This window comes from Dreissena polymorpha, chromosome 2 (assembly GCF_020536995.1).
Source record: "Dreissena polymorpha isolate Duluth1 chromosome 2, UMN_Dpol_1.0, whole genome shotgun sequence".
NCBI classification, from domain to species: domain Eukaryota; kingdom Metazoa; phylum Mollusca; class Bivalvia; order Myida; family Dreissenidae; genus Dreissena; species Dreissena polymorpha.
The window spans coordinates 124,316,359-124,377,306 of record NC_068356.1 but is presented as its reverse complement, the minus strand read 5'-3'; the positions used below and the strand labels follow the sequence as shown (position 1 = coordinate 124,377,306).

At 36.9% G+C, this 60,948-nt stretch overlaps 1 protein-coding gene across 2 annotated transcripts; it reads left to right on the top strand.

Annotated features, from left to right (window-relative positions):
- Positions 1 to 7,009: 7,009 nt before the first annotated feature.
- LOC127868857 (uncharacterized) lies at positions 7,010 to 47,223 on the top strand. 2 transcript variants are annotated; one of them, XM_052411007.1, is made up of 6 exons: positions 7,010 to 7,105; positions 24,648 to 24,829; positions 25,639 to 25,845; positions 28,556 to 28,737; positions 45,636 to 45,834; positions 46,828 to 47,223. In XM_052411007.1, exons 3-6 carry the CDS (start codon positions 25,839 to 25,841, stop codon positions 47,079 to 47,081), a joined length of 642 nt encoding a protein of 213 aa, XP_052266967.1. In that variant the 5' UTR covers positions 7,010 to 7,105; positions 24,648 to 24,829; positions 25,639 to 25,838; the 3' UTR covers positions 47,082 to 47,223. The 2 variants fall into 2 exon arrangements, with proteins under 2 accessions (XP_052266967.1, XP_052266968.1); XM_052411008.1 differs by lacking the exon at positions 7,010 to 7,105 and having other exon boundaries at positions 24,627 to 24,829; positions 28,637 to 28,737.
- The last annotated feature ends 13,725 nt before the right edge of the window (positions 47,224 to 60,948 follow it).

Below are 60,948 nucleotides of genomic sequence, written 5' to 3'. Positions count from 1 at the left end.
ATTTCACGTGCTCGCTTATGTATGGTTCGTATACTGAAACTCACAAGGTACATTTTATATTAAAAGACAGCGGGGCATGATCACTGAAATTCTTAAAATCTTTTACACTTAAGTTATCTACTTTATTAAAGGAATGTTCACTTAGAATAAAATAATCGATGACACTTGCACCATGAGTATTGAAACATGTGTATTTACCAATTTTATAATCCGAGCCCAATCTCCCGTTAGCGATTCTCAATGTCGTGGCCTTACAAAGGTCAAGTAAATATTTCCTTGAGTGTTACTTCCCTTATCCATCGAAAATCTTGGTAGCGTGTTATCAGCTAAATAGTATTCAGGGTCAATATCGTATACACATGAATCACAAAGAATGGCATCACATTTACACGCTGTCCTAGCGTTAAAATCCCCAGCTAACATTACTGTGCCCAACCCTTGAAACTCGTTAATATCGCTACCAAGACTTTCAAACAGGTCCGTATCTATCAAGTTGGCCATCGGCGATTCGCTTCCCCACATATATACTTCATTATTGTTAAAAAACGATTTATCTAGTTTAAGCCATATTATAGTGTCATGGGTATTTTTAACAACCGATATTCCACTGGTTATGCTATTGCGCGTATATATTGCTATACCGCATCTATTGCGCTTGGCTTGCCTGTGTCTATATTTCCTAAAAAAGTTATTACAATCGTACCCAGAAAGTTCTATTTTGCTTGATTTGCAAGTCCATGATTCTAACAAAATAATTAAATCATACTGTGATAAAAAAGAAACGAAATCCGGATCCTCCCGCTTGGCTGCACTCAAACCATTACAGTTCCAGACTACACACTTTAGTCCATCCGGCCCCTCCTATGCATCCTTTATTGGCCTGCCGTCGATGTATAGAGTGTCGTATGACTACCACGCCCGTTTTCCCGCCTGCTTTTCCTCTTTTGGCTCTTTTAAAGAGACGCCTCCTTTTTACTGCAACTTCCGGTGGGAACTGCTCTGTGACCTAGAACGGCTTTACCCTTAAATTTCGGCTGCTCCCGCGGACCTGCTCTCTGTCATTAAAGAACGAGAATTTGCACACGATGCTTCGGTGCCTCCCATCGCCGCCGTTTCCGGCAGGTCTATTTCCGTTTGTGTTTTTGTGGCCCATCCTGTGCACTCTCTCAAATTTCATGGCACACACCGCTTCCTTGGTCAATTTTAGCTTCTCCGACATGAATGTTCTCACTATTTCTTCGCATTTTGTCGGCGTTTCATTTTCTTCCTCTGGGATGTTACCGAATATTAAATTGTTTCTCATACTCTGTGATTGCACATAGTTCATGTCGTCTCTTAATCGGTTGTTGACCTGTTCCAGGTCCGATATCCTTCTCCTTGCCCCCTCTATGGCAATGCTCACGGAGTTTATTTTATTTTCCACCCTGTCGACTTTTCCCCTGGAAACCTAGTTTTTTTTAATTCCTTTTCAAAATTGTCCATTTTCCTCTCTAGCCCTTCGAGTACCTTGAATCGTGCGTCCATATCGTTAAGTTTAAGATCTATTTTGCCAAGCATGGCTATAATGTCCGCGTTTGTTGGCCCCATATTGTTTTGGCACGTATTGCTTTCCATAGTCATAGACCGCTTTGACCCGCCGATTTGGTTTGTATCACTCACTCTACTTATCTCGTCGAATGCGTAACTATTGCTCACGTTAATCCCTTCGTTTATCCCTTCATCAGTATCACTCACACTACTTTCATTATTTTGGTATTAAAATTATGATTTTCCTATTAAAATTGATAAAGTATATCCAAGTTTTAACAGAGCTCGAAAAAACACACGTCTGCTCGTCTCGGCTTACTATATATCGTATTGTAATATACCAGACGTGATATTTTAATCAATTTAAACTAATAATTGTGAACAAATACGGTATTTTAGAACTTTTCTTTTTTCGTCAATCGCGTTTGACGGTTTAAGAATGGTAGAATTTTGGAATGGTAAAATACGCCAATTTAAAATGTACAAGATACTAATAAATAATGATATTGTTCTTTTTGTTGATTTTACATTCTATAAATGTGTTGTTGCATATGTAAACACAGTGTATGCGCGCATACAAGTGTCGGGTTAAACACCGTATAAACTAGTGTATTTCCGTAACTGATCAAAAAGGGTGGTTATTGAAAAACGGTAGTGGGGAATTCTTGTATGTTATATCATATTCATGTCCATCAGTCACTGAGTATGATCAATGAAAGTGAAATTTAATATAAAAATGCTCTATAAACTTCAGACTCTAAATACAGATAAAAAGTCCCCAGAATGCAGGATTTTACGTTTCATTTTCAAAATTTTCTAGAGAAAAATTCGCACCCCCTTTTCAAAACCCTGCCTACGGGCCTGCATTTTATAGCTTCAATTTTGAGTCATATTCATAATAAAGCAAATGCAAGCTAAGTGCATAACAATTGATATGATTGTGAAAACAGGGATTAATGCATATACGTGAAGTATCGTTCTCCAGACCAGCGTGTGCGGACCGCACATGATTATCAGGCCTGACACATTCCGATAAATGGATTTTTTTTTGTTTAAATGGATTCTCTTTTAAACGAAAATCCAGTCGAGGCGGAAAGCGTCGTCTCTGTTTAGCCTGTGCGGACTGCACAGGTCAGTCAAAAACTGTACGAACATGCACTAAGCCTGGACTTTCAACACGCGTCTCATATTTAAAAAAATGAAAAAAAAATAATATCAGGAAAACATCAGCTAGTTTTGAGAATAATTTGATTGCTTGCCTCATAATGCAGCCGTGTCGTTCCCGGCTCAAAGTATGATGAAAAATATTAGTTGTGAAAATTAGTTCACAAAAGATAAACCAATTAACGAATGGTATTATGCAATTGCTAAAATCATTTCCTAAATCTGTGTACAAGTCTTTAAAAGATATATAATCATTGACTATTTTAAATTGCTTTTTGACATTTCGCAAATCTTCAAATACCTCATATATCATCTTATATATTTGAACAGATAAACCCTTTGTTGAACAGAACAACCCTTTGATGAACAGGTCAATCCTTTGTTGTATTAAAACAATGACTGTTGCACAACCATTTGATTTATTAAAACATTAGAGCCGTAGCGATGCGTGATTTAAGATGAACTGATAAAGGCACATAATAATGAAACGGATAAGTAATGTTTTATAATTATAATTCAATTTAGTTAAAAGATAGAACTTGGATAGCAGTCCTGTTATTTAAGTTAAAAAAAGCGACGTAGAAATAAGGGTGAAATGTGAATTAAAAGGAACTACGTGATTCGTAGGAAACATAAGGTTTTATGTGTTGAAGAGAGCATTTTAATTTAATTATTTGTGAGGTAATTGTATTATACAAGTGTTCTGCGAATCCGTTCTTTTCTAATGCTTTTGAACGAAAAAAAACACATTAATTATGTGATAGTTTATATTAAATCATAGCAATCCGAAATAACGTTTATTGGTCGTGACAGAAGAATAAGGTAACACGATAAATAACAGGAAATAAAACGGACGGGCCTTTTACATCGTGTTCTGTTGAAGAATAATCAGACTGAGGAGACAATAACGTTTGAAAACTCGTCGAACGTTACTAAAAATACAATTACTTATTAAAAACTCGAAAATGAATACCGCTTTGCTATGGTTGATGTCAGTAGTACCGGTAGTCCTGATGCAATCGAGTTCGACGACGTGGGATAAGATAAAAGCCGAGTACGTGTCTCTCTATGACGCCTACTCACACGCAAGTAGCCCGGATTCGAGCACCTACCATACGATAGTGCCGCGAAGCGACGCCACGGTGCCACTTCCGGTAAGTGTCAGGTTCGAGTTGTTCTCCATCGGCGGCTTCGATGCCGTGGACGGTGCCCTGAACCTGATCGGAAGTCTGAACATGTCCTGGAAGGACGAGACCGGTAATTTCCCAAACTCAAAAACACACGAGGTGGACACGGTGATAGTGGACTATTCAAGCGTCTGGACGCCAGTCATTGTGATGGTGAACTCGGCAGACTCGGTGAGTAGAGTTGGCGATTCCACCTACAAAGTCAGGTTTAATTTGCGGACGGCGGAGGTGAACTGGAAACCGCGAATGATCGCGAAGGTCGCGTGCGAGCCGGATATGACGTATTTCCCGTTCGACCAACAAAATTGCGAGTTATCATTCACGACCTGGTTTCAGAACCGTTCGATTCTCACCCTGACTTTGGGTAGTAGCGAGTGGAATTTGGACAATTATGACGTCAATGGTGTGTGGGAAATCGAAGAAACGACGGCAGAAATTTCAGAAGTCGGCGGTTACGATTACGCAATGTTTACGATCAAATTCAATCGAAATCTAATGTATTTCGTCATCAATCTCGTATTTCCGGTACTATTACTATCCCTTCTGAGCGGCTTCGTGTTTATTCTTCCGGCCGCTTCCGGTGAACGAGTCGGCTTTGGAATCACGTGCTTCCTATCGTTTATGGTTCTGCTGCAGACGATAATGATATACATGCCACAAACGTAATCGCCCATGTCCCTGTTCTGTTATTACGTCATCTTAATGTTGCTCTTTTCCGGTTTTCTGAGCATCGTTACTATCCTGCTTTTGAAGGTTAGCAACGATTCGGGCACCGATGTGCCGAAATGGCTGGTCCATTTTGTCGAGATCATCAAATGCATCAAGATCCGGAAGTTAATCCGGGCGCGCAAAAATAAGCGCGCAATAACGCCGGCCTTGGAAGAAATAGATTTGATGAGACCGGGAAATATTGCCGATTCTACGTTTCGGTCCAAGTTTCAAGCGGACAGGATAACGGATGAGCACCAACCGGCAGGTCCTGTTCAAAACGGTGCGTCGAAACCGGAAATCGCTAAGAATGACCACGCCGTAGCGACAAAATCGATACTTTTCGTTAAAGAATTTCAGCCGGACAACAACGGCGACGATGATGATTGCAAAGCAGATACCGACGAGAACGCTTCCGGAGTCACGTGGGAGTCCGTTGCCGGGATTCTCGACACATTCTTCTTCGTAGCGTTCCTCGGCGCCCAGGCCGCGCCTAGCGTGTTTTTCCTGGTGCCTATTGCGACGCGCGTATAGACCGGCGTGTTGGCTGTCGACAAAGCGACAGAATGCAGCACACCAGCTTAAAACGTGCATTCCAAATGTTGCAACGAATTTATATATTGGCATATATACCAATAACCAATCTGCAAAGAAAGTAATTTGGGATAATAACACTTTGACTCAGAATGTGATAAACAATAAGAACGTACACTTCTCTAGTTTTAATCCACAACTGCTGATTTTCTAATAAGCTAAAAACTGAAATTTACTTTGTATGTGCATATTTGTATGTCCGTTGACTGGTTTCGATCACACAAAAGACTCTTCTTATATTTGTTGAATTCGATATTGTAATGTTCCTATCGGTACTTGCTTTTTTATTATTTTTATCCTACAGCTAAATGATTTTATAGAACAAATACGACTCATAAAGAAAAGATAAGGTTTTCTCCACGGTTATTTTTAGATCAGGTTTCTTCCACACTTATTTTAAGAACATTACGTAGGGACTAGTTTATTTTGGCCTATCACCCCTGATTACGTCAGTTAGGTCATTGGGTACGCAGTCGTTTAACGAGTTTACGAGTGTATGTGTTTACGATGGATTATTATAATATTATGAATGTGAAAAACACAGTGTTTGGATATAAAACTGGAATGAAACTGGTGAGACTACATTTTCGATTTAGTTAAAATGTCGAATGTACTCGAATAACGCGATGTTTGTTGAACAATTGATGGATTAAATTTAAGAAAAGTGTCAGTGAATTGTTCTTTAACTTTTCGAAGGAAATCGATGTCGAATTAAAATGGTAATTTCTTTGATGGTTTAGTTGTTCCTTTGTCAGTCGATCAAAGAATGTCTATCCACAAAGAATTACCTGCTTACATCCAGTGCTTTAAAATGGAAAAGATGGATGGCGATGAAGTTAGAATTTTAACTCGTCATGGAAGCAAATTAAACATTACGAAAATAAACATGGACGTGGTTATTATACAACTTCGGTGAGTAGAACAATACTTTTATGTAAGTAAGAATAAAGTGTGTAAAAAGAAGAGTTGTTTAAAGACTAAAATTAACAATATCGGCGAGAATAAATGCTGAATCATGCTTCACGTAGCCACGGTATGTGTCTACACATTTTGTAAATTTCAAAATGGCGGGAGCCATGGTTGTTTTTTGGTTTTTTACAGTGGTGAAACAAGAATTGTAGTTTGAGCACAACCGTCTGTGTTCTACTTGAGTGTGTTACATTTGGAACGCTGATTAAATTTGAATCGAGGCGTATAGCGATATTTTGTCTCGTTACTTTTCTTTTGCGTAGAATTCTTAAGGACTATTTCGATTTCCGTAAACAGGAAAGATCACAATAAATATTACTACGCAATGTAAGATTCAGTTAATTTAATGTGTTTTTGCTTTTATTTTAGGAATAAATTAAATAAAACAATATTGTAGGATAAATAGAATAGAGTCTACTATGTTAGTGTGATTGTGTACTTAAATTTATCCCACTCGTGTCAGAAAGGCTTACAAGGCTCGGCAAGCCACGCCATGTAAACCTTTCTTCACTCGTGGGATAAATTTAAGTACACAATCACACTAACATAGTATTCTCTATGTATCCCATCATCAGACGTGCATTGTCGAAATAAACCGCTGTGGAATAAATTTTCCTCTGTTTCGGCAGTGCTGAAATATAGCTGTCACGCACGTCGGAGAATGGTCATATTACTCGGAATCAAATATAAAGTAATCATTTTTAGTAAAATCGAATCAGGTTCAACAAAACAAACAATTTGATACCAAGATGTAATATATTTTTAACACATAATGCAACTCAAAAAACAAAAAAGCATTATTTACAAATATTAAGTGCGCGTACTCGTGACGTCATTATTAACACGTCATTCGACACAATGCATGTTCTTTCATGCTAAAGCTGCAGTTGTTTGGTGTGTTTTTTCATTATTTCCTAAAAATTGGAGACGTAGAGGTATGATAAACAGAAAAACAGGTTAGTACCTTATCTTTTTGTAATGTATAAGGCTCGGCACGATTAAAATAATGAAACAATGTTTGCTTAAAATAACTTTGGGATTGTCCGTGTAGATTCTAATTCGATTTTATTATTCTATTTTTAAAGAAATAATTTACGACTTAGAAAATTGATGGGATAAATCGAATACTAGGTCGGTGCCGAATAAAGCAAAGTAAACTTTGCTTTAGTCGGCACCGACCTAGTATTCTCTATATATTTGACATACACCTTTAATATTTGACATGCAGATACCGATTTTGAATTTCGCTTGGAATGAATGATATATAACTTCGATAAGTGTGAAGTGTAATGATGCGCATTTATGTTGTAATTAATGAAAAATATCACAGAGTTCCAATAGCTAATAGTTTTGTTATGATGAAAAATCTAGGGATCAATATACATACCATTGAGCCGCGCAGGAAAACCAGACATAATGCATATGCGTAAAGTGTCGTTCCAGACTAGCCTGTTCAATCCGCACGGGTTTATTTAAGACAACAATAATTTCCACATAAACTAGACTTTAGTTAAGAAGATTTACGTGCATGCATAAAGCACGGTTTTCCCAGAGCGCGGCGCATCTTCGCTCTTTCGACTAACCGGTTCGCTTTTGATATAAAACCCCGTTTTGAATGCGTATTTATTCTAAGTTGTATGCCTCATGTTTTCTATGGGTGTATGTCTCTGACGACACAATACGCACATGCATTAAGCCCCGTTTTGAATGCGTAAATATTGTAAGTTGTTAGTCTCCAGTTTTCTATGGTTGGTATGTCTTGGACGACACAATACGCACATGCATTAAGCCCCGTTTTCCCAAAGAGGGGCTCATAGCGAGAATATTCGGTGAGTGTGGGATAAACATAGAGTGTATCATGCAATGCTTAGAAACAGAGGAGTACTTGGCTTGGCGAACATTATTAAATTCATCGTTAATCAATTGTCACCGTATAAACCCGCATATTTTCTATTATTTAATATTTGTTTTATGGTTTGATTGATGTTTATTTTTTTTAAATGTGTTTTTAGTGCATATGTCATCTTTTGGTTTGACGTCACCTCGGAATACAAATCGTTCTAAAAATGTTTTTACTATACTTTAGTATACGATCGATTTGGCTATGGTTATTGGATACAATTATGTAAACTTTCAGCTAATTATTAATCCAGGACAGAATGTGTAAATAAACTGATCTTTTTTGGGACTTGTAAGTCTGCGTATTCGTACAAGTAAACCGGTTTGGTCAGCTTAGCTTGTCTCGTGTTAGTTCTGTAGGTTACCTGGTCACGGTGATAGTAAACCGGTTTGGTCAGCTTAGATTGTCTCGTTTTAGTTCTGTAGGTTACCTGGTCACGGTGATAGTAAACCGGTTTGGTCAGCTAAGCTTGTCTCTTGTAAGTTTTGTAGGTTACCTGGTCACGGTGATAGGACTTATAACGATAAATAATGTAACACTCAAACTTCGGCAGACTAAAACAACGCCAATGAAGATTTTGTGGGATGCTGTACACATACGTGTTTGTGAAATATGTGCTTTGAAATATGACCAAACATTTTAGAGACATGTAGTTGGAAAAAAAAAATCTCTGTCATCGATTTATTTATAATTGAATATGTTCACCGTTCCACCCAACTGTAAAAAGGGGAATCATCCGTAACACTTAATCGTCTCGCAAGTCAATAAAGTACATTAGGGGAGATCATTGTTATGGATTTGCATACATAAATGCAAATTGGTCTCCCCTGCGTTGATAGTCGTAGAAAATTAAACAGTAACGAACATAGTTTTTCATGTAGTCTCTGAAAGACTTTAATGGGAATCATCACATAGTTAACTTAAAATTGGCTCTCGACATGACACGATTCGCGTTTTTCATTTTACACGTGTTATTAAAAATCATGAAATTTGAAAGACAAATGTAATGGATGCAGTTAAAGTTTAAGCAAGCGATCCCCGAATAGATATTTTTGGGCATTACAGACAGTGAGTAAAGTTATCGCAAATTTTGAAATGCAACACACTGCAAGGTTGCATTGTATTTGTTATTTCGTCATTAAAAGTATGTTATTGGGGGGGGGGGGGGGGGGGGCGGGGGAGGGGCGGGGGGGGGGGGGGTCAATGCAGTTTATGCATTCATTATCATGGATTACGTTCGATTCGAAGAATGCAACTTCTTATCCTATTTAAATTAGCGGAAGACATTTAATACAAATGCAAAGTAATTTGAAACTCCTAATGCAGCAGAAGCTTTCGGCACAAACATATTTGAATTTCGAAAATCTGACATTGAGATACGCAACAAATAAAACAAAAGCCACTAAAATCCAATCCATTTTTGAGTAGGCAGTCTAGAAATATATTATGAAAACGTTTTAAGAATATATCAAAACTGTACCTACTGGAGTGGTATGCGACTGTATAAGGTAACACAATATTGGTTCATTTTCTCCGAGGTAATTTCAGATGAATAAAACAAATACCGGTAATTCAAAGAATCGAACAATTCGATTGAAACCCCATATTCATAAGCAGAAAAAATCTGCGATTTCAAAATCTAGAAGGAGTCAAAAGCTAACGGAGACCTAGGAAACATAACTCCTACTCATACAAACCTTTCAATTTCTGTAAACAATTTGCAAATGTTAATAAGAAAATAACAAAAAGATATTAATTGAGTTGTGTTTTTTTTTTTATGCCGGTTTGACTTTTTGGAGATTTGACGTTCTTCCAATCACTGTGGTTCCCGATCTTATTGATGCGACTGGAGCCAACCAAATCAGACGATAATAATAATAATCAGCAAAAGACAAAGGCATGTCAATCGCAAAAAACGGTATCATTGTTTGCAGTTAAACATAATTGTTATTTCTTCGAAGAGTTGTAAAATATGCATAGATAAAATAAAAACTTCTCCTTCAAGTGGCAAAATGCAAATCTTAATCCATATACACCGTCGCACTTTAGTGTATTGTCAAATAAAATAACAACGAAATAAACGACAAATTTCCAAGACATCGCTGTTATATGTGAATTGCAGAACCAAAACAGAATTCTCGGCGAAATACATCATTTGTTACAAAAGACTTCCCCTCTGTAATCAAAACACATCAAAGCCCGCCATTAAGCTACACAGACGCACGTTGCACTTTCTTTACGACTTGCACGTCACCACAAACGCGTTGCACTCTCTGATCGTATAACACTTGAACGCGCAGTCCGTCTCGTGTATGACGTCAACGGTTGCTAGATGATGGCCACCGGAAGTGTCCATGTTGATTTTTTCGAGGATTGGCGGACGCAGACGCTCAAATATCGTCTGCTCAGGATTCTTGTTCAGGTACATGAATTCTGACGTCACATTCATACCGTCGGGTACGTACAGTTTTTGGACGGCTATCGTGAACAGAAAAATGCCACAACCATTTATTGTTGAACGATATTGAACTTTCTCAATTATTGCTATTTGATTAAGGAGATCAAGCCCAAAGTGCTTTTAGTTGAAATAGCTGCCATTATATTACAGTTTTGGTTAATAATAACTATCAACATCTTGTTCTATATCAGGAGACCATTATACTTAAGAGAGAAATCCACCACCAGTCACATTTAAAACGACAAAATATAAGAGATACATCTGTTTTTATTTTGGAATCGTTACGAGTTTCAAGTGAACATGTAGTTAACAGAAAATGCACGGCGTACCGTTATTAGAATGCATACTAGTAATTCTTGACATTAAAAATAACATGCTCCCCTCCAAAAAAAAGCGGAACTTTTCATTGTCCTTAATAAATAATCGGGGATTGTAAGAGTTCGAGGGACATTTATGACGTCGCTTACGTTTCTTGCAGATTAACGCATTGAGTGTGACGTCGCCATCCAGAAACAAAATCGTAGTGTCGTCCGCTAACGAGACGCAGAGCTCATCTGTAACTTCCGGTGACTGATAGTCGGTCACGTAACAGCAGAAAAACAACACAGTGACTCGTATGCGTTTAATCCAAAATCACGCGAAATAAATTACCAATCATAGCTTGCATATGTCATCACGGATATGTGCATCTTAGTGTAAATATTTCATAAAAGCGTACAATTTGAAAACAAAAACACCGCTAAAACGATATATATGTGATTTGTTTTATTCGCAATAATAATCTAATAAGTAACAAATGTGCAGGAGTAAAGTTCTACTAGTATTATTTTCATCACCTATTTACAATCATACATGCATTTCATGTGCAGCCCAAAAGGCATATCAGCCTTAGTATGTTGATAATATAATGGTGCATTTAAACCGGTGATAATCGCTGGACATAACTCGCGATTTTAGCAATCGCAATAACGAAGTATTTTTCACGAACATAAGTCACGCTCTGTTAAACGGTGTTTAATGCATTTGCGTAACGTGTCGTCAGAGATTAGCCTGTGCAGTCCGCATACGCTTATCAAGGACGATACTTTTTGCTTTAATGGATGTGTTCGTTTAGAAAAGCCGGTTTAGTTGGAAAGTGTCTTCCCTGATTAGCCTTTGCAAACTACACAGGCTAATCTGGGATGACATTTTCGCGCATACATTAAGCCTGTTTTCACAGAGCAAGGCTTAAATAAAACCGCCCCAAGATGCATGTCCAACATTACGCTACTATACCCTTGAGAAGCTCCACTGAACCGGAACCGTCAAGCCACACCCATTTTTTGTTGGCCACGCCCCATGTTGGAACTGCACCAATCCACGCCATGCGCTCTTTGACATCCAACTAAAAACACAGAAAGTATAATCATTCTAAAAAATGAGCCATGTTTTGGTAAAACTAGGCTTAATGCATGTGTAACTGTGTCGTCTCAGATTACCCTGTGAAGTCAGTACAGGCAAATCAGGGATGACATTTTACGCTTTTATGAAATTTGTCTTGTAAATGAAGTCTTTTCTAAACGAAAATTGTGTAAAGGCTGAAACTGTCGTAACTGATAAGCCTATGTGGACTTCAAATGCTAATCTGTGACGACACTTTACGAACATACATCCAGTCCAGTTTTGTTCCATAGCGAGGCTAAATAGTAACACAAGTCGAAAGCGTATCACCGTACCATTTTCAGGCTCGAGCCAAAATAAAAAACTTAAAAGAATGCACTCGTCCATCGGCTTTTATTTTCAATGTACAACTTCACTGACACTTTTCTGGAGAAGGATGTCTTTTTTTTTTAAATCTTTATTTGATTGCATCTCATAAACGTATAACTAATCAAACACAAATCATTGCTGCAGCTTCTACCACTAAATGGAAATGTTTGTACTTGTATTTGCTTTATTTTATAAGAATAGTAGCTCGACATGTCGGGTGTTATACATGCACTGCGTTCATCATAAAATATTAATAACATTAATCTATGAAAGGACACATATTTTTTTTCTAAGCTTCAGTAGTAATACGTGACAAATTATCGAAAACGTTTACAACACACATTCGTCCATTATGCGTTGTAAACACTTTTGATACATATAACTCAACAATTCATGGCTCATTGGCCACTTACAAGTCTCATTCGCGCTCCAACATGATTAGCGTCAAACAAGTCGATGGAGTTGAGATCTAAACCAACCTTTACTGATTCTTAAAGGCATGAACACACAATCTTGGTAGAGTCGTAAGAATTCTTAACTAAACAAATTATCACAGTAATCCAAGTTTTTTGTTGAGCGTTTATTTAAGAAGCATTTACAGCGACTTCCGTATGGCTCAGCCATTATTATGTACCCGAGTGGTTTTTAACCCTATTTTACTTATGTGTAACCTATTTCTTGTGGTCAGTTCTCTTACTATTGGGAATGGTTTTGCCAGTCTTTGGAGGGAAACTGTTGGACAAAGACAGCGGTTTCCTTCGTGTAATATTTTGAGTAATACATGGTTAATCAGGACTTCTACTGCAGTCACAGAAAGCGCGGGAAGGAGCAAGGGAGTGAACTCCATTCAGTTCCACAAATTGATTGGAGCCTTGACGTTTGATGCTCTTGAGTTATCTGTGAATCAAATATTCTAATTATATTGAAACGTAAAACTAGACAGTCTTGAGTTATCTTCCTCCTGTGTGGTTAAGTAGAGAAATAACCACAAAGTTATAATGGCGCCCAACGGAAAAAACTCACATTACTATCGAGGACAATAGTTTTTGTAACCGGGAGGGTAGTGAGTGTAGTGTACTGCAGTGAAGTTCAAGACCGCTTGCCAAGTAGAGACGGGTAGCAGTTAACATCGATATTCCACATCCAGCTGTATCTTCGCGTATCGTTGGCGATTTGAAGTGTACCAGCCGTTCGTAAGGCTCATCCGCAGCCTTTTGGACCGTATTCGGACTATCCCATCAGTATAGGAGCATCCAGCTCATTACACAAGGACCGCACGACACATTAGATCAGGACCCCATTGACATTATAAGTGCTGATTTGGACACTCAGTGCTAAAAGTGACATTTTGGTTCTAGTGGCTATAAAAAGATTCTGGTTATTTCCTTTCAACAGAGTGTGAGTACCATTTTGGTAGAAATTTAACTGATATTACAGCTGATCACATTGGTGTTGTAATGTGTTAGTATATTAAATTTCCCAAATTGGGGGGGGGTAGGGTGAACTCACTGTAATATCTGGAGAATAATTTCTTGTGTGATATTGTATGTGCGTAAGAAAATCACAGAATTTCACAAAATGCATGAAAATTAATTAATTGGTGTTGGTAACTAACGTTTATTAATCTATTTAAAGTCTTCATTAATCGTATTACTAGATTTCCTTCAGGTCATTTATTCATTGTGCAGCTATTTTAATTAGTAAACAAATAAAACATTTTAAAGTCAAGTACATGTTTATACTGGATTGATGCAGCTTCATGTATCTACTCTATGCATTTGGTCTGTATGGGTCAAGTTAAACGGTTCATTGATTCAGTCCATGGTTCCAGCTGTCCATTCATGACTTGTTGACATTGACAGTCCTGCAAATGTTACACTGTGACTAGATTGTAGACCTTGTAGTTTTGTATTCCAATCTAACATTGGGAAATTCAATTTTTCAGAGTAGCACTATTTTAGTCAAGTTGTTTTAGTTATGTAATTAATTAGACCATAAAAAGGTATATTTATTCAAACTTCACTCATTGAGTATTCAATTTCAACGTAAACACTTGCATAATATGCTATTTTATTCTTATATTTGTTCCGGAATTGAGTTCAGGAAGAAATGAAGTATTCGTAGAATATTTCTGTTCTTGCTGACATTGAGTCGAAAGAAAATATTTTTAATGTGATATTCAATTGTTCATACAATATAACTAATTCAAGTTTTACTGTATTAAAAGTTATTTCATGATATTGCTTTTGAAATAATCTTTCAAAAGACATATTGGAAGAATTTCGGTGGATTACCGTATAACTACAATAAGTTCATAAGCGCACCCAGTCGGCAGTGATTGGTATTACCGTAGTTGTTCACAAAGTTAAAAAAAATAAAAAAAATAAATTCTTTTAGGATAGTGATAAAGTCACAGGGGCTTGTTGCAATTGAATTACCGTACATATCCTAAAAGAGCAACATTTGAATATATAATAAAAGTAAATTACAATAATTAATTGAATTGTTCTATACAATTGCAATAATTCAACTTCAATGTGAAATGTCATTTGAATGATAGTTCAGTTTAAATTTAATTAAATTGTAATTGACAATTTGATTAATTGCAAGACAGAGTAGTTTAAATTTAATTAAATTGTAATTGACAATTTGATTCATTGCAAGACAGATTAGTTTAAATTTAATTAAATTGTAGTTGACAATTTGATTAATTGCAAAACATACAATAAATAGATTCAACATTATTAATTAAATTGTAGTTGAAAATTTGATTAATTGCAAGGTGTACAATAAATAGATAAAACATTATTAGTTAAATTGTAGTTAACAATTTGATTAAATTCAAAGTCAAAGATTAATTAGAGAATCAATTGAAAAAAAAATTGATAGGCATGGATCCGGAAGCTGACAAATCGGATACAGCCTCTGGGGGCATAAGTAAAAATGAAGTTAAGTTGCTAGAAGCTTTAAAGCTGTTGGGTATCAAACCAAATGTTGATAGCCCAGAAGGGATGATGAAGTTAGTTCAGGCGTTTGGGGTTAAACCAGATCCGGAACCTATACATATTGTAACACATGCAAATGTAGAAAAGCCTGGAAGTTTCCAATATCCGAGAATATCAACATTCTATGGAGAAGACGTAAAAGCTAGTGAGGTGAACTATGATACGTTCAAATATGAAATTGAAGCTTTACGTCAAAGCAAAGTCTTCAACAATGAGCAGATATTGTTAGGCATAAGGAGAGCCTTAAAGGGAAGTGCTGCGGATGTTTTGCGCAGACTTGGTCCGGATGTTTCTCTAGATGAGATTTTGTTCAAACTAGAAAACACTTTTGGAAGCATAGAATCCCGAGAAAGTATAATGCGGAAGTTTTATTCGAGTCAGCAGCTAGAAAATGAACCAGTGGTCAAGTATGCCATTAGACTTGAAGAAATATTTGACCAAGCAGTGCAGTTAAAAGCTGTACGACGCACTGACACTGATATACTTAAAAAGTTTTACATGCTGGTTTGACCAGAGATTTGAAACATATGTCCATTTATCAATGCGACAAAATTGAAAATTATGATGAATTCAAGAGGGAACTAAGAAAAATTGAGACGGAGTTGAAAGAGCCTGTGAAAGAACAAAAGTCTTGTAAGGCGGCTGTCAACATAACTCCAGAAGCAAACAATGACTTGTCAGAAATGAAAACATTGCTTCTGCAATTGAACGAAAGAATAGAGCAGTTAGAAAAAGAAAAGGGCAATCCACGAAACACAAATCACAGCAGATACCCACTAGGAAGCCGTGGTAATTACAGGGGTAGACTAAGTACTGCTAATCGTGGTAGGGGCACATACATGCCATCAAGACCTACTGCTGGTACCTCATTTCAAGGTACATGTTACATATGTAACCAAACAGGACATACAATGAGGACTTGTCCTATGAATAAGGATAGTGAGGTTATTTGTTACAAATTTAATCAGAAAGGCCACTGGCAACTAAATTGCCCAAAATTTTAAGTGCTCAGGTTGATGGGTCGTACTCGAGCACGAAGGATTCAGACCCGCAATTATTTGGTGACACAAATGAAGCAGAAATATTAATTAATAATACCAGTACTATTGTTTTACTTGACACAGGCAGCTGTGTGAGTGTTGTATCAAAACAATTTTATAATAATCATTTGTCTTCAGTCCCTGTACAACCATTGACACATATAGTAAACATTGAATGTGCAGACGGGAATAGTTTACCGTATGAAGGGTACATTGAAGTTGAACTTCAAATTAAAAATGGCTTACCCAAAGCTGAAAATAGAACTTGTCTTTTACTTGTTGTGTCTGACACAAAGTACTCAAACAGAACACCAGTTATCCTGGGAACTAATGTTTTACAGGAAATTCTGTCAGATTGTCAGTCTCAATATGGAGAACAATTTTTACAGAAGACAAACATGTACACTCCATGGTACTTAAGTTTAAGGATAATGGTACTGCGAGAGAAAGAATTGAAAAGAAATCCAAGGATTGCTATTGTCAGAAGTGCTATTCCGCACAAAATACTTTTAAAACCAAATCAGTGTATTGACATATGGGGATATTTAGACAAACAAGTTAACCATCCAGATACAACAGCTATTTTACAGGAATCAACTCTGAGTAATCTGCCATCATACATAGATGTTACAACAGCTGCTGTGCAATTTAAGAAAACAGGCTATTCAGAAGTGAATGTTACTCTTTCAAATTTAATATCTAATACTGTTACTATATCCCCAAGAGCTATTTTATGTGAACTTCAACCCGTCACTTTTGCAGAAGTTTTTGAAAATATTGAAGAATCTCAAAGAAAACAAGTTTTTGATCAGTTGAACATAGATGAACATCTCATACTTGATCATGATCAAAAGCAGAAATTAAAAGAATTATTAGAATTACATAAAGACATATTTTCTGTATCTGATACTGACATTGGTCAATGTAATTCTATAAAACACAGGATTGTCTTAATCAATGAAACACCTTTCAAATAACGTCATAGGAGGATTCCACCTGGTATGATAGAGGAGGTTCGCCAACATATCGAGCAACTCCTAGCTAGTGGTGTCATAAGGCCTTCTAAATCTCCTTGGACTAGTAATGTTGTACTAGTAAAGAAAAAGAATGGCAAACTTAGGTTATGTGTTGACTATAGGATGTTAAATCAAAGGACAGTGAAGGATTCGTATGCATTGCCTTCGACTGAAGAAATTTTTGACTGTTTAAATGGGGCTAAATATTTTTCAACAATAGATTAAAAGTCAGGATATCATCAAGTTGAAGTAGAGGAAGAACATAAAGAAAGAACATGATTTACTGTAGGGTCAATAGGATTTTTTGAGTTCAACACCATGCCGTTTGGTCTTACAAATGCCCCCGCCACATACCAACGCCTAATGGAAGAATGCCTTAAAGGACTCAATATGCGCATATGTGTCGTTTTCCTTGATGATTTGATAATTTTTAGCGACACATTTGAACAACACTTAGAGAGACTTAATACTGTTTTAAATAGATTGAAATCTTGCAATTTGAAATTGGCGCCTGAAAAATGTTTTTTCTTTCAACCCAAAGTCACTTTTCTTGGACATGTTGTTAGCAGTGAAGGGATTGAAACAGATCTAGCTAAAATTGAAAAAGTAAAAAATTGGCCAGTACCAGAAAATTCAGATGAATTGAGATCTTTCTTAGCCTTCGCAGGATATTATCGACGCTTTGTTAAAGATTTTAGTAAATTAACTAGGCCATTGAATGAACTTTTACCTCCTACAGTAAACAAAAATAAACATAAAATTTCTAAAGAATGGAAATGGACTGAAGTTGAACAAGCTACATTTGATAAATTAAAAGAAATACTCTGCTCACCACCTGTTCTTGCCTATCCAGACTTTGAGAGTTCTTTTGAACTACACACAGATGCTTCTAATAAAGCATTAGGCGCTGTGTTGTATCAGCAGCAAGGTGATCAAAAACGAGTCATAGCTTACGCCAGTCGTGCTCTTACTAAGTCTGAGCGTAACTATAGCGCATTCAAATTAGAATTTCTAGCGCTGAAGTGGGCTGTAACTGAGAAGTTCTCGGATTATTTAGCCATAAAAACATTTTCTGTTGTTACAGATAACAATCCTCTGACTTGTATATTAACTTCAGCCAAGTTAGATGCAACAGGACAAAGATGGGTTGCAGCATTAGGGCAATACAACTTCAGTATAACATACAGACCAGGAACCAATAATGCTGATGCAGATGGGATGAGTCGTTACCCATACGAGAAACTACATCAACAAAATGTCATTCAAATAGATGACCAAACAGTCAAAGCTATTTGTATTAGCGACTCAGATACTGTTAGGTCAATAATAGAAACTCTGCCAATGGCTAGTATCCACATTGTTGAGGCAACAGAAGAATTGGGTCAAGGATTGGCACAGAAAGAGTTGAGAGAAATCCGACAGAAACAAAGACATGATCCTTTAATTGATAGATGGAGAAAAGCTGTCATTGACCAGAAAATACCAACAAAGTTTAATTCTAAACAAGACTCTATTATGAGGAAACAATTTAAACATTTTAAAATAAAGAGAGGCATTCTTTTTAGAAACATTAAAGAAGAAGATAGATTAATTGAACAGCTTGTCATACCTGACTGTTACAAAGAAGAAATATTAAAAGGATTGCACAACAATGTAGGTCATCCTGGAAAGGAGAGAACAACCAAATTAATGAAAGAGAGATTTTATTGGCCAGGTGTAGCAGCCGATATAGAACAGTGGATTAATGGTTGCGAACGGTGTTTGAGAAGAAAGAACAATACTAATGAGAGAGCTCCACTAGTTAGCATTAATACCACATATCCACTCGAGTTAGTGTGTTTTGATTATTTGACACTTGAACAAGCTAAAGGAGGCATTGACAATGTACTTGTCATAACAGACCATTACACCAAATATGCTTTAGCCATACCAACTAGAAATCAGACAGCCAAAACAACAGCAGAAGCATTCTACAATAATTTTATAATACATTATGGAATACCGACACGCCTACATTCAGATCAAGTGGCCAATTTCGAAAGTGAAATCATTAAAGAACTATGTAAATTGACCAATATAAAAAAGAGCCATACAACTCCATACCATCCACAAGGGAATGCCGGACCAGAGAGATTTAATAGGACACTTTAAGATATGTTAGGAACACTTGAAAAAGAACAGAAAACAGATTGGAAACATTATATTAACTCATTAGGTTTTGCATATAATTGCATTCCTCATGACTCAACTGGATTTTCACCACATGAATTGATGTTTGGTCGGAAACCAAAATTGCACATTGATGCAGTTTTTGAAAAGTCAAGAGAGGATTTTGGCAACAAATCTACATTTGAATACTTGGAGGATTTAAGATATAGAATGAAAACAACACAACATATTGTAGAAAAACATGTAACTAAGGCAAAAGATAAACAAAAGAAACAATATGATAAAAAGGCAAAAGCTGTTAGGATATCATTTGGTGATCATGTTCTAGTAAGAAAAGTATCATTTGATGGGAAGCATAAAATTGCTGATAGATTTGAAGAACAAGAATACTTAGTCAAAGAAATGGGTTCAGGTAGAGAAAAGGTTCTCCACAGAAACTTGCTGATTCTGATTAGAAGTCAGAATGAAGTTTTTGATAGTGGAGGAACAGAAAATATTGGACTTGAGAAAAGTTCAAGGGTGTCAGAAGTGAATTCTGATAAAGAAGAAACAGATGGGAAAGTTGTATGTGACGTCACTGAGGACGAAGATGAAGATGGACTAGATTTTGTAGTTACTACAAAACAAATTGGGGACGCCCAAAATCCATGCATAGAAGTGAATGAAGCAGATGTAGATATACACATTGAAGAGAGTCAAGAAGAAGAACATGAAGATAGTCTGAGAGACTTAGAAGAAATTGTTTCTGCTGAGCGGACAGAAGAAACCATTGACGAACCTGAAGAAAGAACTGATGAAGCAGGTGAAGAAGCAGCTGATATGACTGGTCAAGGAGCTGAGATACTCCATGGCAATAGTATAGAAGCAGCTGAAGAACCCTTAGGACATGACACTGAAAAAGACATTCAGCATACAGACACAGGTCGGGATGTCAGAATAGAAGATGGTGCAGAGAGGACACGGAGAAGTCAGTCTGTTTTGACAGAAACAGCTAGAGAACCTCCCGTCCCAGTACCTAGAAGATCTACCAGAGAAAGACATCCACCGACTAGACTAAAAGATTACCATCTTAATTGCATGGTTAATAATTCTCATGATTGTAAAATTAAAGCATTATCTGTATTGTTTGATGCTGGTATTTTAGATCAAATCGATTCTAACATAGCTCTCCAGTTAATTGGAGCTGTTATGAAATGAATTTTATGTATTTTCATAAATAAATAATAAATTATTAAATGTTTTAATAAGTGTTTTATCATTATTGTTTTACATAAGAAGAAAAGTAAAGTAAAACATTTAGAATTGTGCGGTCACAATTTCTGTTGTGGGGGAAGTTAGCAAAGTGAATAACTATATACTTTGTATGAAGTACAAAGTATACTACATATCTGTGTGAGGAAGTTTGATAGCATGTAAAACTTTCAGTAGTGTTACAGATATGAATAGTACTACGTAGTTGTAAATAGATGGTAGTGTATATGGTGTATAAAATTTTAGTGTAATATTGCATGGACAAACACAGACGTATACTTTATGACGGGACGTCATTTAGGAAAGCGGGGGAGTATGTACCCGAGTGGTTTTTAACCCTATTTTACTTATGTGTAACATATTTCTTGTGGTCAGTTCTCTTACTATTGGGAATGGTTTTGTCAGTCTTTGGAGGGAAACTGTTGGACAAAGACAGCGGTTTTCTTCGTGTAACATATTTCTTGTGGTCAGTTCTCTTACTATTGGGAATGGTTTTGTCAGTCTTTAGAGGGAAACTGTTGGACAAAGACAGCGGTTTTCTTCGTGTAATATTATATTTTGAGTAATACATGGTTAATCAGGACTTCTACTGCAGTCACAGAAAGCGTGGGAAGGAGCAAGGGAGTGAACTCCATTCAGTTCCACAAATTGATTGGAGCCTTGACGTTTGATGCTCTTGAGTTATCTGTGAATCAAATATTCTAATTATATTGAAACGTAAAACTACTCTAGACAGTCTTGAGTTATCTTCCTCCTGTGTGGTTAAGTAGAGAAATAACCACAAAGTTATAATTATGCAAACACAACTACAGCAAGTTGCGCGTTGATTCCTACTTAGTTTAATAAGAATGTTGACAAGATCGAAATGCTGCTAGTATTTACAGTCAGTTGGCAAACACAGGAAAGTAAACAATAATAAACTGGAACAATTTTAGTAGAGTTTCCCTTTTGGACAGCGGAGTTCAATGCGTAAAGTGTCGATTCAGTTAAGCCTGTGCAGTTCGTACAGGCTTATTTGGGCCGAAACGTTCAGCATATATTGGATTTTCGTTTTGAAAACACTACCTGCAAAGGAAAAATTCCATTAAATCAGAATGTGTCTTTCCTGGTTAGCCTGAACAGACTGCACAGACTCATGTGGGACGATGCTTTAGGAATGTGCATTAACGCCGGTTTTCCCACAGCGCGGGTAATTTAATTTCTACCAAAACGGATAAAACATGTTTATAAATAATGTTTTAACAATAAATATTGGAAAAATCGGATAATTTATCGTTGATATTTTCAACTTTAGATCTCAGCGTTTGTACTTTGTACACAAATGATTGTCTATTGTCGGAATTAAACTTTCCCCGGCGTCTTTGCAAAAAGACTAAGCAAAAATCTACAAATATCAGCGTTCAATGAAACTCGATGGAAACAGATTCCAGAAGTCAATCAATCTAACGAATGCCGGTATGGATATTTTGCTCTTTCTGCCAAATTACCGATAGACTTTGCGTCTTGACAGAAATGTTCAATGTTTTGATTGTATGAACCGACTTAGCGGTATAAAATTAGCTGCGCTTTGTTAAAACGGGGCGTCATGCATGTGCGTAAAACGAAGCCCAAAATTAGCCTGTGCTTTTCGCACAGGCTTATCAGGCACGACACTTTCCTCTTTCATTGAATATTTCGCTTAGACGAAGTCTCTTTTAAACGAAAATCAAGTATAGCAGGAAAATGTCGTCCGAGATATTCTGGTAAGTCACTTAACCCACATGCATTAAGCCCCGTTTTTCCAAGCCGAGGCTTACGAAAAAATGCAATGCTCTTGGTGACAGATCATGACATAATCATGCTGTGAGATAAAAGGGATTTAGTCAGGGAGAAAAGGCGATATCATTCTGGGAGTAAACTATTTTTAAGCCCGTTTTACTAGTGCGAGGCACGTGTGTTTTCGCGTCTCTGACCACACATTAGAGCAATCAGAAATTAGAATCAAAATGGATTATTCATGATCGGCGAATGATAATATTTGTCGTCTTTTCTGTCCATTTTTATTTCATCCAAAATATTATATTCGTAATGATTTTACGACAACAACAACAAAAAACTTCGCATCCCTTTTTGGTGCGCAAAAAACAAACAATTTTTTTATCACGATCCACAAAGAAAAATAATCTTAGAGTAAAAAGGAACACCAAGATATTAAAAACGACGTCTATGTCCCGCGACTACCAACAAAACGTGGTTCCAATTTTATAACAAAACGTACTGCATGTAGAATTTTTTATTCGAATTCCAACTTGAGATGAGTCTGAAAATTATGTGTTGACAAAGAAAGCTAAAATTATTGATTACAACCTGAAATATTATGGAAATACCAACAATGGCAGCAGCTTTATAGCAGCCTCAAACACATTTCACAATTAAATATTGCAGAATTTATCTAAACAAAATTAATTTCAAAGATAAAAAAAACACAGGTTAACTAGATTAAACAATAGAGCCTCGAATATAAATATTTGTATTACAGGAGTGCGTTACTAAACAAACAATCTACGATAAAATACAATAAAATGTTTTTTGAAATATTCACTTCACGAAGCTCGACGTTAATAAAAAGTTTTGATAACAATACAATACGTTTTAATTGACATTGAAGTCTCAGTCTAATGGTGATTACATGGAAACGACATGGATTGAAAATGAAGAGCGTTGCAAATTTTCTGGTCTGGATTTTTGCGGTAATCTATTCTTCGGCCTCTGGTAGGTGAATGATTCCTCAATATTGCACTACACTGTTTGATGATGAAAGTAATTATTATGAACCTAACATTGTTTATTCTCGTTAAATAATTGTATGATGAAAAAGGTATAGCAAAATTTACGTTTGAAGTTTAAAAAGAGGCACTATAAATGATTTACAGGTCCAGAGGCATTTTTGGCGTTGTGGCTACCGCAGTGACTACTGCTTAAAGTTAATTGAAACACACTCTGGTAAAACAGGACTTAATGCATATGCGTAGAGTGTCGTCCCAGATGAGCCTGTGCAGCCCGCACAGGCTTATTAAAGACGACATTTTCCGCTTTAATGGAATGTTTCGTAAAAAGGAAGTCTCTTCTAAACGAAAAACCAGTCTAAGCGAAAACTGGCGACCCTGATTAACCTGTGCGGACTGCACAGGCTTATCTCGGACGACACTTAACGCAAATGCATTAATCCCGTTTTCCCACAGCGATGATCAAAATTTTAAATTATATGGTTGCATTATATAGTTATGGTTGCATATATGTATTATAAATGTGTCTGTTTCTATGATATCAAAGTTTTTTTAATTGATAACAGACGCTTGTTCCCAGGGATTTCAGACGGCCTGGGTCCACCGCAGCGACTAAAACGTGTTTTTATGCATGTGCGTAATGTGTCGTCCCACATTAGACTGTGCAGTCCGCACTGTCTAATTAGGGACGACACATTCCGCTTTTATGGTATTTATTTCGTTGAACGAAAATCCAATTTTGGCAGAAAGTTTTGTCCCTGAATAACCTGTGCGGACGGCTAATCTGGGACAACACTTGACGCATATGCATTAAGCCCCGTTATTATATTAATAGAGACTCTGGGTCCTGAGGGATTTCAGACGGCCTGGGACCACCGCAGCGACTAAAACGGGGTTTTATGCATGTGCGTAATGTGTCGTCCCATATTAGAATGTGCAGTCTGAACAGGCTAATCAGAGACGTCACACTCCGCTTTTGTGGTATTTATTTCGTTTAAAGGAAGTCTCTTCTCAGAGAAAATCCAGTTTTGACAGAAAGATTTGCCCCGGAATATCCTGTGTGGACGGCAAATCTGGGACGACACTTGACGCATGTGCATTAAGCCCCGTTTTTCCAAAGCGCGTCTCAATTATTATTTAAATAGAGACGCTGGGTCCTGAGGGATGTCAGACGGCTTGGGTCCATCGAAATGACAACTGCTATCACGTGATCAACGCGCGCGTGCACTTCGACAGCGCCAAAGTGATCTGCGACCTCAAGGGTTCCGTGCTGACGTCACTGTGGGACCAGGACGAGGCGGCGTTTGTGTTCAAATTGCTCAATGAAGTAACAATATTTATTTTCACTTATCCCTTTTTAAAGTTTTGTCCACTATACTTTAATTGTGCAGAAATTGTTATCAAGAACATCCTCTCGACCAAAATACACAATCATGAACATCGGACTAGTAATGAGCCGCGTTCTGGGAGAGCTATGCTAAATGCACGTGGGTAAATTGTCGTGACAGATTAGCCTATGCAGTCCGCACAGAATAATCCGGCTCGACACTTTCCGATTAAATTAAATTGTTCGTTTATAGGAAATATATTTTAAACAAATATCCAGATTAATGCGGACAGTGTCATCCTTCATTAGCCTGTGCGGAGTGCACATGCTTATCTGGTTCGACACGTTACGCATATGCTTAAAGGCCCGTTTTCCCATACCGCGTCTCCAAATTAGCATGCGCATTGACGGCACTTCCCGCCTAAAATGGATTTGCTCAAAGAAGTGATTTCCTTTAAAATTCACTAAAAGCGAACAATTTCACCCCTGATTAGCCTGTGCAAACTTCACATGCTAATCTGGGATGACACTTTACGCCAATGCATTAAGCCCAGTTTTCCAAGAACGAGGCTTCTATGTTACATTCTTCTATTGTTTAATCTAGCTAACATATTGTTAAACGAGAATCACCGTCACTTCAAAATCCAAGAAACGGATATCATGTTATTATTGAACAATTATTTCGAAAAGCAGTTAAATTAACGATTTTATCTTGATTTCAGAACAGTTTCAAAATGTCAGCATAAAATCATACACGATAACACTGCATTTCCATTTAAATAATGAACACCTATGTCCATTATGTACAGATCATGTGCGAACACCAGACATCGCAATTAGGAGCCAATCTGTTATTCGGCGCTAGATATGACACTTCATTGGGCGATCGGGAAGACTCTAATTTCCCCGGTTTATGAGGGCAATTCCCAATATTGTGTTTGATTTTCTGTCTTGGTGGATGCCAGAATAAAATGATCGATGGGTCCTTACCGCCACATGACAAGAACTGATGGAAGGTAATTTTGCGTCATTGCTGGTGAATGTAGATATATGTAATAGGTATGTACAATATACCAAAAGCTTTTTACAGAAGGGGTTTAATACATGCTCCTGTAGTGCCGTCCAAGATAAGTCTGCGAAGTCCGCACGGGATTATCAAGGAGGACACCTTCCGCCTAAACTGAATATTCTGATAGAAGACACTTCTTAAAAACGAAAAATTGCATTAAAGCGGAAAGTGTCGTCCCTGATTAGCCTGTGTAGACTGCACAGGCTTAATTGGGACGATACTTCACGTAAATCATTAAGGCCTGTTTTCCCAGTGCGAGACTCACATCTTTATGATGGATATGCAGAATATAATAAATAAATTTGTGAACGGTATATACTATTATATACAGGGTGTGGTTAAATGCAATACCATATATACATGTATACACATTATCTAGCGTCATAAATTTAAGTTTTCGGACTATGCGAGTTTTCGGATTAACTCTTAATATAGCCCCCCAAAATATTAAACCTTTTTGTTGATCTTTTTCATTTCTTAGAGTCATTTTATTGAATTGAGAGGGGCGGTGAAATGGCATATAGCAACTAAGGTAAAATGTTATTATCATGAGTTTTTAATGAATGCATATTTTGTCCAATAGATGAAAATAGTATCATGTTTCTTTGGTTCTGTTTTTAAAAAAAAAATGAATAAAACAATTTCTTGAACTAATGATCATCGTTCTGTGAAAACTGGGTTTAATGCATTTGTGAAAAGTACCGTCCCAGATAAGCCTGCGCAGTCCGAGCGGGCTTAACGACACTTTCCGCTTAAACTGGATTTTCGTTAAAAAAAAGTGATTTTTTTTGTAAACGAAAAGTACTTTGAACACGTAAAGTGTCGACCCTCACTAGCCCGGGCAGACTATACAGGCTAATCTGGGACGGCACTTTCCACACACGCATTAAGCCCAGTTTAGCCAGACCGAGGTTCTACTAAGAGTTGTGGTCAATTAAATATCCTACTACATCCGACTACATCCGATCTTCAGACGTGTCACAATATTTCAGCCGTTACCAAAATCTATTTTATACTTCATTATGGATCAAATCGTTTGACTGCTGATTTTTTTTAAGAAATCGTTTTTTGTGAGAGCCTTTTTGTTTAATGTAGAAACCGTCCGATTTCTTTAGCAAATTATTAAAAATATTAGCAAACAAGTAGTGCAATAAACATTTTCAAAAAACGTAATTTTGGAAATTTATTCTTGCGTAAATGACATGTTTGACATAATATGTTTTCATTGAAACGCATCTCATAACCTTTCTCAATTTGTGTGACCCGGAACTTGGCTTGAATACGACTGTGAATGCGTGTTTATATTTTTCAAAATATTTTATTCTGTTCGTAAATGAAAATCGGTATAAGCAAACATTTTCTTAAGATGTCAAGAGGACCCGAAATTAATTCGTTAAAGATGGCATAGATTGAAAGAGGTATATTAGTTTGGCAAGAAAATCATGATAATATCAATGAACTCAAATTAAATCATAAAGTGGTGGACTACTAATAGGAGGATTGTGGATCCGATTGTCAACACGATCACAATCCTTGCAAGCCATAAGGATTTGTTTTGAATATTTTTTCGACGGCCATTCTGCTCCTACCTCTGATGCATGTGTACACGTACTGCCGGTAAACCAGCTTACGACCGCGCTATGACTGCAATGCTGTTGAAAACGGCAAAACATCCAAACACACAAACATCAGAACACTTCTCCACCATTACAACATGCGTATTATAGTTTAGTTTAGTGAACTGTCATTTATTATTGACTTTCCTTTTCCAAAATATTTAAACCACGCTCTGGGAAAACGGGGCTTAAAGCAAATGCGTAAAGTACGGACGAAATTTCAGTGTAAACTAGAACTTCGATAAGAAGATACTTCCTTCAAACGAAAATCCCCCTAGAAGAGGAAAGTGTGGTCGATGGGCTGATTCCACAGGCTTATATTAGACAACACTTTATTCACATGCATTAAGACCCGTTTTCCGAGAGCGCGGCTCACACATCCTTATTAGCGATAACGAGGTGAATTGCATCGGACCGCAATAAGCAGCAAAACTACATACCCTTAATTTAAACCGTACACACAAAAACAAGACTTCTATTATTGTCTTTGCTTCTATATGAACCTCTAAATTTTGGATGTAATGTCTTGTTATCACATTTTAGTTCCGTCGCGGTTGTTGCAGAGAAATGCTGATTTGTAAGAATTTTCACCAAAATCTGCTTATAGAATAAACATCAACTACTGTAGAAATCAAAGCAAAGTAAAAACAGAAAAGCAATTCAGGAATTGCTATATGTGTAAATGTAGATATCGACATCGTGAATAGGACAGTAGCTAAATAATATAAAAACGATCGGACAAGCTTCCCACCAACTTGCCTTACATAATATATAATTTACTCGTACGTATGAACAGACACAAATACCGTTCTTTAAGATTGTTTTTGTGAACTGTGACGTGTTGTATTTTTTTGCTAACAAGGTCTTTTAGGACATATTGAATAATATGAAAAATAATTGGTCTAATGTTTTTTAATATTCAAGCGATACAAAAGAATATCGTACGTGAACTCGTCCCAAGTAATTTCGTACCAAAAGCATAATCAACATCCATCTGAATAATAATTATTATCTTGCTATTGCGGTCCGCTTTTCGTACAGGCAAATATTCTGACAGCATTGCGGGAGAGACAGGCCTTTGTTTGATGGGGCTCCTTTCAGAGATTGTGGTAATTGTTACAGAAAAGTATAAATTACGGGTCCTTCGAAAAGTCTCGTTACTCGACGACAAAAAGTTGAAAAAGTCTTCTCTACTTCTACCGGTACTTTCACTCAACAAAGTGGTAAGTCTTTTAAATTGCTTTATGTATTTGCTTATTTAAGATTCTTTGATTTATATATGTGTTTAATTTGTGCAGATGTTGTCGTTTTAATTCAATTTCATTTTGAAGTGGCATATGGCATTTTACTTTCAACGTGTATGGATATTATTTTGATTTTGTATTTATCAAATAACTGCTTTCATTGTTGGTTGCTATTTATTTTTCATTTGAATAAAAAAAAAAATTCTATAGATTTTTTATTTTGTCCGATGTAAGTACAACGTTTATTATTTATTGACCTATCGCGGTTACGAAACACCATACTTTTAGTTTTCAATGTGTGTACCTGCGGACTCCATGAATAGCAATAAGAATATAAATGCGCCTCGCTCTCGGAATACTGGGTTTAATTTCATGCACGTAAAGTGTCGTTCATGAATAGCCTGTGCAGTCCTCACAGGCTAATCAGGGACGGAGAATTCCGCCTTAATTGGATTTTCGCTAAGAAGAGACTGCATTTTGTCTAGATGTTTTCCACATTCTCCGGCGTTTTGCCTACTATGGCATGTCAACAGCAAACAATAGCAATGTTAAATGTTAAATATTAAAACTACCATATCTATCGAATTACCAGTTTAAATGTCATTTTTCCAAATACATGTGATCATATTGACGTGTACGTGACTTAACACAGGACTCAACTTTGTGGAACATATCGCTTATAGCCATAAGAATTTTCCTTTATGCCGTATGTGTACGTGTTTAAGTCAATGCCGTTTATATTAATCAAATCAAAGGGTTACGACAAGTCCACAGAAATGGCGTGCACTCGCCTATGTTCATTATTTTAATTGTATTGCACAAGTAATATTTAAGTGTGTATGAAGTACAATTGCTATGTCCATGCTCACTATTTGTAACGATACAGTTGTTGTGTACAATTAGAATTGCACCTCTTAAATTGGGATAAGGTTCGGACGTTCTTTATTTGATTTCTTACGGAAGTAGATGCCTCAGACATTTCTAAGTACAATAGTAATAATGCGCTTATACGATCTACATGTTAGCCTCGCTCCTGGAAAACGGTTTAATGCATGGACGTACAGTGTCTTACAAGCTAAGCCTGTGCAGTCTGCACAGGCTAATAGTTTACGACACTTTCCGCACCAACTGGACTTTCGCTAAGAAGAGACTTCCTGTAAACGAAAAATAGCGGGAAGTTTCGTCCCTGATTTTACTATGCGAACTACACTGGCTAATCTGGGACGACAAACACGTATCGATTAACGTTAATCCAGAGCGAGGCTCATTTCGAATAGAAATAAAATGTGTACTTTCCATGCGCGTGTTGGGTAAAGATCTCATAGTAGGATCCGATGCACGGTCAAATTAAACTTCTGAAACATTTTGGAAACAGCATGGGAACAAATGTGTCCGTAATAATCATCGCCGGAAGTTCAATAGTGATATGGTTATTGCCAAGGAAGGTTACATAGTAAAAAGGCCAATTTAACATTGAAATGTCAGCTTGATTATTTAATTATTTGAGCTTAACATTAGGTGGACAACCGAAATAATGTGGGTCCTATGGCCTTCTGTGAACACAATGTGGGTCCTATGGCCATCTGTGAACATTCATTGATAATTAATTTTGCGTCGTAGTGGTGCGTTATAGTGATTCTGTAATGGGCACAGAAGATTCAATCAAAACATATCTCATATTTTACAGATCAGAATGCGTTGCCTTTTCGTATTGTGTGTGATCGGTCTTGCCATGAGCGTGTCCGCCAAGGCCACCGGCGACGCCTGAAAGGCACCCGCCGGAGATGCGCCCGCAGTTGAGGCTCCCGCAGTGGATTCTGGGAAGGGGACCGTGGCTCCCACAGACGCCGCCGAGGCCAAAGCAGCCAATGGCAACGCTTACGCATGTACGTATTTATTGGATGTTATATATTACACCACTGGTGTTCTTATTGCATAACTTTATTTAATTTGTTCGTACATGTATATATACAGTTTTATGTTAGATGTCACAATAACGTGTGGGTACGCGCTCAGTTCTGAATATGGGTAACTGCTTTCCCACCCTGAATCAATAATTGCATTATCGATGCCGAGTGGTTTTGATATTGTTTCACCATCCACAAAACTGCCAGCGCTATATACGATTTATACGTTCTATAGAAAAAGAAAAATAGTTTCAAAACAAAATACAAAAAAAAAATAATCTATCATCACCATCGCTTTCATATCTACTATAACTATTGTTCTTATTCCTTTTGATCTATTACTGAAAATATGTGTGTAATTGTTGCTACACTAGGCTGCTAATATTATATTGAAATAAGAATAAATTATTATAATAGTCGACCGTTTTTTATATAGACGGAAAAAACAAGAAGCCGGAATGCAAGGGACTCTGCCCCGAATCGACCCTTCAGATCTGTGTCAACGTAGACGCTGCCGACACCGAAAGGGTCAGCGCCCTGATGAGTCTGATGAACGGGGACGCCGCAGTTGAAGCTGCAATGACCGCTGCTGCCTCAGACGAGACGAAGGCTGACAAATCTGCTTCCGGTTCCGGCAAATCCGCAAGTGAGGAGAGCGGCTCGAAATCGGCCTAGAGCGACAACAACTGAGGCGCTCGATTCGGATGGACATTTCGGAATTATTTTTTAATTTAATGTTTACTTTTATATTGGATTTTAATCGCGTACATTATAGTCAAACCTATATGATCTTTTATTGCACGTGTGAATAAAGAATTAAGCAGCACACATGTTTTTGTTAATTTAGTTTTCCCAATTATATACTTCAGCCAATATATATTTTTAATTTAGTATAGGATGTGGATACACATCCATTGAAAATGCACATCTAAACAAATATAATAAATTCAAGTGCAATGCAAGTTGACATTATTATCCGAGTTCAATGAGAGTTTTAGTATTCTCAGATTAAAAAATATATGTTTATGCTAACTGTTTGAATATGCAATTGACTGGCATTAAACAATAGGTACTTGTGTAAATTGAAATCTCTTTATGTGTTTATGTTTAAAAGCTTACATAACTGGCATCTTAATTGATTATCTATGGCAATAGCAAAATTCAACATCATGATGAGAGTAATAATAACACGGAGACTGTTGGGAAGAACCATTTATTGGAAATATTTGAACATAAATTTATTTAGAGTAGGAGGATGAGGCGTCTAAAAACTAAATAAATGCATTATTCATCAATATTACTTTTGAAAATGCAATGTAACTTCTGCTCATCTTTAATTCAGCGACAGACATTGAATATACAAGCACTGTAATTTAAACCCCTTTACGGGGATGAAGATATTTGGGACTGCACACACAAATTTGAATTACGACATAATGCCATTATGACGTTAGCAACAACTTAAGAATTGTTCATGTATGGGATGCACAGTTTTGGAAATATGTTTAGAAAACAAACATCGTTTGAGAAAAATTTTTTTTAAGCATTTGACAATACTGTACGCAATCGAGTGTTGTGATAAGTATAAAGCTACAAAATATTATTTCATTGTGCCACTTTTCGCGAAGGTATGTTACATGAATTTAAACAGCGTATTTTACCAATCAAATAATTCGATTAGAACGTCATTTTTTGAAGCCGAACAAATCTGCGAATGCAAACGCTAATTACAACGAAAAACGTCAATAGCTAACGAAGACCAGTGAAACATCACACATACTCATGGAAACCTTTCCATTTTTTTTATATTAAACTATTGCAAAATACATATTAGATAATAATCAAACCATACATAGGGTGAAATGAATTGTGATTGTTTTGAGGGTTTCACTATTGGAGAAGATTTCGTTTTTACGTAGGTGTCACCGTATGGGTTTTTATGTATTGAGCGACGGTGGGTTGTAGCCAATTCCCAATATGTGATAACCAGGGTGTTTACATAAACAACCTTGCAACGAACCAACTATATTTCAAATATATATTTATTTACGTGCTCCGTCAAATAGCTGATCACGGAATCATCAATTTTATAAATAACAAGGATAAGCAATATAATAAATGGTTTACACACAGATATGGTTTACCAACAGATATGGTTTACTAACAGATATGGTGAGCAAAGTAAAACATTACAACATTAAAATAGCAATAAGATATTATATTAAATAAACAATACAATATTTTATCAGACAAAAAACGCACATACATAAGCAAAATGAAATATTAAATATTAAACAGTTACTTGTGAAAGGTAATCTTAGAAATAATGATAAAGATATTTACCTGCAATGAACCAAATATATTTCAAATATATATTTACTTACGTGCTCCGTCAAATAGCTGATCACGGAATGATCTAAAATGCGTCTTTTTGTCACCTCCATGTCGCAACGACACATTTTATTGGTTAAAATATTTAGATATCAGCTATTTCATAGGTTAACTATAAAATTTACTCAGAACTAGTGTATGTGATAATGCACGAGTAATTTGTGAGCATTAGTTAACGTGAACAATTGGGGATTCGTACTAATTTCTAATTGTAATTCACTAAAATAACTACTGCAGATCGAGGAATACGATTACTATACTCAATTAAGAATGCCGTTATCTTAACAAAGAATCGTAAAATAATTTATATACATCTACAAGTACATCTACGATACATTATACAAATGTATGTCCGGTGACGTTGGTTAAACGTGTGACCGGTTCGACTTGGTATTTACGTATGTTAAACGTGTGACAGGTTCGACTTGCCTCTACTTACTGTTGTTCCCGATCTTTATGATTCAACTGGAGCCAACCTTATCCGGAGATAACAGGTACATAAGTTTTGGTGAAGCAAATGAACTTATAAATAAGAAAACACAACGGCATGTTAATCACAAAAATAAATTTTATTTTATATTTAAACGCACTCGTAATGTCGTCCAAGAGTGGTACAAACATTATAAATAAATTAAAAAATCCCCTCCTAGTGGCAAAATACAAATGCTAGCCCATGCACACTATACGAACATGCTTTAAGTCCTGTTTACCAAGTGCGAGGATCGTTTATATTTAACCAGAACCGATAAAATATGTTAATAAATAGATGTATCAATAATTAATACGGGCTAATTCGAATAACCGATTGTTCATATTTTCCACTGCAGACCTCAGCGTTTCTATTTGGTACACACATAATTGTCTTTCGTCGGTATTAAACTTTCACGGCGACTTAGCCTTAAGGCAAACTTAACATCTACAAATATCAGCGTTCAATGACACTCGATGGAAACAAGATTCCAGAAGTCAATCAATCTTACGAACATCAGAATCGATATGTTGTCCGAGCTGCCAAATTACCGAGAGACTTGCGTCTTCGCAGAAATGTTTGATGCTTTGATTGCATGAAGGGAATTAAGCATTACGACATAAGATGAGTATGGGAAAAATTGACTTAATTAAGGCGTGTGAGAAAAATGTCGCCCCCAGATTAGCCTGTGCGGACGACACCGGCTAATCTGGGACGTCACTTCACGAACATGGGTTGAGTCCCGTTTCCCAGAGCAAGACTAAAAAATTTATCTCAGAATTTATCGTTGAATGTATACTTCATGTGTGGCGAATTTATCGTTGAATGTATACTTCATGTGTGGCGAATTTATCGTTGAATGTATACTTCATGTGTGGTGATACGACACAAAGACACTATTTTGTTTCACGGATCATTCCGACTAAGAGGACCCCGGAAGAGGACTCACCAGTCACGTAAAGTGTCGAATATATTATATATTTTTTATAAACAACTGGTAGCAAGATGCGTTGCAGATAATGGGTCATTAACCACATTTTAACTAACTCTTTTGACCTGTAACTTTTTCAGCTCAATTCATAATATCACTTTAATAAATTAATATGCAATCTTATTGATTTGTGACTTATACTATTTTACTTGTTTGAACATTACGAAATGATCCGTGAAACAAAATAAGTGTCTTTGTGTCGTATGAACGAATCTGCATAAAAAACAGTTAAGATTCACATTGTAAATCGAATCGTTCCTGTCGTCAGTTGCCAAAACGAAATTACGGTTAATATTCCAAAGCATTATATTTCTCTTACCGGGATATTTGTAAATATGTTGATGCTGCATTAACAAATATAAGTGTATATGAAGTGAAAACACCTAAAATAATCAACGGTTGCGATAGACACCTATAAACTGTTAGATGCCCATAATATCACTTTAACATTAGTTATTTTTTGTTGTTGCAGAATTTATATATGTCGTGCATTAATTTATAATATCAATCTTAACTTGTTATATCTAATTTTAATCTTAATTAGCATAAACTATATTGTTTCACATGTTTTTTATTAAATTAAACGCCTGAATTTTTTCGTCTACTGTCGTTTGCATATTTTTGCTACTGACGTTTGCCATTCCTAAACGTTTTACTGACGTTTGCCATATTTGTTTTCACCCTTTAAACGTTTATTTATTATCCGGTAGATATTTTTGTTTGTTTATGCATAGCATATGCAATATTTGTTCTTCCGGTAGAGCATAGACAGTTCTGTGATAGTTAATTTTCGAGAACACTGACTTTTTGTAATTTTACTACTGACGTTTGCTTCTTAAATGAAAATTTGCGCCGAAGTGTTCTCGAAAACCAGAGCAACACACAAAACGCGTGATATACCGATCGAAAGCTATATGCATGCCATATTACATGCACTAGGTCGTATGAAAGTCAGAGTATGATCAGCAAAGATGTTGAAAAAAAACCTACCTTGCGCGGCTGTTTGTTGTCATAAAATGACTACTGACGTTGACTTTTGTGGTCACGTGACAGTTTTTGTTCATTCACATTGAGTCAAAAAATTATTATAGATTAATATCGACTTGGAATTCGAACAAATAATGTCTGTACATGCCGTACGGTTTTTTCAAAACTGTAATCAAGTTATGTTTATAGTCGCGGTGCCAGAATGTCGTTTTAAATTCCTTGTTTTCCGTTTGTCTATGATTTCCTTTTCGTTGAGGATCCTCATACTGCCATTTGTTATGTTCTTTAATGTTTGTGTTTAGCGTACATAAAAGGAAGGCAAAGTTCTTTTTCTTGTCGTATACTGATTGCGTGTGTAATATTTAATGATGTGACGAAACATAAATTCATTTAAATGACAAATGCGAAAATGTGTTAACATGTTTCTTTAAATTAAAGTATATTGTGGTCATAATGACACACGCAGATGTATTTAGATCATTATTTGACATGCATTTATATTTGAATCAAATGACACATACAGTTATACTGTTAGCATAGTGACACACACACACACATATATACACGCATGCACACACGCACGCACGCACGCATGCATGCACGCACGCACGCACACACTTACAGACACAGATATATTTGGGATCATAATCACATACGCAATTTTGTTGGGATCATAAAGAAACATCCTGTTATACTGGGATCAAAATGAGACACTCAGGTATACTTGGATCATAATGGCACGAGCAGTTATATTGTGATCATAAGGAAACATACATTTGTATTGGGTACATAATGACACAGGCAGGTATACTAGAAAACCACTGCGAATCAGTTAAATGACATCTTTTGAACTCCAAACACGCAATGAACAAAAAAAACTTACATTAATTATATAAGGAGAACATTCATTTGAACCACCTATGGGTTATTATAATAGTTTCCATCACCTAACTGAGGTGCGTGAAGTTGGCTCGCCGTTCGACGTTCGACATTAGTTCAACATTCCAATTACCGAATGTCGAGCTGGCTCGGCATTCCAGCTCGACATTCAGTTCGGCATTCGCATATTGTGTTGTATGCTTATTTTCGAATGTCGAGCTGGATCGGCATCCAGTTCGGCATTCAGTTCGGCATTCGCATACAGTGTTGTATGCTTATTTTCGAATGTCGAGCTGGCTCGGCATTCCAACTCGACATTCAGTTCGGCATTCGCAAATAGTGTTGTATGCTTATTTTCGAATGTCGAGCTTGCTCGGCATTCCAGCTCGACATTCAGTTCGGCAATCGCATATAGTGGTGTATGCCTATTTTCGAATGTCGAGCTGGCTTCCATTCAGTTCGACATTCGTATATAGTGTTGTACAATTTTTTTTTTAATGTCGAGCTGGCTCGGCATTCCAGCACGACATTGAGTTCGACATTCGGATATAGTGTTGTACAATAATTTTTGAATGACGAGCTGGCTCGGCATTCCAGCTCGTCATTCAGTTCGGCAATCGCATATATTTTTTCATGCTTATTTTCGAATGTCGAGCTGGCTCGGCATTCCAGCTCGACATTCAGTTCGGCATTCGCATATAGTGTTGTATGCTTATTTTCGAATATCGAGCTGGCTCGGCATTCCAGCTCGACATTCAGTTCGACATTCGGAGATAATGTTGTACAATAATTTTTGAATGACGAGCTGGCTCGGCATTCCAGCTCGACATTCAGTTCGACATTCGGAGAGAGAGTTGTACAATAATTTTTGAATGACGAGCTGGCTCGGCATTCCAGCTCGACATTCAGTTCGACATTCGGATATAGTGTTGTAAAATAATTTTTGAATGACGCGCTGGCTCGGCATTCCAGCTCGACATTCAGTTCGGCATTCGCAAATAGTGTTGCATGCTTATTTGTGAATGCCGAGCTGGCTCGGCATTCCAGCTCGACATTCAGTTCGACATTCGGATATAGTGTTGCACAATATTTTTTGAATGTCGAGCTGGCTCTGCATTCCAGCTCGACATTCAGTTCGGCATTCGCAAAAAGTGTTGTATGCTTATTTTCGAATGTCAAGCTGGCTCGGCATTCCAGCTCGACATTCAGTTCGGCATTCGCATATATTGTTGTATGCTTATTTTCGAATGTTGAGCTGGCTCGGCATTCCAGCTCGACATTCAGTTCGACATTCGGAGATAGTGTTGAACAATACTTTTTGAATGACGAGCCGGTTCGGCATTCCAGCTCGACATTCAGTTCGACAATCGTATATAGTGTTGTACAATAATTTTTGAATGACGAGCTGGCTCGGCATTCCAGCTCGACATTCAGATCGACATTCGGAGATAGTGTTGTACAATAATTTTTGAATGACGAGCTGGCTCGGCATTCCAGCTCGACATTAAGTTCGACATTCGGAGAACGTGTTCTACAATAATTTTTGAATGACGAGCTGGCTCGGCATTCCAGCTCGACATTAAGTTCGACATTCGGAGAACGTGTTCTGCAATAATTTTTGAATGACGAGCTGGCTCGGCATTCCAGCCCGACATTCAGTTCGACATTCGGATATACTTTTGTAAATTTTTTATAATGGCGAGCTGGCTCGGCATTCCAGCTCGACATTCAGTTCGACATTCGGATATAGTGTTGTAAAATAATTTTTGAAAGACGAGCTAGCTCGGCATTCCAGCTCGACATTCAGTTCGGCATTCGCATATAGTGTTGTATGCTTATTTTCGAATGTCGAGCTGGCTCGGCATTCCAGCTCGACATTCAGTTCGACATTCGGATATAGTGTTGTACAATGTTTTTTGAATGTCGAGCTGGCTCGGCATTCCAGCTCGACATTCAGTTCGGCATTCGCAAATAGTGTTGTATGCTTATTTTCGAATGTCGAGCTGGCTCGGCATTCCAGCTCGACATTCAGTTCGGCATTCGCATATAGTGTTGTATGCTTATTTTCGAATGTCGAGCTGGCTCGGCATTCTAGCTCGATATTCAGTTTGACATTCGGAGATAGTGTTGAACAATACTTTTTGAATGACGAGCTGGTTCGGCATTCCAGCTCGACATCCAGTTCGACATTCGCATATAGTGTTGTACAATAATTTTTGAATGACGAGCTGGCTCGGCATTCCAGCTCGACATTCAGTTCGACATTCGGATATAGTGTTCGGAGAAAGTAATGTACAAAATCTATACACTGAACGAAAGATATATATATATATATATATATATATATATATATATATATATATATATATGGCGACCGAGGTCAGAGAGGTCAACTAGTGGAGTTGTGTGTGAATGTCATAGTTCATTTACCGGTCATCGCTGCCTCTTTCACGACTACCTTATGTGCTGACCACCCCAGTGACCTTCCAGGGGAAAATAATTTAATTTTGAACCAAAGTAGGTCAAATTTATCCGATTTTCGCAGAAGATTCATTATTATACACCAGTCCACGGTTGCCAATTAGACTATATCGTTCACTCCTATAAAAAAGGAGAAATATTTTACAATCATAAAAAATGAAAATCATATTAGATCCATTATAATATAAAATAGATAAATGTGATTAGGTGTATCTTTCGTTAAGTGTATAGATTTTGACCTATTATAACCATAATAAGTATTGCTATCATCATCATCATTAACTCAAGCATCATATTAATCACCAACATCAACATAACCATCAATATCATCATTGCCATTATTATCACCACTATTAGTATTATCATTATTATAATTATTACCATTTTTGATTTTTTTGTCTATAGTTTGTTTACTAAATTGGCGAGGGACGACCGATGGACGGCCGACGGTTGGACGAGGGACGACCGATGGACGTCCGATGGTTAAAAGAGGGCCGACATATGGACGGCCGTCGGTTATCCATCGGTCGGCCCTCGCCCAACAGTCGGTCGTCCATCGGTTGTCCATCGGTCGTCCATCGGTCGTCCACCGGTCGTCCCTCGTTCAACCGTTGTTCCTCCATATGACGTCCCTCGCCCAACCGTCGGTCGTCCATAGGTCGTCTATCGGTCGTCCATCAGTCGTCCAACGGTCGACTATCGGTCGTCAATCGGTCGTCCCTCGTCCAACCGTCGTTCGTCCATATGTCGTCCCTCGCACAACCGTCGGTCGTCCATCGGTCGTCCCTCGTCGATCGGTCGTCAATCGGTCGTTCCTCGTCCAATTGTTGCCCGTTCATCGGTGGTCCATTATCTGCCCTTGTCCGTCCGTCGGTTGTCCATCGGTCGTCTCTTATCCATCTGTCGGTCGTCCATCGGTTATCCCTCGTCCAACAGTCGTTCGTCCATATGTCGGCCCTCGCCCAACCTTCGGTCGTCCATCGGTCGTCCATCGATCGTCCCTCGTCGGTCGGTCGTCTATCGGTCGTCCCTCGTTACACTGTTGGCCGTCCATCGGTCGTCCATTGACTGCCAATGTCCGTCCGTCTGTCGTCCATCGGTCGTCCCTTATCTATCTGCCGGTCGTACATCGGTTATCCTTCTCCCGTCCGTCGGTCATCGGTTGGTCGTCCATCGGTCAGCTCGACATTTAAAAATTATTGTACAATACTATATGCGAATGCCGAACTGAATGTCGAGCTGGAATGCCGAGCCAGCTCGACATTCGAAAATATGCATTCTACACTATATGCGAATGCCGAACTGAATGTCGAGCTGGAATGCCGAGCCAGCTCGTCATTCAAAAATTATTGTACAACACTATCTCCGAATGTCGAACTGAATGTCGAGCTGGAATGCCGAGCCAGCTCGTCATTCAAAAATTATTGTACAACACTATATGCGAATGTCGAACTGAATGTCGAGCTGGAATGCCGAGTCAGCTCGACATTCGAAAAAAAAGCATACAATACTATCTCCGAATGTCGAACTGAATGTCGAGCTGGAATGCCGAGCCAGCTCGTCATTCAAAAAATATTGTACAACACTATATCCGAATGTCGAACTGAATGTCGAGCTGGATGTCGAACCAGCTCGACCATCAAAAAAAAGTGTACAACACTGTATCCGAATGTCGAACTGAATGTCAAGCTGGAATGCCGAGCCAGCTCGACATTCGAAAATAAGCATACAACACTATATGCGAATGCCGAACTGAATGTCGAGCTGCAATGCCGAGCCAGCTCGACATTCGAAAATAAGCATACAACACTATATGCGAATGCCGAACTGAATGTCGAGCTGGAATGCCGAGCCAGCTCGTCATTAAAAAATAAGCATACAACACTATATCCGAATGTCGAACTGAATGTCGAGCTGGAATGCCGAGCCAGCAACACTGAATTTCCATTCAAATTATGAACATCAAGTTTCATTTCGTACGGATCATCTACGAACATTAGACATCGCAATTAGGAGTCAAAGTGTCAGGCTGTTATTCGGCGCTAGATATGACATTTCATTTGGCGATGGGATGATGGGGAAGTCTCTAATTTCCCCGGTTTATTACGGCAGTTCCCAATATTGTGTTTTGATTTCCTGTCTTTGTGGATGCCAGAATAAAATGATCGATGGGTCCTTACCGCGGCATGTTAAGAGGTTTTGGTCGGTTATTTGGCGTCATTGACGGTGAATGTAGAGATAAGTCTCGTTCTGGGAATTTCGGCTGAATGCATGTGCGTTAAGAGTCTGCACAGATTAGCCGGTGAACTCCGCACAGGCTAATCAATAATGGAACTTTCCGGCAGTATTTTTCCTTTAAAGAAGTCTCTTAGTGAAACTCCAGTTAAGTCGGAAAATGTCGTCTCTTATTAGCCTGGATTGTATAGGTTTTACTAGGACGACACTTTACGCCCATGCATTAAACCCCATTGAGCACCGCTCAATTGTAAACATGATTTCGGATCGAATCAGTTACTACTGATGTTTTTTATTGATATAGTTGTTGGTATAAGACAACCACTGTAAACTTTCTATGCAGGAATGATCGACATATATTGCAATCGATCAACACAACTTTGACTTAACTTCTGCTTATTATTATTGCGTTAATGTCCTGTTTTACTATATGTTTTCATTGAAATGTGTTTTCGTAACCTCAGATGATGTAAGCCGAGACCTGGCCTAAAATATAAAAATGAAGTCGTTTTTATATAGTACAAAATACTTCATTGTGTTCTTAAATGACATTGGTATAAGCAAATATTTACTCAAATGCGAAGGTAAATGACAAATAATTAATTAGGTTTATTTGAAACATGACAAGAGAGTTATATTGCAATGAATTCGGTTAAAAATTCATTCATGACACTATGAATGAAATAAAATGCATTGAGTGAATTGACTACAAATTGGAGGATTACGGGTTCGAATTCGGCCCGGTCACATACTTTGCATGGGGATTTATTATGAATATTTGTATCGCATTCCTGCCGCGCTAAATAAAATCGGGGTTTAATGCGTGAATGTACAGTATTGTCACAGATTTGCCTGTGAAGTTCAACACGTTACACCTCGAGGCCACTTTGAGACTCAACTGGGTTTTCGCTAAGAAAATACTTTCTTTAAACAAAACACACCATACAGGCGGAAAGTGGCGTCCCTGGACGACAATTAACGCACATTACTTAAGTCCGATTTTCCCAGAACGAAGCTCATTTCATGTAAGTAATAATTAGGTGCGTTGTAGCCGACCAGGGTAGAAATTCCGAAAAATCAAACCATGGACCCAAATGACCAATATGCCAATCATAGCTTTTATCGTACTTGTCTTGGTAAGAAAAAAAACACACATTTCGCCAAATGTTAAAAACGAAAAGGAACGTTCGAGATACATGTCATGTTTGCATTGTATTCCTTATGTTTCGTTTCTTTGTTTTTATTTGTGTTTCCCCTAATTCAGAATTTATTTTAATAAAAGCAGACAATATTACTTTTAATATATATTTTATTAGTTTTTTTTGTTCCCTTTTGCCAACTAACCGTCGTCTAAACAAATACATGTAATAGCGAACAATATCATCGTACCGGTACGATATGGAAACGTTTAGTGAAATGCCTGAGCTCGACCTACATCTCAAAGTGTGTGTTCGTACACATATGTATGTAATAGCGTATATTTCTTGACCAATCTAGGTCTCTAATATGAGCATACAAATCTTGGAGCAAAATAGCAGTTCAGAAATTGCTTTACTTGTTGACGTAGATATCGTCATCGTAAATAGGACAGTAGCTAAATAAGATCGGACACGCTTCCCACCGATTTGCCCTAAATTATGTCAACTCTACTCATACGTGTGAAAAGAAAAACATTCCGTTCTACCAGCTTGATTTTTAATAACTGCGACCTGTTTTGTACAAACAAGGTCTTTCAGGACAGATTGGATGATAACATAATAACGAAGTCTAGTGTCTAAGAGCCGGTCCAGTGTCATTTTTCTAAATGTTGTCTTCTCTTTAGAAATTATTAGTTAATATTAAAGCAATACACAACAGTTTTGTTCGTAAACTCGTCCCAAGTAATTTCGCACCAAAAAATAACAAATATCCATAGGAGTAATAATAAATATCTTGCTTTTGCGGCCCGCTTTTCGTTCAAGAAACCATTCTGGCAGCTTTGCGGGAGAGACAGGTCTTTGTTTGATGGGGCTCCTTTCAGGAATTGGGGTAATTGTTAAAGGAAAGTATAAAATGCGAGTCCTTCGAAAAGACTCAGTACTCGGTGACAAAACTTAGGATTCTTATCATCAGCAAGTTCAACTTAGCGAAGAGGTAAGTCTTTTAGATTTGATGATGTGTTGCTAATTTAAATTGATTAAGTTAATATAATTGTATATTTTGCAGGGGTTGTTATAAGTCAATTTTAAGTTTAAGTTTTAGATTTCATGATGTGTTTGCTTATTTTAATTGATTTAGTTGATATAATTATATACTTGTGCAGTAGTTGTTTAAAGCCAATTTCAATTTTAAGTTTAAAACGGCATACGGCATTTTATTTTCGAAACTTATCGATATCATTTTAAATACATGTTGTTTTTATCAATAAATTGCTATAAAGTGTTTGTTTCTTTTTTAAATTTAATTTAAAAAAGCAAGTATATTCTTTTTTTAATTATGAAGTCTATTGTTTCGGTTATTTTTTCCGCTGAATTTATTCGTTAAGTTTTTATTAACAAAGTGTAAAATGTATTTACATTGAGCCCTAGTCAATGACAATAAGAACATTAATAGGCCTCGCTCAAGGAAAACTGGGCTAAATGCATGTTGATAAAGTGCAGTCTGCACTGTCTAATCAGGGGGACACTTTCCGTCTTAGCAAGACTTGGCTTATTGCATGTTGATAAAGTGCAGTCCGCACTGCCTTATCAGGGATGACACTTTCTGTCTTAGCAAGGGACTGCGTTGGAAAAAACATGAAAGCTAGAAGTGTCATACTTGATGAGCCTGTGGGGACTGCACAGGCTAATCTGGGATGACACTTTGCGCACATGCATTAAGCCGAGTTTTAAGAGACAGAGGCTCGAATTGTTAAGGTGTGTTGTAATTCCTACGTTTCGCCTACTATGACCTGTCAATGGCAAACAACAGCAATTTAACCCATTTATGCCTAGTGGACTCTCCCATCCTTCTAAATTGGATCAATTTATTTCCAAATTAGGAATGCCTAGTATATTTATTTCTATATTTGGAATATTTCTAACAGAAATTCCATTAAGCAAACAGCGCAGACTCTTATGAGACGCCGCATCATGCGGCGTCTCATCTGGGTCTACGCTGTTTGCCAAGGCATTTTTTCTAGACGCTAGGCATAAATGGGTTAGACTACCGAACTACTAGAATCAATGGCTCTAAGAAGTTTTCCTTAATGCCACGCGTGTACATTTTCAAACAAATATTGTTTCTTTAAATCAAAGCATTCAGCAAGTTCCACAAAAATAACACAAAATCGGTTGTTGTTTTTGTTGTTGTTGTTGCTGCTGCTGTTTTTGTTGCTGTTGTTGTTGATTTTCATTTAAATAATGCTGCACATGTGACATTAAAATGTTCTTGAAGTACCATAACTACCAGTATGTACATGCACTTTGTTGAATACGGAACTTTTGTAATGTAGAGTTTTCATTGCTCCTCTCCAATGGGGGGTTTGTATTGATGTTCTCGATTTTATTGTTTTGGCAAGTACATACCAAAGACATTTCTTAGTACAAAATATTAATACTGAGCTTAAACGATCTATTTTGTCATTGTACAGTATACTTTTATTCTATGAACGCTCACTTCGCTGGTTGAGATAATATCTTATCTTATTATACAATGCACATCAACATTAAACCACTCAAACAAGGGAATTCCGGAAATAAATGTGTTGTAAAAAACGCGTCACTTAGGAAGTAAAAGCTATCAAATATTTTTCTTTATAATTTTTATTAACGAGGAAATCTTTTTCGACTATAAATCGGAAAACTCGAATCCCTTTCAGTAGGCTAAATGACGGATAAAACCCCCCAGATAATTTATGTAAAAAAGCAACCGATTAACAAACAATTTCTTGTATTTGTTCACAAAAGTATTTTTGTAAATTGCTTTTGCTGATGTACAAAAAAACAACAACAAAGAAATCGCAAATCCATGCTACATAAGAATTAACGCAATAATTTGATGTTAATATGTTTTGTTTATTATGCACACATGAGACTTTGATCTAGGTTACTATTTTTTGAATTTCCTGTACGGCTTATTGTTTACAACAAATAGTTAAGTGGTTATCGTTTAATAATATAACTATCATTAACTAACATGTTTTTAGCATTTATTCAAATGTTTTGTTAATAAAATTTCAATAAAAATATTTAACGCGTTCAATAATCGCATATTTAATTTGAATTTCAACGAAAATATAATTATCGCAGGAATTGAATGATGACTAGTGGGTGTGTGTGCGATAAAATGGAGGTATTGCCTACGGCATGTACAATAGTAAGAAAGTCCTATTTAACATGATTGAAATGTGATATTTAATCATCTGAGCTTAAAATTGGGAAAAACGAAAAAGTTCGTGCTTACCATGGTCACCTGTGAACATTAATTTACAATCAAAGTCGCGTCGTGTTGTGTTGCGTTATAGAGGTTCTCTAATTTGCACATAATCCTAACGAACAACTTTCATAATATTTTGCAGATCAGAATGCGTTGCCTTTTCGTATTGTGTGTGATCGGTCTTGCCATGAGCGTGTCCGCCAAGGCCACCGGCGACGCCTCAAAGGCGCCCGCCGGAGATGCGCCTGCAGTTGAGGCTCCCGCAGTGGATTCTGGGAAGGGGACCGCGGCTCCCACAGACGCCGCCGAAGCCAAATCAGCCAACGGCAACGCTTACGCATGTACGTATTTATTGGATGCTATATATTACACCACTGGTGTTCTTATCACATACATATATTTATTTTGTTCATATATTTAAGTCGAAGGTTCTGTATCATCATGGTTGATGTAATAGTGTATTGTTAGAGGACCGCATTTTAAAGGGGCCTTTTCACAGATTTTGGCATGTATTGAAGCTTTTTATTCAATGCTTTATATTGATAAATTTAAACCTTGGACCTAAAATTATCAAGTAAAAAAAACAAAATACAATTTAAAAATGGAAAAAAAGTAACCCACAACTGGACTCGAACCACTGACCCCTGGAGTCCTGGAGTAAAATGTCTCGCGCTTAGACCACTCGACCGTTCGTGCTGACGCTATGAGCGGGTGTATTTTTTACATATATAAGCAATCCTCGTAGTTTCCCAAAATATAACGACAACAACAGAACTACAAATTATTAAATCGTTTCGCGTTTCAACGCTTTATAATTTTCAGGTTTTGAAATCGTAAAAAGTTGCATATAATGGATATTTTATAGCATGGTACAGTATTACTATTTCATCACAAATATCATAACTAAAACGAAAATTTGCGAATCTGAAACAACTTTTTTGTAATTGTGTCAATTTACCAATACGTGAAGAGGCCGCTTTAAGTTACATGGTGGCACAATTTTGTGTGAGTGAGCACTTATTTCTGCTTTTGCGTAACCGTTTATCTGCCCTGAATCGCTTATTGTTTTATCAATGAATAGTGGTTTTGATATTTTTCTCCATATACAAAGCAGCATCACTATGTACACTGTATACGCTCTTAACAATAAGAAAACCTTTTGCGGAACAAAATACCAAAACCATCACCATCTCTACCATAACTACCGGTACTATAACGTTGTTCCTATTCATTTAAGTTAATTATTTATAGTACTGTGTTTACTATTCCAGGTTGCTAAAGTTGTATTTAAATAAGAATGTTAAAAAAAATAGCCGATGGTTTATTATATTTAGACGGAAAGAACAAGAAGCCGAAATGCAAGGGACTGTGCCCCGAATCGACCCTTCAGATCTGTGTCAACGTAGACGCTGCCGACACCGCCAAAGTAAGCGCCCTGATGAGTCTGATGAACGGGGACGCCGCAGTTGAAGCTGCAATCACTGCTGCTGCCGCAGACGAGACGAAGGCTGACAAAACTGCTTCCGGTTCCAGCAAATCCGCCAGCGAGGAGAGCGGCTCGAAATCGGACACCAACGACAACAACTGAGGCGCTCGACTCGGACGAAAAAAATCTAACATTTTTATTTCTTTCAGTTCTTTTTATTGTAAAGTTCACTTTTTAATCGCACAAATCACAGTGAAACCTATGTATTTTTTAATCAAATATGAATAAAGAATTTAGCAGCAAACATTTCTTTATAAATAGACTTTTCCTCGCTTAGACTTCCGCCTTAGTGATTTCATTCAAACTTCCAGTTGCTACATTTCCGATGACTTATTTCAATAATACCCGGTAATCAAAGAAATTCCGTGAATACGCTTTAAGGTTCCTCTTCTATTACGTGAATACATGTATATCGAGAGCAATTAGAATACATAGAGAATATTTGTTCATGTCAGTGTAAGATCGTTTGTTATTTCACGAGTGATCATAGAAAATATTGTTCTGTGATAGCGAGTGAAATAAAAAACGATCTGCATGAACAAATTTTCTGTTTCGGCTATGCCTCTTTTTCCAGACAGCTGTTTCCCTTTCTCCCGTGGCGTGCCTCAATATATCTCAATACACAAAATGACGTCATTATACCAGCGAATTTCTCCGGTTCAACTCTTGTACAATGTAAATAAACGGCGAACAAAGCATTAAATAAAAAGAAAATTTGTTGGATTTGATGGAATATCGTTTTTAATTCACTCGTGATCATAAAAAAATATATAAAAATATTGAAGTAAATCTTGATATGATAATCTAAAAATAGAAAAAGTAGTTCCGAAAATGTGTTATTTTTACCAGTGAACATAACAATTTGTTCATACTTACTGCTGTTATTTCACTGCAGAAATGTAATATTTTATCATTAGGTATAAAAGAATACAGTTTACTAGCTACACAGCCATTAAATACCTGTAACTTAGCGGTCAATTATTGAGCTATGAGACTTGACATACATATGAGTCGCGCACTGTGAAAACGGGACTTCATTTTATTAGAAAATGTCGCAGATAAGCTTGTGCGCCTTTGATTGAAGTTTTCTTTTAAAGACGTCTCTTCTTAGCGGAAATACAGCAAAGGAGGAAAGTGTCGCACCGGATAAGCCTGTGTGGACTTCACCGTCTAATCCGGGGCGACACTTTACGGACATGCATACGCCCCTTTTTCCCAAACGAACTCATATAATTATGTCATACACTTAAACTCTGTCTGTATATGTTACTTAAAGTTCCATTCAGAATACTGTTTTGTTACATATCTCGCACATTCAGAGTCCAATAAAGATGGGAAAAGAGGCTGCGATATGAATCTAATCACTAGAGTTATTGTATATGTACACTAATTCGAGTGGGCAATTTTAAAGAGACTTGTTTTCAGTTTGGAAAATATGCATATGAGCCGTGCTCTGTGAAAAAAGGTTTTAATGCATGTGCGTAAAGTGTCGTCCCAGATAGGCATGTGAAGTCAGCACAGGCTAATCATTGACTACACTTTCCGCCTAAAAAGGATTATAATTAAGAAGAGACTTCCATTAAACAGAAAATATCATAAAATATCTTAAAAGTGGAAAGTGTCGTCCCTGATTAGCCTGTGCGCAATGCACAGTCTAATCTGGGACGACACTTAATGCACATTATTAAACCCCCTTTTCACAAAGCACGGCTCATATATAAAAAAGAAGTCTGCTTTTTTAACCAAAGTAGCAGTTCTGATGAAAAAAATATCTTACATTAATTGCCTGACACTGAACTTGATAGAAGAATAGTCAACTTAACGATTACGATGGAATTTTTTTTGTTTCATTACCCATCTGGTAAAATGGAAGACAAATATCCAAATGAGTTTTACCAATATTTCGACACATGTACATGAACCTATCAGAGAATGAATATACATGATGTATCAAACCTCTCAAGTTTCTTATTTATGAAAATTAAGTTCACGAGTGTAAAATACGGACCAGAACATCAATGGGCGTCTGATAGTGATTATCTGCAGTCTAAAGAATGCAATTTTCCGAGCCTTAGTACTGAATGGAGCCTAAATGGAGCTTTTACAGAGTTTGGCATTTATTGAAGTTTTGTCATTAAATGCTTTATATTGATAAATGTAAACATTGTATCTAAAAAGCTCCAGTAAAAAAAACAATAATAAAATTAAAGGCAGAAAAATGTAACCCTCAACAGGGCTCGAACCACTGATCCGTGGAGTATAAGTCTAGCGCATAGACCACTCGGCTATCCGTGCCTCTACAGAGTGCGATGTATTTTATACTTCATATAAGCAATCCTCGTAGTGTCACAAAGTATAACGACAACAACAGAACTGTCCAAATTATTCAATCGTTTCGCGTTGCAACCCTTCATAATTTTCAGGTTTTTAAATCGTCAAGAGATGCCTTTAATGGATATTTTAGAGCATGGTAAATATTCCGTATTACTGTTTCATCACAAATATCATAACTACAACGAACATTTGCGAATCCCACACATTTTTTAATACATGTTAATTATCAATTTACCTAAGCGTGAAAATGTCCCTTTAATTATCTTAATGTGGTTGACGACCATGCACCAATTAGTTTCACCCTTCATGTAAACTAAATTTTTCATACGGAGCTGAGTGATTTCTTGAATTAAACTTAAGACAAAACAAAGTATAAAGGGGCGAAAGAGAGCTTTATTTCTACCTACTAACTACAGCTCAAAGTACAAAAATGCGCGCGCAAACATATAATATCAAAGTATAAAGCGCGCGCTGACCGTACATAATATACAACAGTTAAGAATGCTAAAAGGTGTCTAAAAAGTGGTGCTGGCGGGACATTAGCCGGCTTGTCATCATAAAGCATACATGGCAGGACAAACATATGGGCAACAGCGCGTTTGGTCTCTCGTCTAAATACAATTAAGAATCTTAATTCAACATTAAAATGGGCTTAAAATAAGCGAGCAAATTTCAGAAGTGGTAACATTGAGCTATATAATTTTGCAAAAGATAATAATGTTGATACACGGAACAGAGAATCTGCAAGTAAACTAACAAATAAGTTTTCAACAATTGTGCGCGAAATAGCATATCCGCTGTGTTTTTATGCCCCGAAGGTGGGCATATAGTGATCGCACTGTCCGTCTGTCTGTCTGTCTGTCCGTCACACTTTTTTTTAAATGCTCAGAACTTCTATGTCGCTTCAGATGTAACCTGTATATCTGGTATGCATGTGTATATAGACAATGCCTTTCCATACGCACACAATTTTGTACCCCTGTGACCTTGACCTTCAACTTAGGGTTCGCGTTTAGGTTTCGAAATCTGCGTTTAGGTTTCGAAAAATGCTCATAACTTCTATGTCGCTTCAGATGTAACCTTTATATTTGGTATGCATGTGTATATGGACAAGGTCTTTACATACGCACACAGATTTTCACCCCTTTCACCTTGACCTTCAACTTAGGGTCCGTGTTTAGGTTTCGAAATCTGCGTTTAGGTTTCGAAAAAGCGTTTTTCCACGGCATATGTCAGCCTATGGTGACAGCTCTTGTTTCTAACGAATCTGCATGAGAATCTTAGTTTATATGCGTCGCGTTCTGTGAAAACAGTGCGTAATGCAAGTGCGTTAAGTGTCGTCCTAGATAAGCATGTGCACAGGTTAATCAGGGACGACACTTTCCGCTTTTCACAAATGTATTGCAATACATTGTGACTTTAAGTTGATACAGGCAAAACGGAAATAGTTGTTTTAGAAAAAGAGTGCGAGTGTTACACAATGGATGCTGGCACAATCATTGATAGTAATCGATGCTAATTGACAATCTTAATTATCTTGGTAGTGTTTTAACCACAATTGCAATTTTAAACGTTATTAAGAGCGTTTAGCTGGTAAAGCTACGAAGGCCTTAAACGTATAATAATAGGGAAGATACTCCTGTTTCGAGTGACACGTATCGAAATAACTCGGTTAAAGGGAAAAAGCTGTCATATATTCAAAAATGTATGAATGCAATATATTCAAACTCGTAAAAGAACACTTGTGACGAAATAAAATCTTAAACATATATGCTCGTTTTTTGAAGAGAAAATCATCAATCGAAATCGTAAAACTGATAAAGCGTTTCTTAATCAATAATTTAGCAAAGACCCGTACGACCGACATACAATTTAAACAATTTGAGTTACACGTATATTTAAAGTGTCATTATGGGCATCTAACAGTATATGCTGTGCTCATTTTTGGTGTGTTCACTTCATATACACTTATATTTGTTGATGCAGCATCAACATACTAAAACAATATCCCGGAAAGAGAAAAATAATGCATTTGAAATGAAACGTACTTTCATTTTGACAACTGACGACAGAAATGATTCGATGTACGATGTGAATCTAAATTTAGTTTTAGTGCAGATTCGTTCATACGACACAAAGACACAATTTTGTTTTACGGATCATTTCGGCTTAGAGGACTATGCGAGTCATGTAAATTGTCGAATATAATATATATTTTTTATAAACAACTGGTAGCTAGCAAGATGAGTTGTAGATAATTAGTAAGTTACCACATTTTAACTATCTCATTTGACCTGTTAATTCTTTTCAGCTCAATTCAACAGTGAACAATGCCCATAATATCACTTTAAAAACTGAGTTGTGTAATGGTTATGAGTTAGATTTTTCTTCTAGAGATCCTGGTTCGATCCCCATTTCCAGCATATTTTTATACGAGCGTTACTTAATAAATCCCTTTAAAAGCATGTTTTGTAGTTCAGCGTGTTGCTTGGATATTGCTAACTTTGCTGTAACTTGATAAATTCTATTCCGTAACGAGTTTTGACAGCGCAAGGGCATTGTGTGGTTTTTTTTCCAGTAAGATGACAATCTTGAAAAGGAAATAGCGTATGCCAGGATTATTTGTTATAATTATGACGATTAACAATGTGGATTTTTGTAATCATGTTTAAGCAAGGTGCAGGCACAGTACGAATGCGGGCGACAGAAGACTGCAATCTATCAATTAATGGCTAATATCATGAGTACGCATACACATGACATTTTTTTTATAAGTCCAAAATACTTTGTCAGCTTGTGTGTGTCATTTGTTGGATCTATTCTAAGTTATTCTTGCATGGTGTGGGGTGCCGCAAAATAGAACGAACTGGAGAGAGTACAGCTTTAATTTTGTAAACGTTCTTAATACATTTCTTATACTTAACAATTCATAAACTGAAAACTTTAACATTTAATGTGAGTATATGGCAGTACATGGGGAACTAAGTCGATACCCACTGTATGTAAAAAGATATTATCAGATATTTGAGTACAATTATTCATACTGAAAATATTATTACAAAAAATGTGTACGTAGATGCTGTAAAAGTCTGAAGCAACCGGTGTAAACACACTATGAATAATGTGTATTCCCCGTTGAACTGTTACAGTTTTACCTATGATATTAAGCTCGTTGTTATATTTTATACTGACGATGTACATTGTGCAAAGCCCTCCAAAATGTTGTCTTTGTTTTATTAAGTTTATTGACTAAGTGTATCAAACTTACTATTTAATTTTAAATGCAAGGCGGTGATAAGACGAAAAAGGCTTACACGGTTAGTTTTATTTGAAAAAAACAGCGAAAAATAATTGTATGGATTCAAAGTGAACCGTAATTTTAATCATGAATATATGTGACTCAAAAAATACACAAACGATTGAAGTGAGTGTGTCCATTATACATAGCTTACTCACACGAAAGGAATATGAAATCAGCGTTAATAACTTAATAGATTTGGATTCATTCACTCAAAATCCACAGCAAACATATTTTTGAGTGTTTTACAAATGATGCAATAAAGCCATTATATTTCGGAGCATCAATAAAACCATTTCATACTTCCCAAATAATTACAGTAATTACACTTCAGTTAATAAAAAAGACATGCTGTCAGATTAAATACGTGTTTAACAAAAGACATTATGTTTTTAATATTTAACGATCTATTTAACTCAGTCACATGGCAGGCTTTCAATTGCGCTCACTGAAATTCAAATCGACAATTGTATAAACGGCTCCCGCTAATACTCTTAAATCAGTTGTCCCATTAACTCCGCTATTCACTTTCATTGAAAGCGCATGTCCTTATTTCAGTGCACAAGTCCTTTTTCATTTTTTGATTGATTCAGTTATGCCCAAACTAACTACATTTTGAGTTGTGCGATTGGTTAATTTTTGCAGGTAGCTTTTTTAATTAACGTTAAACCGTTATAGATTTCAACAAAGGTCAAAACAGCCTGAAATGCTGTGATACGTACCATTCTTACCGAACTTCTTGTTTATGTGCACGCTTTTAATTGATTAACGTTTGGATTGCCCGTAAGAACAGTTTCAATTATGGAATTAATGGTTTGGTGGATAATACCAATTATGTTCGCATGCACAGTTTTGCCATGGACTATTGGTGCATCCGATCTTAGTGAACTTCCGGTTGGACAGCTTGATGGCGCCGCTGATGAAATATTGCGTCAGCCGTTTCCCGGAAGTGAGACGGAAGAGGCGGAAGTACGGGATGCTGTACATATCGAACAAACCCGTCTTCATCGGCATCCGAAATTCGGTAAAATCCGTGATGGAGTGATCAAGAAAAAGATTGCAGAAACGGTAAAATCCGAAAGCGAAGATTTCCATTTTCTGGAAACCACACCTGAGCCAATAAATGACGATGTCAAAATCGAGCCTGAAGTAAATGAGGAAAAAGACGACGAATCGCCTCAAAGCACCGATCAATATCAAGTGACCAACAGTGATACCCCTAGTTGCGAGAACTGCTTAGATAAGCAGGTACTTATTCAGATGCAAACTGAGAGAATCAAAAAGACGCTACTGGCGAGACTCGGTCTTGACTCGCCTCCCAAGGTTGTGGGTGAAATCCCGCCTCTTCCGTTCGACTTCTACAGGAACGAGGACTTTGGTATGAGCGACGAAGAGTACCGAAAACAAGAAATCGAAGAAGAGAACAGACGAAAGCCGAAAATAAGGGAGATATTTATCAAAGGAACTGACAGTAAGCCCCTTTTAATTGTTGTCGTTACCGCTGCTGATGATGTCTAGTGTTTGAAACGTTATTATTTTAATTCATACCTCAGTAAGATAACAAAACGTCAACACACATATACAAATATAGAACATGCTTTTTTAAGAAAATCCGACTGTATATTAAGCACATTAAAGCCTTTAAAGGCACGTGTTCACGTGTTGCTAGATTCATTTCTTTGTGTCAAAAAAAGGCTTGCATTTAGAGACATAAACATAGAAATAAGAGAGATCCATTGTAATAACGATACAATTATTTAATCCTTTCGGACTCAGAAACCAAGTGAAAATGGCTCTGTGCAAACGGCATAAAACCAGAACAGCCTGTCTGTAACTCGCAATCTGTTCAGGTTTTATGCTGTTTGCTGCTCATAAGTACCTAAGGTTTTGAGATGAAGCCTTAAGAACTTGAATCTTGTAAGAAAGGTCTCCAATTAAATGTAACTTTCTAACGGACTACACGTGTGTGAAAATACGTATCTAAGTGGTAAGAGTTAAAAAAGATAATTTGAAAAAATGTGTATTTTGTCTTCATCAAGGCTCGAAATTGTGTCGTCTAGATTAAAGACTATTAACCACTCGGCTTTTCAGACTTATTTTATGTTTCAACGCATTTTGGCGCTTAAAATAAGTGATCCATGTGCTGCAACACAATTCAACGAAAACAACAGAACAATTCCAAATTTTTTAATAATTTGTTTCAAAGTGAGAGTATCTTATAAAGTGTCGTCCCGGATTAGCCTGTGCAGTCTACACAGTCTAATCAGGGACGACACTTTCAGTCGAAACTGGATTTTCAGTAAGAAGCGACTTCCTTAAAACGAAACATTCTATAAGGCAGAAATTGTCTTCCCTGATTAGCCTATGAAGACTGCAAGGCTAATCTGGGACGATACTTCACGATCTTGCAATGAGCCCTATTACCAAGAGCGAGGCTCAAGAATAGCCCTAATCCATACATACGGAAAAAACTAAAACTTGCAGAATTCATGGCAATCCACATCTTACGGACCAGAATGCAGACCCCGCATTGAAATCGGTCAACTGATCACACTATATGGTGACTATTGCATTCATTACTATAAATAGGAACATAATTACTTTCATATTTTTTATACCGTCAGGTCGCCAATAACGAACATTTATAATTGCCGTGCAATTTATTTGCCAAATAAACCTCTTTGAGTTTAACTTGAGTATGAATGGAAACAGCTTTTCTTGTTTTATCACATGCATTAAACCTATTAATTTTAGCGCGGCAATATGATGAGAAATGAGCTAAATCTTTGACAGACATACACAACCCTTTACCACTTAGATGCATATTTGACCCTTTACCACATAGATACGTATTTCGACGAATTTGTAGTTCCTTAGAAAGTAAAATAGCATAGAAAAAATACCTTTCTTGTTAGTTTTGAAGGTTTTATTTCCAACCCTTAGCTACTGATGGACAGCAAACAGCACAAAACCTGAACAGACTACGAGTTTGTCGCAGGCTGTTCTGGTTTTATGCTGTTTTCACATAGCCATTTTCACTTTGTTTCTGAGCATAACAAGATTAATAACGAAACTTCTTCTTTTTTAATAACGAAACTTCTTCTCCAGTGTCGCCGTGGTAATACATTGTGTTGCAGACTAATCAGGGTCGACACCTTCCGCTTTTATGGTATCTCTCGTTAAAAATCAATGCGTTTCCACATATTTTTTTATCCGGTATGACATTAAAAAGATACACGTATATGACGCCACATTATATAACGTTATTGTGACCTACTTTTCCATTAGTAATAGGCGGAACACTAAGTTCTTGCTCGGACGTCATTGTAAATTGTTTTAATAATCCCGCGGTTACCTTTTTATTGAATCTTCAAGGGAATATGAACTACAGTATTGTGTGTTGTTTGTTGCTGTTGTTCTTTTCGTTTGTCCTTCGATAATATTTTACAAAATGGTCTACATTATTTTTGTAATAATAGTTGACCATGCAACGTTATTAAGTGTACTTTATTAAGTGTTTGCCACTTTTGTTCGTGAGGATTTACATGACTGAAGCATTCATATACGATTTGTGATTTAAGGTGCTCAATTTTTAAAGCTATGACAAGGCAATTTACTGTCATACAGGATTTCAACATGTGTCCGGATTTGAAATATTAATCTAGGATAAGAGGATGTCGTAACTATTGAGCCATGAAATATTATTTACTTTTAAACAAACAGAAATCAAAACAATTGTTTTCCGCTAATATCTGCATAAACACATATGAGTCGCGCTCCGAAAAAATGGGTCTTAACCCTTTTCCCAAAAAAGCAAAGGAAAAGAGGATTTTGCAACCAGCATTAAACCAGAACAACCTGCGAGTAACTCGCAAGCTGTTCAGGTTTTATGCTGTTTGCTGCTCATCAGTATCCAAGGGTTGGAAATGAAGCCTTAAAAACTTTAATTTATTAAAGGGGCCTTTTCACGTTTGGGTAAATTGACAAAATAGAAAAAAAGTTGTTTCAGATTCGCAAATTTTCGTTTTAGTTATGATAGGAAACTGTAATACTGAACATTTGCCATGCTCTAAAAGAGCCAGTATATGCATCTTTTGACGATTTAAAAACCCGAAAATTATGAAGCGTTGCAACGCGAAACGAATTAATAGTTTGGAGAGTTCTGTTGCTGTCGTTATATTTTGTGAAACTACGAGGATTACTTATATAAAGTATAAAATACATCTGGCATTGTACACGGAAAGATGGCCGAGTGGTCTAAGTTGTAGACTTTTTACGCCATGACTCCGGGGTCAGTGGTTCGAGCCCTGCTGAGGGTTACCTTTTTTCTTTTCTTTTTTAAATTTTATTCTTGATTTTTTTACTGGAGCTTTTTATATCCAATGTTTACAATTATCAATATAAAGAATTGAATGACAAACTTCAAAAACATGCAAAAATCTGTGAAAAGGCCCCTTTAAGAAAGGTCTTTAATTAAATGAAACTTTCTAAGGAACTAAAAAAGCGTCAAAATACGTTTCTAAGTGGTAAAGGGTTAATGCATGTGCGCGGCTCCAATGAAGCCAAAGCTCAGCATACAGTTCGACAAAAACGTACGTTTATGTTAGTATTTGTGAATGAGTGGATAGCAATCTGCACCCGATTGTATAAACAGTTAAACCGGCGGTTAACCACATACCGGCGGTTAAAAGTCGGTAACTTGTTGGTTACTGGTCGGTAAGCGTTTGTATAAAATTGGGTAAGTTATACCGATCGGTTAAAACCCAGTTAAAACATACCCTGCTTCTCTAGGTGGGTAAGTACAAGTAACCGAGAGATAACTTACACAAAATGGCCGAGTCGCGCGACATTATAAAAGCTAACCATCGACAACCTTGAACATTTCGACAAGTAAACAGACAATTGCAGCGACTGACACTTTATTTGACTTAATTTACAGGGCGATACGTTTTCCGACTTCGGACGACGAATTTAAGGACGCGCAGAACGTGATTTTTTATATAATGTTATGGATATGCCGTGTGTGATCCGATGCATCAATGGCGCCCATGTTAAACTCATTTCTCCGAAAACCGTAAACGACAGAAGAACAAACAAAAAACAAAACACTGTAGTGCCAGTGCCACGCCCCCCTGCAGAGTGGTACCCGGCTTGCGTCGCTCATGTGACGGGACCATGCTGCATGATGTGGAGCCAATGGGATGGACGCAGATGCCTGATGGGATGACCATGCTCTCTTGCTACCGTGTCCGCGGACGTGTGCAGACGTGTTTCCTGAGGTGAGTATTTCCAGGAGCATAAGTGTGAGCCGGTTTGTATTAGCCTGTGTAGATGAGCCTGTGTATGTGAGCCTGTGACGTGTAAGTATTAGCGTGTGACTTAGTGTCTTGCCCGGGAGGTTTAGCCTGTGCGCGCGGTAAGTATTCCCAGAGGATCAGTGGCGTGTAGCCGAAGACGATAGCGGACGAGTGTTTCCCTCGAAGTGTGTACTGCCGAGGACGACGTCTGCCATCCTGACAAGGCTTCCAGTCGACGACCATGTGAGTTGTCTAGTATAGTGTCATTGCTAGCGGTTGTGTAATTGTAGAAGAAACCCACTGAAGAGCTAACCGAAAGAAACACCACAACACGTTCGAACTAGTATCTTACCTTTAATAATCCTTTAAAATCCATAAATAATCCATTTAACTCAATAATTGACGATTTTGCATCTAGGGTCTTTAATAATTATTTAAGCATAGTTAAATAAAGACCCTTGTGCCATCCTATATTCTAACTATTTTCAAATGAGTTTATGAACTCGATAAACTTTCTTTTTCGTCACACGCTACGTCACGTACTCTACATTACTGCTGTTCAAATGAACCGGAGCAGTTTAACAAATAATAGCCGTTGGTAAACTCGGTTACATTTGCAGATTTCTGCATACAAACATATGTTTAAACTTACACAATGTTTTATTTGTCTATGGTAAATGCGCTAACTGTACACGAAAATAATTTAATATATAAGTAAATAAAGAATGAAAAACATTCCATTACACAACAGATAAATGAGTCGTTAATACCCGTGTAAAAAATGGGACATTCCGAATTCCAGTGTGGTGCTATTTTTATCATCTTATACTTTACACATCTCTATGCCTAACATGAATTTAATCGGAAAGTAAATTTTGCAGATTATTTATGAATTGTGCGATATTTGTATGGCTTGTTGTACATTCTAAAAATGTCAAAAGTATATGCACGGATTATAAACAATGCACATTGCACGAAATAAGGAAAATGTGATAAATTGACAATTGAAATGCGTCGATATACAGTGCATGTACGTGTGAAATAAGTCGCGTTTATAATAAATCGTCAAAAAGTCTCGCACTTTTCTCAATTTGAATATGCAATATTGGACTACAGACAGAGTGATTTTCGGATGTAATTTGATGTTAAGGATATACTCAGCGTTGTGCTTTGAATGTGTAAACATCGTTCTTTGGCGAAAGATATTATTTTATAACGCAGTCATATGAAAACGGGTTATAAGCAAAATTAAAAGAATAGGCTAGCATGTTACGACGACCATGAATATGTTACATCATTTAAAAAACAAGATAATTAGGCGTCTTATCAAGAACTCTCGCAGTTGGAAGCACCAGGGATTCCGCTAAATGAGGCAAATCCCGACATCATGATATTTTTTTCCCTGGTCTGTGACATATGTTCGTAAACATTTTGAAAAATTTGATGTCGTCATACTTAAAATGTACACTTTATTTTATTGTAAAAGCATTTGTAAATGAATTTGATAAAAAAAATACATGACGCTGTTTATTTTAATTTTTGTTAACGAAATCGAAGCGTGACACTTCGCGCGAAAATTACGTCATTAGAAAATGCATTGTGGGAATGTTTTGGTTAAATTTACCGTTGGTTAAATTCCACTATGCGCGGTTTAGTTACTTTGCGGTATTTCGTGTTTATACAATAGAGTTACCTTGACGGTTACTACACCTGAATAAACGCAAACTTACCAAGGTTTAAAAGCTACCGAGTAACTTTAACCAGCATTTATACAATTGGGTGCTGATATTCAGACGATTTTCATAATTGCATAGTTGAAAGCACAACCGCCATAATCGATAGTACAGCCTTTAGAAGCATTTTATTTCAGTAATACTTAAACCGGTGCCGAATCAGAAACGAATATATTCGGTCTTTTCGTATTTAAGAAGTTGTCTCCCATTCGGGTAGGTATCACGAGTATCCCGAGTAAAAAGCGGTCTGTCTAAAATGCGTATATGACTCATATCCGCGGAGATGACCGAAAAGTGCGGATATGGACGTATATAAGCAATGTCGACACTTTTCCTGCAATGTTTATTTCAATGTTTAATGAAAAATACACAATATGTATTAAATATGCAAGGTAAAATATCTTAAATTTGATTCTTACTATATATTATAGTTTATTGGTACGTAAAAATATGCACGTTATTTTATTTATTCAAATGAACACAGGATATCGTAGTGCTACATTTAAATGTTTCAAGAATGATTATAACCATTATAGTTGCGCTGTTATTAAAAAGCAATGCATGTCCCGGTAAAATTTTAGATTTTTCTTTAATATTTCAATACTTCATATCCAATATCCCGATAAGTTAGAATACGAAGCCTATATGTTTAAGATTAATATAACAGCTGTTACATTTACTTAGAAAACATAATATATTCCCAGCACCAGGGAATGTATGTTTAGGTGTGAAATCATGGAGGTTGGTAGTTGTAAAGGTGTGATCCCGGTGCTGAAGCATAATCCTGACCGTAATAAGAACAGGCCGTATGGACCCGAACCCGACTTAGCCGAGAAGGCCCCCTGAGACACCACGACATATTATAAGTACAACAAAATCATTTCCAAAAGGCAAACGTAGGCAATTAGACGCGGCTAATAAACAGGGATTTTAAACATGTTCGATGTGTATGTATATTGTTTTGTTATTTTGTATCATTCGTGTTTATTATTTGATATTGTAAATATTAATATTGTGGATAGTACCTGCATTTAGGCGAGAAAGTGATTATGTTGTGCTTGAGGGTACCCTTACTATAGCGAGAGCTTGTTTTGAATTTTAGAACGTTTAAAGGCAACCCCAACATGAGAAGTAAAGTCATATTTGCATAGGTACATTACAGAATAAGAGTTACAAAGCAATTATATTATGACCATCCATGATGTAAGATGAGAACATAGACGTAAGACATCGTTGAAGTAATATGGACACGTGATTTAACTTCTACACATAACAATATAAAATTGTCGCATTGCTGTAAGACAATT

Coding starts and splice junctions, on each gene's coding strand:
- LOC127868857 (XM_052411007.1), top strand. Junction 28,738..45,635: donor TACTTTCACTCAACAAAGTG/GTAAGTCTTTTA, acceptor AATATTTTGCAG/ATCAGAATGCGTTGCCTTTT. Junction 45,835..46,827: donor CAACGGCAACGCTTACGCAT/GTACGTATTTAT, acceptor TATTATATTTAG/ACGGAAAGAACAAGAAGCCG.